Below are 72,079 nucleotides of genomic sequence, written 5' to 3'. Positions count from 1 at the left end.
ATTCAACTGCTTAGCTAGAACAACAACGGATTAACGAAACTAGCTCACAGGACAGAGTTTCGGACTTTGTCTTGTCTCTTCGGGATGCACGTGATGACTGTAATTTAAACCTAAATTCGAGAATGTTGGTTAAATGACTACTAGACGGTCTTTATTTCGGGATAAGTTCGTTGAGTTTGTGTTAAATATATATGATGTAGGATGGATGTATGGCTCTTCCCCTCCCGTACCCCTAGAGTGAGTGTGTCGGATGTTGTTCTTTATGATTGAGTCGAATGAATGAGAAGTGTGCTCTTATACAAGTGATACCATTGAATTTTTCTTCCTTTTTTAGGGTTTACTCTGTAAGAAATGTTTCAATAGTACTTTGTTATGTCCCAAAAGAAGATGCTAAAGATACTAGAAAAGATGAATTACCCACACAACTTACAACCACACTCAATGAGATTCGAAGAGGAGATATTATTCAAGGCAATGGTAGACAGTGACAACTTCAACACCAGCTCATCGGTGAGCGTGCCAAACATTGCACCTCGTCATGGGTGGCTCGCTCTTTCCGCATAAGGATAACACAAATATCCGTGGATATCACTAGTGGCAACTCATACAATCAGATTGATCACATATGCGAAATGGGTCTACGAAGAATGAATGAATGGCAGAAGATGGAGAAACTCTTTAACGGATGTCATCACAATCGAAATTAAGCATTACGCACATTAGTAAATCATTTCACAGAAAAGCCAGAGTAAAACAAGAATGCCCCATTTGTAGAGAGTGGCACGCAATGTTGGAAATGAGATAAATATCCGGAAAAAATAAATCTATAAGAATTTAGAATTTTTATCAAAATTATGCAATGATCCCACTGCAGGGTGGGTTATACTTCAGAAAAGATTTTGGGGAAAATTGTTTTTCATTCTAGCAATTGAAAGGTAAGTATAGAAGCAAAAACTTTTGTATTTTTTAAAATTAAGGAGAATAGTCTGTGTTTCTAATTAGTACTTTTCTTTAAGTAAAAAATTCATACATTTTATTTGAGATAAAATACATTATAAAATGGAAAATATATTGTAACTTGTTAATAAAAGTATATCGTCAAAAATATAAAATATTAATAATCAAATATGTACTTTTTTGCCTTGTATTACAAAACGCTTAATATTGCGTATGATTGTTATTTATCTTCTTATATCTATTATTTATAACGTATACGCACCCTCATATATTGATGCAATTTAAATAACAAACAGATATTTTTTTTTTCAAAATATATTTATATCAGTGCGACAAAAAATCATGTCTATTCTAGATTAAGAATAATCTATATAATAGTCGAATGACTAATTTATAGACTACTAGCATACCCTGGGTGCTTCACTACCCTAACCAAAATTAAATACATATAAAATTTTGTTTACTTTTATAGAAAAATTAAAATTGATTAAAATTTTTTTGAATGTTTCAGTTTTTTACGTTCAATATCATGTGAAGAAATTCGTATTCAGGAAGAAGCTTGTATTTTGAGTTTCATACGTTAGCTTCCACATTATAGAAAATTTCGAAAGCACTATTTGAAAAAAAAGTACTATAAAATACTTCTCATTTAATCAAAAATTCTCATTTAATAAGGACCGTGTGTCATGTGTTCCGGTTAACTATTATAGAGAATCCAAAAAGTACCATTTGAAGAATGGAAAAGTACCAAAGAGTTCCCACTTCAGTGAAGACCCTGTATGTTAATATTTATGTTGAATATTTTAGAAAATTCAAAAAGTACCATTTATGTGATAAAAAGTACTAAAGGTTCTCTCTTAAAGAATCTTATTCAATGAGGCCCGTGTATGTTAAATAATCATGTGTTTAGAATTCATATTATAGAACATACAAAGAGTATCATTTAAAGAAAGAAAAAGTACCAAAAGTGGAATAAATTCTACCTTAGTGGAAAGTACTAATAAAAATAGTACAATTTTTCCCCTTATCGCTTAGAAATATACTTTTTTGAGAATTAAGTTTACAAAATGTTCCGTATTTAAATCTATATATCACAGATAAAACTCAAACGATTCAAATCTGCATTCATTTGTTCCAGAAAAAATGTGTTTTCAAAAAGTACCAAACAATTTACTCGAATTTGGTCCTATATAGGCCTTAGTACTTGAATTCCAAAATAATATACCAATAGCTTCCCAGTAAAAACTTTACATGGTAATGAAAGTTAAAATGCTAATATTTACTTACACAAAAGCGTTTTATTGGAGGCAAGTACTTACCACAAACGATTACAAGTAATTAGAAAAAGCAATCATTGTAAATGGCTTGATAAAACGTATACAGATTCTATATCTTCATTGAAAGATGACTAGTGAATTAGAAAGTATTTATATAACACATTATTAGTAAGACCTTATTAGACTACTTCTATGTAATCCAGACAATATGTAGTAGTCACTGAAAAGTGTTATTTTGTTTATTAGTTAAAAGGTTATAAAGGGCCTAAAAAGGTACAAAAATCACCTTTGTTAAGTACGAATTTCAAAATAGTACCAGACACCCATCTGCTTATTTTAAGAGTAGATACAGGTGCATTTAAAATTTTTTTGTATCACTAATATTAGGTAAGATAATTAAGAAAACCTGTTTTACCCGTTTTTTCCCTTTTTTACCCCTAAATGTACACATTTCCAAAAATCCTCCTCCTTAGTGGATCTATATAACCAAAAACACATCTACTGTCAAAATTTCATGATTCTAGGTTCAGCCGGTTGAGCTGTGCGATGATGAATCAGTCAGTCAGTAACGCTACTCTTTTATATATATATAGAAGAAGATATATTATACCAAATGTCTAGGTAATAGTTAATATAAGCCATCTTTGGAGGCACTATATCATAAAATCTTTATCTTTCTCTTTATCTTTATCCCGACTCTACTGTAGTGTTGAAATTTAAAAAAATAATTATTAAAATATTTTTTCTAATACACTATGGTGAAGGGTATTAAGATTCGGCGAAGAAAACTTGCCAATTACTTTTTTGATAAACTTTAACATTTCTTTTATTGCAAAACATTACGTATGATTGTTATTTATCTTCATACATCTATTATTTTAACGTATACGCACCCGCATATATTGATACAATTTCATATTCATAATCGAAATGGAATTTGTATATAAGAAAAACAACAATTTTAATTTACTCTGATTACATTCAATTCCATTTATGGAATTTACTTAAACACACACTCACACATACACATATAATGCAATATAATCATCATGACTGTGTAGCATTTTCTTCAAATTTTCTTTTGTTAAAAACGGATGCTGGGATTTTCATTTAAATGTCCTGTAATGTAGGTGTATGGGAGTGTTTGTACGTGAGTTTATGTGAGATTTTTTCATGTTGATTTTATTCACTCATTGTTTTTTGATTTACTTGACTGGATGGTATTCTTGTTCGTGCTGCTACTGCTGTTACAGTTTCTTTTGTTGCTATTTTTAGTGCTGCTGTTGCAGACGTTTTCATCTACTGGAATACTGACACTAACATTCATACACAGCTTTCATTCAACAAGCTCTGTTTATTACTCATTGTAAATGCATTTGCTTCAGTGGGTAAATGGTTGGTTGGGTGGTTGTATTTATGCTGGTTGATGTTGGAAAGATTTGATTGTATGTAGTAAATAATATATGAAAGATATGCAAAATGTTAACAATAAAAATTCAAAAATTGTACTTTTAGAGACAAAGTACTTGTACCGTCAAGAAACAAGGGAACAAATGTTCATTCTTTAACAGTTTTTAACAAAACTTCGCATGTCTAGAAATGAAATATTGCTGAGTTTAGGTTATAATTCTGTTTTAATTCAAATAGTAGCCAAAAAGTACTTTTTCTATTCCTCATCACTAGTTTCTAAGGTACCAATGCACTTATTCTAGTTCAACTATATTTCCGAATATGTGCGATTGAGTGTTCTAAGGGAGTAAAGAACAATGGCATCACTTGAATTTAGTGCCCAATGTTGTTATTTTCTTGTTTGCATTTCAAATCTCTGGCACTTCATTCAAGGAACGAGTGGTTTCTAAAGTAGCATTGCACATTTTTAGCATTTCTTTTGCGTAACGTACAAGTACAATACGAGTATGTAAATAACGATGTAAATATGTAAAGTTTGTAGGTATGTGCACAATCCCAGTAGTTCTACGAGGACTCTATGTATCTGTTCTAAGTAATCTAATGGGAAGTCAATTGGTAGTTTTGTGTCTTTTATTAACCAAGTGTGTTTACACTTTTTATAAATTTGTCAAAACAAGAAAGTTTTGGAAATACAGTAGTAAAATAGGATTGTAAAGTAGAATCAGTTCACTTCACCATCTAAAATAAAATCATTTGTTAATATTACCAGGCACTCAACAAATTCCGCAAGGAAAGGCATGTTAAATCACTAGTTCGAGCAAGTCATACCGAACTTCTGGGACGTGGAAGTGATAATGTGTAAGCTTGTTTAGTTCGCTAGTGCATTAGAAAAGCAACTCGTATTGACTTTAAAACTTCTAAACAGGTGAAGATGTTTACTAAGTTACACCTCCATATAAACATATAAGCAAATACTAACAATCCTACGCACATTTTCAACATTTACACACATTTTCAACATTTACACACATACATACATGTTCAAAGTGACTTCCAAGAGCTGCACACTTGAAACCTGTTAAAGCTGAAAACACATTTCCATTTAATACCTTTGAAAAATCAATGTTTATAACTCAACTTTAAATGGGTTTTAAGTAAATGTTAATTTTGGAAAAAATCTAATCACTTTGTTTAAATTCATTTTTTAAACTGGCTGTAGTAAAAAATTGAAAGTTTTAACAAAAAACTATAGTCTAGTCTATAGTCTAGTCTATAGTCTAGTCTATAGTCTGGTCTATAGTCTAGTCTATAGTCTAGTCTATAGTCTAGTCTATAGTCTAGTCTATAGTCTAGTCTATAGTCTAGTCTATAGTCTAGTCTAGTCTATAGTCTAGTCTATAGTCTAGTCTATAGTCTAGTCTATAGTCTAGTCTATAGTCTAGTCTATAGTCTAGTCTATAGTCTAGTCTATAGTCTAGTCTATAGTCTAGTCTATAGTCTAGTCTATAGTCTAGTCTATAGTCTAGTCTATAGTCTAGTCTATAGTCTAGTCTATAGTCTAGTCTATAGTCTAGTCTATAGTCTAGTCTATAGTCTAGTCTATAGTCTAGTCTATAGTCTAGTCTATAGTCTAGTCTATAGTCTAGTCTATAGTCTAGTCTATAGTCTAGTCTATAGTCTAGTCTATAGTCTAGTCTATAGTCTAGTCTATAGTCTAGTCTATAGTCTAGTCTATAGTCTAGTCTATAGTCTAGTCTATAGTCTAGTCTATAGTCTAGTCTATAGTCTAGTCTATAGTCTAGTCTATAGTCTAGTCTATAGTCTAGTCTATAGTCTAGTCTATAGTCTAGTCTATAGTCTAGTCTATAGTCTAGTCTATAGTCTAGTCTATAGTCTAGTCTATAGTCTAGTCTATAGTCTAGTCTATAGTCTAGTCTATAGTCTAGTCTATAGTCTAGTCTATAGTCTAGTCTATAGTCTAGTCTATAGTCTAGTCTATAGTCTAGTCTATAGTCTAGTCTATAGTCTAGTCTATAGTCTAGTCTATAGTCTAGTCTATAGTCTAGTCTATAGTCTAGTCTATAGTCTAGTCTATAGTCTAGTCTATAGTCTAGTCTATAGTCTAGTCTATAGTCTAGTCTATAGTCCAGTCTATAGTCTAGTCTATAGTCTAGTCTATAGTCTAGTCTATAGTCTAGTCTATAGTCTAGTCTATAGTCTAGTCTATAGTCTAGTCTATAGTCTAGTCTATAGTCTAGTCTATAGTCTAGTCTATAGTCTAGTCTATAGTCTAGTCTATAGTCTAGTCTATAGTCTAGTCTATAGTCTAGTCTATAGTCTAGTCTATAGTCTAGTCTATAGTCTAGTCTATAGTCTAGTCTATAGTCTAGTCTATAGTCTAGTCTATAGTCTAGTCTATAGTCTAGTCTATAGTCTAGTCTATAGTCTAGTCTATAGTCTAGTCTATAGTCTAGTCTATAGTCTAGTCTATAGTCTAGTCTATAGTCTAGTCTATAGTCTAGTCTATAGTCTAGTCTATAGTCTAGTCTATAGTCTAGTCTATAGTCTAGTCCATTGTCTAGTCCATTGTCTAGTCTACATCTATAGTCCATAGTGTAGTATATAGGCTATAGCCAAGTTTATAGTTTAGTCTTTTATTTTTTCATATGTACATTCATATTTAAGTATTTGGTAAATTACAAATTTTTCAGCTACTGATTACATTTGAAGTTTTCTAGCGGCATTTGCGAAATATAAATTTGAAGCTTTTTAGCGGTTTTTGTAGTATTACTTGACTAGAAACGTTTGCCTTCTGCATTAAACGAATCCAGTTAGTTAGTGTTTCTCAACCTCTTAGATCCTTAGGACATCGACACTTTATAATTACCTTTAGTTAGTTTCCTTTTCAAACTAATAAGCCGTAGTGATGACTAAAAATGATCGTTACCATTAATGGTATTGCTACTAATATAGATAACACTGTGTGATTAGCTGTTAGCTTTTCACATAGCTTCTTTAAAAAAATAAGTGCTAAAGCTTCTGTTAATATTGGGATACCCCTTTTGTAATATATCATCATTTCAAAAAGTGTCCCATTACAACTCAAACTACCTTAAAAAAAGTTAACTATAATTTTTTGTTACAGTACAAAAAAACTTGCACGACCTTAATCCTTTAAACTTAACAACAAAAAAAGAAATCCTTCACAACCAGCATAATCTAAGAAAATGTAAAGAACATTAGTTTTCCAAAGAAATACAAAATTATTCTTTTTCCTGTATAGAAACTAAAAAGAATTGAATTAAAAAAACATTTCCCCCATTTTTTAATTACAAATTTAAAACTTAGAAAGCATACAGAGACCGACACACACATGAATACATGTGTTTCCTCTAAGGTGAAACTGTAAAAAGACTTCTAACCGCAGAAAAACTAGCAAAAACGACAAGAGCAAAAGTCATAACTTTACCTTGAACATAAAGAATCCCAAAAGGCATAGACAAACGGACGGACGGGTAGACAGACAGTTTGTGTTAAAACTACACAAGAACACAATCGAGGTTGACTTTGATGATTTATAATGGAAAATATGAATATTTATTATGTAGAGATACATAGATACTTATTTACAAGCATACATTCATATATGTATAAACATGCATATGTATTTACATATGTACCTATCTATGAGATATCTCTACATGTATATATTAGTTTGTACATTTGTCTTGTGTAATGTGTAGGTGTAGAAATGTATGAGAATTTATTACACAAAAACAAAAATACATATTAATAAAGTTGCACTGTATTGCACGGCTGTCAGACAGGTAACACTAGTTGCATAATGAGAGTAACATTGTAAACCCTTCTTTATCTCACAGAACTGTTAAATACTTAACAGTAACAGAGGCGTATGCAGGTGAAACTTTTGGGTAGATGGAAAAGTGAAATTGTGTGTTTCTAACAAAACATCACATTCATTTTCCTCATAACAAATCCGCTCCTGTACATAAAAAAAATCAAGAGCGCATAATCCAAATTGTGGGATAAGAGAAAAATAACGTTGGAGTAGAGACGAGAGTTCTTTTTTTTAATTTTGTTATAAAAATGTAAAACATTTCGTAATAAATACACGAAGCATTAAATTTATTAACTGTTTCGTGTATGAAGTAATAATAATAACAACAAAAACCCGTAATAAATATTTATAACACTACAACAACAATAAAATGCAACATATGAATGATGAAGTGGCATATTGTAGAAAGATATAAAAATAAGTAAGAAATTATAGACGTGTATACTAATCATTTAATTCCCTACATCAGCGTATTTGATGAGATTTTTTGGAAGTAATACGGGCTTGTCCCACAAAATGATTTTTAGTGGGTTTCGCTTTCGAAATTTTTAGCTTGTACATTCAAATATTTTAAAACATATTTGGCATTTGGTTTGATGCATTTCCAAGTTTTAGTTTAGGAAACAAAAATTGACCCCTAATCGTAGTTCGCCAATTTATTACGAAATGTTCACTTGGATGTCAAAGTTGTTTGTGGAAAATTTGAGGATTTTAGTTCTTATATGTAGTTTCTCAGATATACGATTTTTTGTATTTAATTTATATTGGAGGTTCCAAGCCCTCCTGATGAAAGCCCACCAATTTTTCCCACAAATGTTCATTTGCGACATTCCACACCTCTTATTCCTAGTCCGCCCATTTTTTGTCCTTATTATTGTGCATATTTTCATATGTGTGTTAAGCTTGTCCAAACAAAATTTGAGAACTTATTTTATATGTGAGCGTGGCACGTCGCCCACAATAAAAGTATCCTATAGTAGATTCTTCTAGACATACAGAAAGGACAAACACGAATGTGTAAACTGGATAAATATAAAATATGGCTACCATTACACTCTGGAATAATCTGCATCGAAAGAACAAATGTACTTGCTATTAAGAAAAAGGAATACTAGGAGGACGAGAAGCCTCCTCGGAAAGAAGAAGTCCGAGGTTAAAGTGATGCTACGAATTCTAAGTGAATGCTTTACGTTTGTAAAGCTTTGCAGATGCAAATTCCTTGGGGCGATGTTATTCCAAATATTATATTACATTGGAGAATTGCAAGGAAGGAAACAAAGTTTCTAAAAATTTAACAATATCGAACAATATGACCTTTGTAGAGTACAACAAAGCTTTTTCTCAACAACATATAATGGAGCGCACGACTGTTCCGATAGTGGCCTATCTGTGTTTCTGATGTAGTATGCATCCGCTTTTCAACCTAGGGTTAGGTTAGCATATCGTCCTCGCGATGTCTTCATTGGGGACATACTTGGGTCTAGTATATTGATCCCTTTGTAATACCTGAAATGAGAGAAAACGGTCAGCGTATTAGTACACTTCGACCTAATTACTCTGGTTTCCTAAACCGAACCAGTTTGTAGCACGAATATAGGAATATATCTTCCTCTTCATCCTGGCAGCTCCTGCAGATGTCATTACTGGCTAAGTTTAGTCTTCTTGCTTGGAGCCCGAAAGGCCAGTGGCCAGTCACCACCGCTGTTAAGTTCCGTAGATTGACTCTCGGAATATGAAGGAGGGCTGGGGATCTTTGTGGGTTGAATGATGGCCACATGTTCTTCGCTTGTCTGCAGGTGGCATCATTCGAACTTCTGCATTGCGCAAGCTCATATAGTTTTTCATGTATAGAGCGTTTGCAGGTTGAAAGCGGAATGCCGGCGAAAGGGTCGGTGTGCTCTCCGCAATGATATTACGAGGAATTTGTTGATGTCCTAGAATCTTCGCTACATTGGTCAAGAAGCTTGAAGGAAACATCCGTTCCAGAATGTGCTATGTAAAAGCCACCGCCTACACCTTGGTTTGATTTTGAGCCATCGGTGAAGACCTTATACGATTCGTCATTGCGGATTGTTTTCATTACATTTCAATCTAACCCAATATAAATTATTTTCTTTGTGATAACCAAATCGAAAACTTATCATGATGATTAATTTCATCGCAAAATCATCTTCAGTAACGAAGCTTAGTTTTGGCTTAATGGGTTCGTCAATAAGCAAAATATGCGTTATTGGTTAGGTAAAAATTCACATTTGCTTCATGATTCACTTCATCCCCAAATCACTGTCTATGCCAACAAGTTGGAAGAACTATAAGCCAACTTTGAACGCGAAATAGAAATGTGTGACCGAATCATCAAAAATTGGACCGCTGCCGACGTGCCCGCGGTGGCCATATAAACGAAGTCGACTATTCATAAATATATAAATGGAAATATCTCAAATGGTTTGCGTTTTATTTAAAAAATCAAGTTACCAATCAAGTTAGAATTACTTTCTCAGTTGCATATACCATAGGTCTGTTCAATAACTAAAAGTTGTTACTAAATGTTACAAACTTTCATAAAAATATTTGAAATTTGTATTGAAATACAAAAACAATTGGTGTAATTTGTAACAATTGTTTGTTATTAAACAGACATCATAACTTGTAATTTTCCAAAACTATTCGCAAGTTCAATACAAATTACGAAACAGTACTTTTGGCCAGGCCTGACAATGACTGATAAAATATGTATGCATATTATATTACAATAGCTATAATTACCGTGCAAAAAAAGAACAAGAAAGATACCAGGAGAATTACTACGGATTAAAAATAAAACATTCTTTCGATTTCTAATTAATGAACTCACAGGCAGTGAACTGAAAAACTGTCAAGATCATTTGAACCAACTCAGGTAAAACTCAAATAAAACTTAGCCCTGTAAACTATATAATCGAGATTTTGTTATTTTCAGATTCCCAAACTAGCCATTTAACCTACCACTTACAGTTATCCCTAGATACCTCGACCATCCAGGTGATTAATTATTAAACAAGGTCCCAGGAGAAAGACAATCATCACACCATAGATTACAAAGTGACCAGATGTCGAAATGCTTTACGTGAACACGTGTGGTACTTTTTCAATCAGAGGATAATCTGATTAGACAACTCACCACCGCCCTATTGTGCTTCTTACTTGCCGATGTCCGGTTCTGTCGGTCCATATACAAGCACTTTGCTCCAGTCCTCGAGCAATCTAATCTCCGAGCATTGCTGCCCCATAGCTTAACTTCCGAGATGCAAAAACATGACTTCCGTTTACAACCACGTAGATAAGATGACCTCTGATGAGTCGGCAACAGAACCTAGAGACATATTCGAATCCATCAACCGAGGACTTAGGAACATACTGTGGTAATTCTGGTATGAAACAGAGTAAACTCTGAACTTACCTGAACAAGGAAGGAAAATTCAATGGTTTCACTTGTATGAAATTCAACCCAGCACACTTCTCATTCATTAGACACACTTATAAAGAACAACATCCGACACACTCACTCTAGGTATACGGGAGGGTAAGGTCCATATACCCCTACATTCATTTCGTATGATATACACTTAACAACAACTCTTTCCAATGCTTAGTCCCACAGTCACTTCTCTGTGTCTCGGCAACAGCACTCTTCAATAACCGGAACAATACAAAGTCCGAAACTCTTCCCTGGATGTCTGGTTCGACCCCATGTCAAATCATTCCAAGGAAAGGTCAAGGATATATTTGATTATTACCAGTTTATAGTCTCGGCAGACTAAAGGTACTGTAAGACCCCGGGATTGCAACAGTAAAATGACGACACTTTCCGTTCTCTCTTATAGAAGGTACACTTTTACGTTCACAGAGTGTACTTTAGGGACGAAAGACGAATTAAAGCCAACCGGAAGATTATACATTAGTTGAAATGGCTTTAAATTTTGAATGCATTGACACTTTGTCGAACTGCTGGGTAGTTCAATACTGTGCGTTAAACAAATTTCACTTGATCTGGTCACATTAAATGGTTAAGAGTAGGAAATAAACATACATATTTAAGAGAGACAACAATTCTTTAACACAACGAAACACAAGAGTTACCAGTCAACATTTTAACTAGTTCGTGTACACGGTGAGAGACAGAACTATGTTAGCCATGTTAAAAACAAGTTGTTATGGTAACAGCAACAACATTAACTTAAAACAATCAAATGTTTGTAGCACAGTTTCGGTTATAAGGCCCACAGTAATGCACGCGTTACCGGTATATTGAAGTTTTTTAGTGAGAAACAAAAAATAACAATTAAAAACGAAAAAAATTTAAATAAATTAATAAGCGTAAGAAAAAAATAAACAAATGAAACAAAGAAAGAAAAGCTAATACAATACCCAACGGAGTGCAATTATAATTATAACGGTAATTAATGATATAAAAGAAATAAAAATAATGTTTAAAATAAATAATAATAAAAGTTAGAAATGAATGAATACATTTTAAATCACGCTTGTACTGTAATAAAGAAATTTATTTTTATTAATATTTTGTTGTATTGATTTTCTTTGGGGAATAAACACCCAAATCCAAAATATCTCGTCGATACTATTTGTTTTTTTTTTTTGTTTATTTTCCCCCCTTTTTCTGCTATTCTTCGTTAGTGTTGTTAAACAACTACAACAACAGCAATAAATACATGAATTTTCTTTTTTATTTTGAATGTCACTGAGTGAGTGAGTGCGTGTAAAAGACATAAAATAACGTGCGTTTATTATTGTAACATTATTTTGTAATCGTGTTCAGTCATGTTCTGTTATGTTTAGTTATGCTTTGTTTTGTTCTGTTTCGTTTGAGTGTTTTATGACAATTTAAAAAGGGGCGTTATTTACAGTGTGTGTCTTTGTTATTACTGTATGTGTGTGTGTGTGTTTACATATTCACCATCAACTATAGCCATCACTATCACAAAGTCTTTCTCTCCAACTGCGGTTCCTGTTACTGCTGCTCCTGTTTTGTGTTTTTCTTGCTCGAGTGTTTGCAGTGGTGCCAATTTTGCCTGTGGACTCGTTTTGTCATTACTTGACAAGTGACACCTGAGGTAATATCATAATATTAATAACAACAACAACATTATAATACATATCTGAAGATTTACTCACATAATAGGTGTGCTCATATTCACGTTATAGAAATTATTTTAGGTGAATTATATAAAATACTTAATTACGGAAAAAACTAGAGCAAGTTTGAACCAAATTCCCAACCAGTTGTATAGGCGAACACAACCCGGAAATTTTTTTAATAAATCAAAAATATTTTGCAACATTATTTTTTTGGCAAAACTTAAAAAAACCTAAACATTCGCGGAAATTTGATAAACTGGACACTGCTCCATTTCCCTCAATACCGGATATATGTAAGGTATTGGGTGTTTGGATAGTCTATGCATCGATATTCATGAAATTATGTGCAATTATTTAATGTTTTATAAGATTTTTCAGTGTATTACATTCTAACTAGCTTTACCTGGTATGCTTCGCTACCCTTATCTTATTAAAGTCTATTGTAAGATTGATTTTGAAGAATTCAAAAGCCGCATGTTTAATATATTTCTAGGTTTGATATTAACGAAATTTCAAAAGAATACTACATGAAAAATTACAGAGACCTAGGAGTAAATTCAAGCAGGAAGGAACTGTTGCTATTCACAAAGACCAGGAACAACTCATAGCAGTAAAAAAACTGCAAAATTCCCCTAACAAACAAAGATGCTAAATATCTAGAAATTATCCTAGACCCCGAACTATTACGGAAACTAAACATCCAAAACAGCAATGGTCGTCTACTACAACTATCGTAAGATGTTTGGTTTGAAATCGGGAGTATGTCCTATTATTACCCAACAGTTTGGTCGCAAAGTGACGAACTACCTATTTAATCTTCCACTTAGAGTTTCCCCTTCGACTCAACTTGACTGTTTGCGCGAAGTGAATTAACACAATAACCAAAGGTGCCATTTGATAAAGTAAAAAGTACCATTTGGTTTGTGTCCATATCAAGAAGGAAAATGTACCAACAAATCTCTTTTTATAGATTCTGATTCACTCAGGTTGTAGGATATAAAAAATTCAAAAAGCTTCAGTAACGAAAAATTATCAACAGCTTTTAGATTTGTAGATCTTCTTACAGTAAAGACCGTTTCGATTCGTGTCAATATTGAAACTTATCATTTGTGGAAAGTATCATTAAAAACACTTTTCGAGAACATAAAGAATACAAATCTCCTACCGAATTACCGTAGATTCGTCAAATTTGTATTCTTTATGTTCTAGTATTCGAATGAAAACTTCCACAAAATATCACTTTTCAATCCTTTGAAATCTAGTACATTTTGGCTTAATTTCGGTATCGAAATATATTATATTTGATTCTTTGTAAAACTAAATCAACCAAACTTTAAAATTTTATAAAAGTTTGTTCAATGATTTGGAAAAAATTAAATTTCCAGTTTATCCTCTTTTTAGTTCTTTAAGCCCCATTCAATATTGTCGTGGTTGTCTATAATACGTACATTTTTAGACCCATAATACAGTGTTAGTTGTTGTTGCAGCAGCGTGGCTGAGTTGACATTCCTTGGTCGTTGTTCGTTGAACTCCTAGTCGTTCCGATGCGTAGAACTCGTGGAAAAGTAATGAATCCATTTGGTGGAGACCAATCGTCAGTTGAAAGTTTACTTCTTTACCTTTAGTGGTATTTGTTGGGTAACAGTTTTATCATTCGAAATAGGACATGTATATCGGTCCAAATTATCCACCCAACCTTATAAAGCAATGATATTTCCTCCTATAAAAAGAATATTTAGTTTTACATTCACCTATTTTTCTGTTCACTTATGTTACACTAAATACATTTTTTATCATTCTTCCCCTTATTCTATATTTTATTTGGATCTTCTTTTGTGTTAAAAATGTCACTTTGATTTTTTAAGCCTGTTGTCTTTTATTTATAAATGTAGAATTTTGTTTATGGATTTTTGTTTGTGATACAAATTGTAGGAGTGATATTATTGTGTTGAGTTATGAATAAAAAATGTAAATTAAAAATATCTTAAATTGTATTTTACAAGAGGGTATTAAAAAAGAGGAATTTTATCTTGCATAGTAGGCTGAATAACATTAGTAAATATTATAGACCCTTAAGGGTAATAATTTTTAATATTTTTGTATACTACATACATATAATATTAAATATTATGACATAAAGCAGAGAAAATTATCTCACAAAACATAAAATTGTATTGGTTTTCTTTGCTCTTGAACTCAGAGTCTGGATGGATACATATGTATATACATAATTACATACATATATCTAATTATGAAGATGAGGTTTTCTAGGTTTGAATCCATAGATAATTTTATGTTGAAAACAATCATCAAATAAATCTGTTAATATTCTTGAACCCCAAAAAGTGGAAATTCATGCCAACGAGAACTAATACTCCATTAATAATAAGGTTGAAATATCTTCTGCAATACCGTCCATATTCCGTCCGATGTAGTTCTGGATTAATAACATTTTCAGAAGTCCCATCTGGTTCTCTTGAAAATAGAATTCACAAGATGGCATTTATTAACTATAGGGTACAAAATTTGCCAATTTAAAGTTGATAAAAAGTCGTTAATTTAAAAATCGACTTCATCGGTATCTTGTTTTAATGTGCCAGTATTTGCAAATTTTTTAACAAATCAGGAGAATTCAGGGCGATTAGTTCTTCAGTTTAAAGCGACCGAAAAAGTTGTATTCGCAGTATATCATACCTTAGGTTAGGATATATTTAAAAAAGGAAACAAAAGTATGACAGAAATTAATCCTGGAAAGTATTTTCACGCTGTTATAACGCCTAGACGCTGCAAGACTCGGATTCAGCTCAACTTACGCTATTGTATATATACATACTATGTCTATAGTCTAGTCAATAGTCAAGTCTAAAGTCTAGTCCATAGCTTAGTTTATAGTCTAGTCTGTATTCTAGTCTATAGTCCAGTCTACAGTCTAGTCTATAGTCAAGTTTATATTCTAGTCTATAGTCTAGTCTATAGTCTAGTCTATAGTCTAGTCTATAGTCTATAGTCTAGTCTATAGTCTAGTCTATAGTCTAGTCTATAGTCTAGTCTATAGTCTAGTCTATAGTCTAGTCTATAGTCTAGTCTATAGTCTAGTCTATAGTCTAGTCTATAGTCTAGTCTATAGTCTAGTCTCTAGTCTATCTAGTCTATAGTCTAGTCTATAGTCTAGTCTATAGTCTAGGTTATAGTCTAGTCTATAGTCTAGTTTATAGTCTAGTCTAGTCTATAGACTAGTCCATAGGCTATACTAGTCTGTAGTCTAGTCTACAGTGAAGTCTTTAGTCTAGTCTACAGTGAAGTCTTTAGTCTAGTCTATAGTATAGTCTATAGTCTAGTCTATAGTCTAGTCTATAGTCTAGTCCATTGTCTAGTCTAGTCATGTCTAGTCTAGTCTATAGTCTCTAGTCTAGTCTAGTCTATAGTCCAGTCTATAGTCTAGTCTATAGTCTAGTCTATAGTCTAGTCTATAGTCTAGTCTATAGTCTAGTCTAGTCTATAGTCTAGTCTATAGTCTAGTCTATAGTCTAGTCTATAGTCAAGTCTATAGTCTAGTCTATAGTCTAGTCTATAGTCTAGACTATAGTCTAGTCTATAGTCTAGTCTATAGTCTAGTCTATAGTCTAGTCTATAGTCTAGTCTATAGTCTAGTCTATAGTCTAGTCTATAGTCTAGTCTATAGTCTAGTCTATAGTCTAGTCTATAGTCTAGTCTATAGTCTAGTCTATAGTCTAGTCTATAGTCTAGTCTATAGTCTAGTCTATAGTCTAGTCTATAGTCTAGTCTATAGTCTAGTCTATAGTCTAGTCTATAGTCTAGTCTATAGTCTAGTCTATAGTCTAGTCTATAGTCTAGTCTATAGTCTAGTCTATAGTCTAGTCTATAGTCTAGTCTATAGTCTAGTCTATAGTCTAGTCTATAGTCTAGTCTATAGTCTAGTCTATAGTCTAGTCTATAGTCTAGTCTATAGTCTAGTCTATAGTCTAGTCTATAGTCTAGTCTATAGTCTAGTCTATAGTCTAGTCTATAGTCTAGTCTATAGTCTAGTCTATAGTCTAGTCTATAGTCTAGTCTATAGTCTAGTCTATAGTCTAGTCTATAGTCTAGTCTATAGTCTAGTCTAGTAGTCTCTAGTCTAGTCTATAGTCTAGTCTATAGTCTAGTCTATAGTCTAGTCTATAGTCTAGTCTATAGTCTAGTCTATAGTCTAGTCTATAGTCTAGTCTATAGTCTAGTCTATAGTCTAGTCTATAGTCTAGACTATAGACTATGGTCTAGTCTATAGTCTAGTCTATAGTCTAGTCTATAGTCTAGTCTATAGTCTAGTCTATAGTCTAGTCTATAGCCTAGTCTATAGTCTAGTCTATAGTCTAGTCTATAGTCTAGTCTATAGTCTAGTCTATAGTCTAGTCTATAGTCTAGTCTATAGTCTAGTCTATAGTCTAGTCTATAGTCTAGTCTATAGTCTAGTCTATAGACTAGACTATAGACTAGACTATAGACTAGACCATAGTCTATAGTCTAGACTAGACTAGACTATAGTCTAGTCTATAGTCTAGTCTATAGTCTAGTCTATAGTCTAGTCTATAGTCTAGTCTATAGTCTAGTCTATAGTCTAGTCTAGTCTATAGTCTATTCTATAGTCTAGTCTATAGTCTAGTCTATAGTCTAGTCTATAGTCTAGTCTATAGTCTAGTCTATAGTTTAGTCTATTGTCTCGTCTATAGTCTAGTCTATAGTCTAGTCTGTTGTCTAGTCTATAGTCTAGTCTATAGTATAGTCTATAGTCTAGTCTATAGTAATGGACATAATATAGTATGCAGTCTAGTCTATAGTCTAGTCAGTAGTATAATACTGTAGTTTAGTATATAGTCAATTCTGAAGTCTAGCGGAAAATTAGTTAAGTACTTAAGACCTAAAAACGGACTATTTTTTTCATAATTAAGTACTATTTTAAAATTTAAATTTTCCATAAAATAGTATGAAACTTTTAGAACGATAAAGTTATCTTATTTAAGTTCAAATTCGTACTTGATTTAAGAATGCAAATTATTGAATTTATACCAAAATATGCTTGATTTGAGCACAATTCGTACTTGATTATAGAATTCACAACAATTCATCAAAAAATTTAATTAAAAAAAAAAAAAAAAAGAAACAGTTACAAATACATAAATGAATCAACAATACACATAAACTAATGAAATAAACTGAAATGACAATTCTAAGATCCTTCTGGATGTAATCCAGATCTTATACAAAGTCTTCAACTTAAAGTAAGCTATTTTAAGTGTTATTTTTTATCTTTAAAATATGAGAATTTACATATTGTGTAAACAACTCAAAACATATTTAAAAAATAATTTTCTCGCAAAATCTGGCTAGCAACTTATTGCCAACACTAAAATAAGAAAAATCAATTGAGTGTGTGTGTGTGTTAAATAAACAAACAGTGGGCTTTAAGAATAAAATCTCCATTGAACATAAGATTTTTATCTCTGAATGGGTGTTTTTGAGTGTGGGTGTGTGTGTTTATGTGTAGCTGTATTAGTGTTTTATAAAAATAGGCCTGATTAAATTTTAACAATTCTTGTGAGATTTGAGCAGCAATTCTTTTATATTTGCTTTTTTAATGCAACCTTTATAATGTTCGAGTACAATAAACTCGTATGTACTTACAAAGTATAAACATAAAAAAACAGCTTAACTAGAGCCGTAAATATTTGATAGAACTAACGTGAAAGTAAAGTGATACAAAGGCCTTTGTATAAATTTATAACGCTGATAACTAGTTTATATTGTACACAGTTACCCTACACAAGACAATATAGGATTCTGTTAATGAAAATCTACAAAATGTCATCACTATCGATGTAATCAAAACCGATCAAAGGTAATTCGTTAAGAAAACTAACCTCGATTTTGGCAATTTGAGGTTCAGATTAAGTAATTAGGGTCCTGCAAAGCGACCCTAATTAGTATTAGAATATAATGTCTGGACTGTAAGGCAATTGCGATTCTCTTCTGAAGTGAAACCGAATTCCCTGGAGAGAGGTTGACAAGGGAGATCTGATTGAGTAAATTATTCTCTTCTTTCAAGCCGAAGATAATGGATGTTTATACTAACTGATACGTATGACTGGTTTAAAGCATTTTTGGTCTACCGATTTAAAACTTAATCATGATTCCTTATTCGCTTTAAAAACTCTTTTAGAATCGTGCAAATATGGAAAAAACACATCATTGCCAGTATTTAAAATCAATAATTTTACACACAACTTAACACAAGTATTATTTAAAGGCGTGTTTTGTTATTCGAAATATTTATTTTTCCTTTGGCATGTTAAAGAAATTTGTATCAATTTATAATAGTAGAACATGTATCTGAAATACTGACACATATACTTATAAACACTAAAAATCCATTTGTATCTGCATACAAATGTATATTCGTTTGTACATTTGCCAGACTATATGTAAGTTTGTGTCTGTGGTTTTTGATTTTTGACTTTTAGTATATCATCTTATTTATGTCCGCATTTAAGTTTATTGTTAGTTTCCTTATTTGTTGGTAGTTTGGGTTTGTTTCTGTTGCTTTTTAACTGACTGCCACTGCTGTTTTGGTCTCCTGTTTGGTTGGTTGGATACTACTTTTTGACTATTCGTTATAAGAGTGTATGTGTATGTGTGTTATAGTTGGTTCATGTGGGTTTATTTTCTTTTTGATATATTTTGGCTTTAATTCTGCTCTAACGCTCTTTGCAGTATTTGTTGAATTTTGCTGTATTTGTGTTTACAATTTTGTGTCTTTTTGGCTTTTTGCACACTTTTGATTCGAAATACAAATAAACATTTTGTACTTTCATAATGTTTGTTCTTTGTTTGTGGTATAATGTTTGTTAGTCATAGAGGTAGTCAGTCAGACCAACAGTTAAACGGACTGATGAACATACGTACAAACAGCCACAGAAATACAAAGACCTAAGCTATACAATTCATTTCAAGTACAGTTAGTGAAAAAATATAATGTCCATTTTTTACAATAAATGTATCTGACATGAGTTGTATAGCTAAGTTCTTCCTATTTCTGTGGCCGTCTATACATAAAATATATTGGATGTGGTGTTTGTCCGAACAGTTTCGCAGTCCAATTTTCCAAGACTATCCTAATGGTATATAGTTCTGGTTTCCCACGAATGTCTTAAGAAAATACAAAGATTCTGTGTTAATCTTATGTTATTGTAAGTTTCAATATAGTTAATCGATATCCCCCGATTCGGTACTTTTTCGGTACATAGTAGTCAATAGACCAGTATGTAGTCTGTTATAATTTATAGTCTACTCTACAGTCTATTCAATAGTCTGTGGTCTAGTATATAGTCTAGTCAACAGTCTAGTCTACAGTATATAGTTAAGTCTTGTATAGTCTATAGTCTAGACAGTAGTCTAGTGTATAGTCTAGTATATAGTGTAGTACTTAGTCAATAGTCTAGTCTATCGTCTAGACAGTAGTCTAGTGTATAGTCTAGTATATAGTGTAGTACTTAGTCAATAGTCTAGCCTATAGTCTAGTCTATAGTCTAGTCTATAGTCTAGTCTATAGTCTAGTCTATAGTCTAGTCTATAGTCTAGTCTATAGTCCAGTCTATAGTCTAGTCTATAGTATCAAGTCTAGTCAAGTCTAGTCAAGTCTAGTCAAGTCTAGTCAAGTCTAGTCAAGTCTAGTCAAGTCTAGTCAAGTCTAGTCAAGTCTAGTCAAGTCTAGTCAAGTCTAGTCAAGTCTAGTCAAGTCTAGTCAAGTCTAGTCAAGTCTAGTCAAGTCTAGTCAAGTCTAGTCAAGTCTAGTCAAGTCTAGTCAAGTCTAGTCAAGTCTAGTCAAGTCTAGTCAAGTCTAGTCAAGTCTAGTCAAGTCTAGTCAAGTCTAGTCAAGTCTAGTCAAGTCTAGTCAAGTCTAGTCAAGTCTAGTCAAGTCTAGTCAAGTCTAGTCAAGTCTAGTCAAGTCTAGTCAAGTCTAGTCAAGTCTAGTCAAGTCTAGTCAAGTCTAGTCAAGTCTAGTCAAGTCTAGTCAAGTCTAGTCAAGTCTAGTCAAGTCTAGTCTAGTCAAGTCTAGTCAAGTCTAGTCAAGTCTAGTCAAGTCTAGTCAAGTCTAGTCAAGTCTAGTCAAGTCTAGTCAAGTCTAGTCAAGTCTAGTCAAGTCTAGTCAAGTCTAGTCAAGTCTAGTCTAGTCAAGTCTAGTCAAGTCTAGTCAAGTCTAGTCAAGTCTAGTCAAGTCTAGTCAAGTCTAGTCAAGTCTAGTCAAGTCTAGTCAAGTCTAGTCAAGTCTAGTCAAGTCTAGTCAAGTCTAGTCAAGTCTAGTCAAGTCTAGTCAAGTCTAGTCAAGTCTAGTCAAGTCTAGTCAAGTCTAGTCAAGTCTAGTCAAGTCTAGTCAAGTCTAGTCAAGTCTAGTCAAGTCAAGTCTAGTCAAGTCTAGTCAAGTCTAGTCAAGTCTAGTCAAGTCTAGTCAAGTCTAGTCAAGTCTAGTCAAGTCTAGTCAAGTCTAGTCAAGTCTAGTCAAGTCTAGTTTAGTCTAGTCTAGTCAAGTCTAGTCTAGTCTAGTCTAGTCTAGTCTAGTCTAGTCTAGTCTAGTCAAGTCTAGTCTAATCTAATCTAATCTAGTCTAGTCTAGTCTATTCAAGTCTAGGCTAGTCTAATCTAGTCTAGTCTAGTCTAGTCAAGTCTAGTCTAGTCTAGTCTAGACTAGTCTATAGTCTAGTCAAGTCTAGTCTAGTCTAGTCTAGACTAGTCTATAGTCTAGTCAAGTCTAGTCTAGTCTAGTCTAGTCTAATCTAGTCTAGTCTAGTCTAGTCTAGTCTAGTCAAGTCAAGTCAAGTCTAGTCTAATCTAGTCTAGTCTAGTCTAGTCTATAGTCTAGTCTAGTTTAGTCTAGTCTAGTTTAGTCTAGTCTAGTCTATAGTCCAGTCTATAGTCTAGTGTATAGTCTAGTCTATAGTCTAGTCTATAGTCTAGTCTATAGTCTAGTCTATAGTCTAGTCTATAGTCTAGTCTATAGTCTAGTCTATAGTCTAGTCTATAGTCTAGTCTGCAGTCTAGTCTATAGTCTAGTCTATAGTCTAGTCTATAGTCTAGTATATAGTCTAGTATATAGTCTAGTATATAGTCTAGTCTATAGTCTAGTCTATAGTTAAGTCTATAGTCTAGTCTATTCTAGTCTGTAGTCTAGTCTATAGTCTAGTCTATAGTTTATAGTTTGGTCTATAGTCTATTGTTCGTTTACTTTTTCAGCTAACTGTAGAATGCACAAAAACTCAAAATTCATTCAGTATAAACAAATACAAGTCCAACAAAACCCAAATTTATCATGCCGCAACACACCCATCCAAACATATACATTTTGTCTACATTTGTATGTTGTACATTTAATACAAACTTTTTACTACCATTTACTCAAACTCGTAATCAAATGTGGACCAAAGCCAATGGTTAGTAGTTATTTATTCGTACTTTACAGTTAAATAAACGAACTAATGTTCTTTTTTATTTGTTTCTAAAATTCTAGAATCATTCTTTTTTTCTTTTGGTCTGTTGCGACTCTTTAATACTCTTTGATATTGTTGTCATTACTGTTGTTGTGGTTGTTATTATTATTGTTGCTGCTGGTGATGATGTCTTACACATTCATTTGGTGTATATGAGTAATTATCTGGGTATTTGTGTCTGCTTTGTAATTTTGAGTGCCCATAGTGCACTTTCACTTTCATATAAATGTCGTCTTATGAACGACGAGCAGCACATTCATGTCGATGACTTGTTGTTGTGAATTAATTTATATTCATGGTAGCAAGTTATACTTTAGTTCGGACGATTGTGTTTTGTCTGAGCCAAGTAAATAAACAGAAATATAATAAAAACAAAACCTGAGAAGACAAACGGAAGAAAACAAAACAAAAATGTTAAAAATACGAACCTGTTTGTCAATTGAAGTTTTTCAAATAGCAACCGACCAACATGATTAAGAGTTAAATAAAAGATCAAAATTAAAGATAGATTCGTTAACGAGAATTCAAAATTAATTATGAAACTTTTCAATTCAGACTCCTGTGCCACTGAACCATTTTTATTAACACCTTGTAGTTGTTCAACAACAAAATGTTATACCTGTCAAAGACAGCAACAGCATGTCCATTCTTATATTGCCCTATTTTAAGGACGACATAAATGTCTGGTTGTTGACAAGCACGTTTGTCAATGCAAAAAAGAAAAAAAACTTTATTTTGAAAACTGTTTCATACTCAGTTTTAATCAATAGTGACAACATCAATTTTTCCATAATTTTTACTAGCCAGATGATAAAGTTTTCTTTTATCCATACTGTGTTTATGTTTTTTTTTTATCATCTTTAATTTTTCACAGCAGCATCAGTTACCGAGAAAGAAATTTTCATGTTTTGACATACCACTGACATTCATGTGGTTGGTTCTGTCATTTTCGGGTTAGTCATAAACAAAGTGCATATTAGAAGAGGTACTGATGCAACATACATATAAGGCACTGGAACAACTTATACATATATACATATATTAGGGTGGCCCCGATTGATATATATGATTGTTACAAAAATAGATGTAAATTTAGAAAAACTTGTATTATGTAGACCGTAAGCTCAGTTATTGATAATATTATTGATATCGGACTTAATCACTTACCATCGGACATCTCCCAGCCTTTTATTTCACTTTTGATTGCTGGATATCCAAAATTTAAACCTTTTCCGGATGAAATAGATGCAATATTAACACAAATCGGAGATTATACTTCGATAGCGGGTATCTAAGAGTCGATATGGCCGATTAAAAATCTCTTGCTCTTTGTTTTATAATATACTATTAAGTATATAAACATTTATTAACATGACACAAACAATATCATCAACTAGAACTCCTACCTCCCCAAAACATTTCATCACCAAAAAGTTTCGTTTTTAGCCGTCAATTCATTATGATAAAATGTTTAAGTTCTTGTGTTCTTCTTCATTTGTTCACTTTACATAAATTGTTCCTATTGTGTTGCTACGACGCTCTACCGTATTGTTGATATTGTTCTTATTGTTTCTAACCAAGTACCATTAGTTTCATATTTTTGTGCATTTTACTGCAGTGCCTCAAGTTGTTGCAAACTGACATCCTCACTCTAACCCACATGGACATTAACACTAACACAAAGAAATAAGACCTTAAATAAAAACAGTGAGAACGACAGACAGACATAGAGAAAACCCTCATCATGAAGAACTTTTAACAACCAAATGTTGTTAATACCAATAATAACAACAAACACACACTATATTTTAGTATGTGTTTACAATAGAGTGCCACAAGATTGCGGAGATTTTCGAGCTATGAATTTCAACTTCTTCAGATGTGCTTCTGGGATTTTAATGTTATGCAAACTATTAGATGGGATAGACTTTAAACTAGACTATAGACTAGACTATAGACTAGATTATAGACTATACTATAGACTAGACTACAGACTAAACTATAGACTAGACTATAGACTAGACTATAGACTAGACTATAGACTAGACTATAGACTAGACTATAGACTAGACTATAGACTAGACTATAGACTAGACTAGACTATAGACTAGACTATAGACTAGACTATAGACTAGACTATAGACTAGACTATAGACTAGACTATAGACTAGACTATAGACTAGACTATAGAATACTATAGACTAGCCTATAGACTAGACTATAGACTAGACTATAGACTAGACTATAGACTAGACTATAGACTAGACTATAGACTAGACTATAGACTAGACTATAGACTAGACTATAGACTAGACTATAGACTAGACTATAGACTAGACTATAGACTAGACTATAGACTAGACTATAGACTAGACTATAGACTAGACTATAGACTAGACTATAGACTAGACTATAGACTAGACTATAGACTAGACTATAGACTAGACTATAGACTAGACTATAGACTAGACTATAGACTAGACTATAGACTAGACTATAGACTAGACTATAGACTAGACTATAGACTAGACTATAGACTAGACTATAGACTAGACTATAGACTAGACTATAGACTAGACTATAGACTAGACTATAGACTAGACTATAGACTAGACTATAGACTAGACTATAGACTAGACTATAGACTAGACTATAGACTAGACTATAGACTAGACTATAGACTAGACTATAGACTAGACTATAGACTAGACTATAGACTAGACTATAGACTAGACTATAGACTAGACTATAGACTAGACTATAGACTAGACTATAGACTAGACTATAGACTAGACTATAGACTAGACTATAGACTAGACTATAGACTAGACTATAGACTAGACTATAGACTAGACTATAGACTAGACTATAGACTAGACTATAGACTAGACTATAGACTAGACTATAGACTAGACTATAGACTAGACTATAGACTAGACTATAGACTAGACTATAGACTAGACTATAGACTAGACTATAGACTAGACTATAGACTAGACTATAGACTAGACTATAGACTAGACTATAGACTAGACTATAGACTAGACTATAGACTAGACTATAGACTAGACTAGACTATAGACTAGACTATAGACTAGACTATAGACTAGACTATAGACTAGACTAGACTAGACTATAGACTAGACTATAGACTAGACTAGACTATAGACTAGACTAGACTATAGACTAGACTATAGACTAGACTATAGACTATAGACTACTATAGACTAGACTATCGACTAGACTATAGACTAGACTCGACTATAGACTAGACTATAGACTAGACTATAGACTAGACTATACACTAGACTATACACTAGACTATAGACTAGACTATAGACTAGACTATAGACTAGACTATAGACTAGACTATAGACTAGACTACAGACTAGACTATAGACTAGACTATAGACTAGACTATAGACTAGACTATAGACTAGACTATAGACTAGACTATAGACTAGACTATAGACTAGACTATAGACTAGACTATAGACTAGACTATAGACTAGACTATAGACTAGACTATAGACTACACTAGACTGTTACTATTCTAAAATTTAATTTAGTCTCTTACTATTTTAAGATTTAAATTTTCCATTCCTGTTCTAAGCAAAAATTCTGGGTGAGAATTTCGTCAGAATTTCATTCTTTAGGAGTAGTTTAATACTTAAATTCCTATTGTGTATATTCATATCTACGCATTGTATTGTATTATAATTTTACATGGAAGTAACCGAATGGAGAGGAGACGAGATGAATGAATAGTTGGTTGAATGGAAAGATGGGACCATCATATTTAACAAAACATTTTTAATTGTTAGCTGTAAAGATGAACCAAGAAAAATTACTGCAATATAAATTTATCAACATTATTGAAAAACTTGATTGTTAGTACTGGGAAAAATGATATTTCTTTAGAAATTTTTTGGAAGCTTTAGATATCAATTCGTCAAAGAGTCGTCTACCTAAGGACTAGGAATGAATGAATGTAATTTAGAAATATCTATATCTAACACCTTTTGAAACACCGGTGTAGACTGCTATACTCTAAAATGCTCTACATTTAATATTTACATTGTCTCCAGAGTGGTTAGACTTATTGAGCTGTAATAGCATGAACATTTTGAAGGAGGTTCCTTAAACGCAAGTCAAAATGTCTCGTATTCCCAATTCTAAAAATATTTCGAATATTTTATCTTTATTGACTGATAAGTGCTTGGTGCTGATACCAGAGATATTGTCCCCCTTTTGCTCAGAAAAATTAACATTCTCTGTGAAAATAAAAAAAATCAAAACCCTGACCTTTTACAGCTAAAACTACTATTCTTCTCATGAATGCACTTGAATAGATACAATATATGTAAATTAACAATTGTATCGAAAAGAAATAACTTTTTACTTCAACATAAAAAAAATGCTAAAGAAAAAAGTTTGAATGCACAAGTCTGAATATATGCAAAGTTTCTATTCATTTGTATTAAAAATGGAAAATAATGCTGATATTGTTGCAAGTTCTAGTCGTTTAGTTGTTGTACGTATGAGTACTTATAGTTATGAGTTTTATGGAAACAACAATAGTTACATGGCATTTGTAACAAACTGACTACTAACCATGCAATTCACATACAGACTTATGGATGATGAGGTGGGTTTACATACATACTTATGTATATAAAAATATATATGTTGAAAGGGTGCCACACTATTTAAGCAAGATTTGAAATTATCAATATTTGCAGCAGTTTAATGGACGGAGCTTGATGGTTGTTGAGATATATATAAAAAAATTACATTTTGGCGGCCTTCTTTTTGAAAATTTCGCCCCAAATTTAGTCAAAATATTAGGACTAGAAGCACTATTGTTCCATACTTCGAGAAAATGCGACCGATCAAGTAGTAGTTCTCAGGAGTTACAATTCAATATGTCCATGCAACCCAGTCTGATACTTTGATGGAAACATCCATCTACAGGAGTTTATATTAGGAACCATGGATTTAGACTTTGGATTGCAATATCATTCACGGTTAAATATGTTGCACCCAACCTAAGAAAATCGTTTAAATGTCCATCCTTTTTTGACATGTTTAGTCAACCGAAGTTGGAGTAAGGATATTACAAATTTAGAGGAAGTTAACCCACTACTCTTTTCAGTATTAGTCGAGTTGGCTGCAGTATTCAACTGCTATTTCTTAAAAGGGTTTAAGGTGATCATCATACATTCTGAAAAACCTGAGGGTTTGGGCCGTTAGTTCTCTTCCTTGATGAATGTAGATGAAGTCCGCCAAGTCTTTTCAGTATTAGTCGGATTAGCGGCAGTATACACCTGCTGTTCCTTGAGAAGGGATTAATTAAGAATAATACTAACGGGACAGTTTTTGTTACTTCCTGACCTTTGCCAGTAGTGGTAATTTTTGTTGGTGATTATTCCAATTAAAGGAAGCGTCGTATGTTCCATATACCCCTTGTACTTTAAGATGATTTCTATCAAGCTAAGATCTTGCATAGATTTTGGTACACCCTTTACATTGTATATACTTTCAATTACCCATACTTAAGATGTCTTCAACAGATGACATACAGGTGAGTTAACAATTATATGAACATTCCAAAAACTAGGGAAAATATTATTAAAATAAACTAGAACCATAATCTGCCTTAATGTGACAGAAAGCTGACAAGTTTACAGTTCATTTGAAATAAATTTAGTATAAAAATTGCCTTTTTTGAACCGTATGAAAACGGGAACAGCAACGAACTAGTCACTAGTTATTCTTCTTCCATGAATGGATCTAAATAGTTCCAAGAAGATTTGAGAAAGTGAAATATTCAATATCCTTATTTCAGAGTTTCTAATTTTTGTATAAATCTTGTACATCTCTTCTACACTATCGTAAGTTCTAGCAACATGTTTCCATCCAATTCTCTAACAACAAAATGATCTCAATAAGTGGTCTCTGGTCTTTTCAAATAAATGTAAATTGAAAGACACCCCCCACCTTAAACTAAACATCACTATTCAATAGAACTCCCTAGGCATTTTTATATTGGACATGAATTGTGGTCATTGAATGAACTACTACCTAACTTCTAAAAAGAAGTTTCATTTTATGTGGATGTGTGTGGTTTTATAGCTGTGTATCTATTTCGTTGCCCCCAGCTATTTTGGAACTGCTGCAAATAAACAGACATTGAGACAGGTGTACACATACACATGCATACACTCACAACTACACCCAGTCATCTGTAAGTGTGTAGGTAAATATGAGTGAGTGTTAGTATACTTGAAGTAAAAGTACACTCGTATTATTGGGGTTATACATACATACATACGTATGTACATACATTCATTCTCGTATTGTTTATTTTTCTGTTCTTGTTGTTGCCCTTTTTTGTGGCAAAACTTTTATTAAACCATAAAACATGTACAATTTTAAAAAAAGAAACATTTATAGTCGGTTATTTTCGATCAGTAATGTTCTTTATCGGTGATTTTTCTATATCTGAAACATTGATGGATATATCTAAACGAAAGTACAATCGATGCCATTATACATACATATATGGATTACGATAAGGACCTTTGGTATAACTATTTTCCTTCTGACCATCTCATGTGCAATTGATTCATTATAGTGTAACCTCAAACTTTCCGCTGATCTGAATGTCGATGAGATCTTGGTGAAATCTTCATCTTGGTGCTACTAATACCTCTAGTGATGATCAAATGCATCCTCGGTCTTTGCTTGGAATAGTTTGACATGCGGTCGAGCCAGAGCTCCAGATAATTTGTTACTACTGATGGCCAGTTTCCTGGTGGACTTTTGTTCTGTCCGATTAGTTAGTTGAGTTTCCTTCGGGATCCATGTAGTGGCTGTAGATTAATACCAAAATTCGCGAGGAGAGCATGTTGGTTTAAGGACTGGTATATCCAAATGCCATATATGTCCAGATCCTCTATCCGGTGCTGTTGCCATCTCAACATATGTCACTGGGTGATGAGAGAGAGCAACTTATGCTGGATTCTTGAATTCATTCATTATCTTTTAGTCTTTACGTAGTATAGTGCTTGGTGGTTGCCAGTCATTCCGTAGGTCATTTCATCATGATCTGAAAATGGAACTGATGTAAATTGGTGAAATTTCAAGAAAATCTCATTGCTCTACCGGATAATAGTACTGATTGAGTACACTTTTTGCTTCAGGAAAGCTCTCGGTGCTGTTGCCATCTCAACAGGATGCATTTTGATACATCCTATGCGACAAATAGTTAGGGTCCGTTCCCTCAACTTATCGGGGCAATTATTGGGTTCGTTTGACTTTGGTAATTCTTCTGATTTAATGTCTGGATATTTCAGAATACCAAATGTGTCTCTAGGTGCTGTTGCCGAAGCAACAAAGCCTTGTGATGTGGTTTTCCGACTGAGAGACGAGAAATTTGCCTGAACGGGTCATTGCAGGTTGGGGATATTACAGCCACGCTAATAATAACGCGAATACATGTTGGTCCATCTCGGTGTCACACCAAGATTATGGATTCATCAGCTCCATTTTTTGGGATTTCGAAGACCCATCTCTTTTGATTCGTCCGGCACTTCTACGCCTGTCGCGGTGGCATCATACTACTTTTCATTCCGCAGCGTGATCACTTGACAAGAGATTATATAGTTCAAGTACTCTAGCAAAGTGGCTTTGCCGATCAATGTACAAAAATTCTATCTGAGTGTTCTTCATGGAAATCATTCGGTGCACTCGGTAATGTATAAGTGTATAAGAAAGACCACCGTAAAATTAAACCAACACGACAGGTGTTCTCGTAAAGCACTTTGACTTCATTCATATCTCACTACCACCCCGGGGCATATTACCTTGCTGATCTTCCCTCATCTTGGTGATTTTAAAATTTGGGGGGAAAAACAGGTGCTACCAATACCTCTAGTCAGCCAGGTAAAGTCTAGAATTCAGAGTAGAGAATGTGGTACTTAGAGTTGAAAATGAGCGTTGGATGTAGGGGTATGCGGGCCTCTCCCACACGTATACCTAGAATGAGTGTGTCGGATGTTTTAGTCGTCTAATAAGCTGACCTTGAGGTTGTAAAAATACCACCGTGAAATAAGACCAACACTACAGGTCTTCACATAAAACATTTCGATTTTTTTCTGCCGCTCTCTCTTGTCATGTAAGTTTGAATTATCTCTGCTTATCATGGTCTAAAAACTTCATCGTCTTTTGCTCCTACGTTCACACAGAATTTTCAATATCACTTGGAGAGGCATCTGACATCTGCTCCACAGCGTAATGCCGATTTCGGGTCATTAATGAGAATGACATGTTATCCAAATATGTGTGAAATTTCTTCGCTTTCACTTCTACGTTCTGACAGTATGTTTATTAAGTATCACATGGAGATGCTCTTTGTATCTTCTCGAAAGACACATACATCATAATATGTAAACAGTCTCCCAAAGAATGAGTCTTTTGGTTTCCTTTTAGCCTCTTCAATAAGACCAGCTCGCCTGAGAGTGGAGCCAAATCCTCCAAGTTCGCAATGACAACTTTATACTCCATACAACATACACATTCAAAGGTGTTAGTACCTATTCTTCATGCTCATGAATATCCATAAGATGCTGTCCGCAATCTAAGTATTGTCCGTTTCCCCCCATTCATCATTCTACTTACATGTATAGGCCTTTGGAGGATACTCTACGAGGACATGTCGAAAAAGACTAATTCTAATGACTCTACTACAAGATATTAGTAATATATTGCGCTGCTTGACAGCCATAATGAAGCATCTTATCCAAATAATTTAAAATTTCTTTGACTTCTCCTCCATATTATTTTTAATATCACGTGGGGACCCCCTTGTCCTTATCAATAAGAGAAGGTTAACCTTATCGTTAATTGTAAGTAAATATCTCTAAGACATCGTACTTTTTGCCAGAGACCTGTTCCAATACTGATTGTAAAACAATATTTATAAACTTCGGAAGAAGTCTCTCTTTGGTTTCGTACTTTAATAAAATGTTAAAAGTTTTTTTTTTTTCTTTAATTTCCGATCCGATGTTTGATTACAACATAAAAAGATTGATGTACGTATAACTAAAATTTAAAAGTGTTAAAAATGCTAACACGAACACATAATACCCTCTCGACGTAGCGCTGTAGGGTATAAAAACAATATAAACTACAATACAATTGTATGGGAAGGCAGTTTTGTGTCAAAACAAAAAGTAGTGAGAAAAAAAAACTATATTAAAAATTGCAACATTATTATTTTTTGTTTTACAACTGTAAACAAGATCGGAATTTAAAAATTTTTTTTTTTTGGTTTTTCATTTTTCTGCAACATAAAAAATATTGTATGTTGTTGGCATAAAAGTCTGCCATGTGTGGCAGTGAATGTGAATGTATGAGAGTATTACACTTGCATCAATGGTTGCATTAAAATGGTCATAGTTGGTTGTCCACATGGATATCAAATTTAGTTTTGATGAAAACTGTTAAAATGAATAATGTATGAATTTTTTGTTGGGGGGTGTGAAATGGGCAAAAAAATAATAGTTTTTTTCTCTTCCACAAAAGTAACCCACATTTTCTGTTTAAAGCTGAAAATAAAATAGAACTGAGTGTAATTAATATGATGTTTGTTATTAGTTTTTAATAGTTAAGGGCTGATAGTGTTTTTATACCCTACACCACTTTAGTGGGGAGGGTATATTGGGTTTGTGCTGTTGTTTGTAACGCACAATAATATTGGTCCTATACCGACCTTAAAGTATATCAATCGGCTCAGAATCATTTTCTGAGTCGATTTAGCTATGTCCGTCCGTCTGTCCGTCCGTCCATGTAAACCTTGTAATCAAACTACAGGTCGCAATTTTGAAGATAATTCAATGAAATTTGGTACATGATCTTCTATTGTCCCAGGGACGAAGCCTATTGAAAATGGTTAAGATCGGTCCATTATTTCACCTAGCCCCCATACAACTGAACCCCCCAATAGGGCTTGTAATCCTTGTAATCAAACTACAGGTCGCAATTTTGGAGATAATTCAATGAAATTTGGCACATGATATTTTATGGTATTGTAGACGAAGCCTATTGAAAATGGTTTACATCGGTCCATTATTTCACCTAGCCCCCATACAACTGAACCCCCGAATAGGGCTTTTAAACCTTGTAATCAAACTACAGGTCGCAATTTTGGAGATAATTCAATGAAATTTGGCACATGATCTTTTATGATACCGTAGACGAAGCCTCTTGAAAATGGTCTATTATTTCACCTAGCCCCCATACAACTGAACCCGCCGAATAGAACTTTTTAGTTCATAATTATGTTTAATATACTCATATCTCGACAAAAAGCTTCAAAAACCAAGTTGTATACAAGACTTGATGACCCTTATGAATTCCATAATAATAGGTTCTCATATGACCCCAGCCCCTATGAAAAGCCTCCATCAAAATTTCACTTAAATGTCCACAATTTTATTCAACAATAAACGGCTTAAGTATGTATATCTAAGGCAATGTACAATTCAACTTAAATGCTTTATTATGGCAACTAAATCACATTATATTTTGACAAAGATGTAGGGTATTATATGGTCGGCCTCGCCCGACTATAATTTCTTACTTGTTTGGAACATGGTGTGGTTTGAGCTGAAATGTAAAAGACATTTTGACCGTATTACATTGATACTAAGATAATCAGCCATCGACATCTTGAAATTCCTTCCAGTTTCGATATTATGATTTTGATGATTTAATGCAAATCATTTCATTTCTTCACCAACAAGAATTTCTCGACCAATTTAAATATACACTTTGTCCTTCAACCTTTTTTGTTGCAAATTTAAAATTAAAACTGTTTGTTTTTGTGAATTTAAAATATATGTATCTGAATGCATGAATGTATTTTATTTTCAAGATAAACTTTTAATTGGCATTCGAATGTATTCACATGAATGGTGTCCAAGTTGCTATGGTTGTGCTTGTTTGAAGATACAAATACATAAAAAAAACTGATATTCTGTGTCAAGAAATCCCTTGAATTTGTAAAATCTCCTGGGGACAAATACAAATAAAAATGTATATTTAACTAAACGTAGTACAGAAAAGATACAAATGTATGACTAACTAAATATTATATGTGACAAATTTATATATTTAGATCAAAAGATAAAGAACTTTTTAATTAAAATATCGTATGTAAGTATATTAGGGTGAATTTTTTCTTCATATAGGAAATATCGGCTTAAATATATGATATATATTTTCAGAAATACTTTCCCAAGAAAAATGCTAAAAGTAAACACCAGATTCAACATTATAGCATATTTTAGAGCCTTCAGCTTTCATAATCCTGGTGTTATGGTTATAGCTATATCCCTGTACCAGGGATTTGGCTAATCCGCTTGGAATACATAGTCTTAGTCATATAAAAGCCGCCGTACGTATGACGATGTGGGGGTTCAATGTAGGTCCTGCCCAATATCTTATGATACTAAATCTATTCTGCAGCTGTTTTTGATTGCCATTAATGCACACTAGATAATGATACTGTGATCTGGTAGCCTTATTGTCGGCTGTACATTCATTCCTTAATCTTTCCTTCGATTTTGATCCATACATATACAAATCATTACGACATTTTCCCTAAAGTAGAGAACTTTGTCTATATATGATCTATTTGAGATGTGTCTTGCAAAACTCGTATAGAAAACAGATTTCACTGTTTATAATCCGTTCGCATTGATTATATGCAAACTTTGGCTGAACCATAATATTAGTGATTTAGTCCTTCGTAGCACTTAAACATGCTTTACCTCAACACCTGCTTTGAAGGCTTAATTTCACGGTGGTTTTTTTCATCCACAGGGTGAACTTTTTGACGTCTCATTGCCGCTCCTTTGTATATCTTACACGCCGGTATTAATTTTTGTATATGGTTCTGCCGGTTCATGTGCAAGCACTTTGCTCAAGTACTCGAGCTACCTAATCTCTGACCATTGCTGACCCGTTGCATAACTTCCGAGATGCAAAAACATCACTTCTGTTAAGAATTACGCAGACGGCCTCTGTTGAGTCGTCAACAGCACCTAGAGACGTCATCGGCAGACCGAAATACGAATCAATTTAATAAGCCGAGGAGTTGTTCTTACTTACAGAAAACATACTGTGGTAAATTTGATATGAACAAAGTAAACACTGAACATACCAGGACAATGAAAGAAAATTCAATGGTATCACTTGTATAAGATACCTTACAGCATATACTTCTCTTTTGTCCGGGATACTCATTGAAAAAACGTGACAAGTAGGAATTAAGCCTGTTGCTCCATTCTGATCATAGTTGAGCCAGAACTACCCTTGTTTTCAGCTTCAGATTTTCTTCTGAGTCTATGGTTGTGGGCGTTGTGCGGCCTCCAAGTATGACATTCATGCGGTATCCTACGACCTTGGAATTGATGATGTCTCTATGAATGTTTTTCAAATCCGCCGTATACGAGGACTGCATATAAGAGTGTATGTTCTCCTCGTATATACGAAGATCCTTCCTGACATGCCCCGGGGGAGTATTCAACTGTATAATGTTAAAGTTGGGATGACTCCCCCGATGACATTATAGAAGGAATTGTTTAGTTAACATGACGTTGTGTTCCTTGACTGGGGAACTTTACAATACAACAATACAATATTAAAGATAAAGCCACATTGAAAGCATCAATTTTAACAGTGGAATAATCGGTAATCCATAATATAAAAAACATTTACGGATTTCGAAGTTTGAAAACTAGAATTTTATGTCGTCAGATCATTAATTTCCACCACTGTGCAAAGGACTAATTCAGACCAATAAAGTTCTAAACCGAAGACCGGGTTTTCGAGATATTGCATCTTTCAGTTTGAAAACCTTTCCTTAATGGACAAATTTTATAAACAAAGATGTCTGTCGAGTTGTTATAACATCTCCATTACTTGTCATTCTTAACTTTCATGAGGACTTAAAAAAAATAAAATTTTCACTTCAGGAGAGCGCAATAAATAATGTGAAAACCCCAAAGTCTTATCACTTTATATGCATACCAGGATTTTTCAATCGCCCTAATAATAAACATAAAAAACAAATTTGTTTATGTTACTAATTTTAAAACAAAATTTGAACTAAATTTACAATTTAATTTTCCATAAATTGTAGTTGAACTTAAGTTTAACATATTTGGCAAAAACTTATAAAAAGATCAAATTGTATTTGTTTAGGATAAAAAAATATTTAAATTTCAAACATATGTTAGTTTTAATCCATAAACTATAAATATGGCACTAATTTTCTAAATAATTGGGCTGTTAAATTAACTAATATTTAATGTATTTTATTTTAATTTACAGTTTGGAATTAAACACTGTGATATTATGGCATTTAATAAATAAAAAAAAAAAGTTCAACTTTTAAATCCAAACCAATACTGGCGATTGAACAACAATTAAAAACACAACAGCAACTACAACTACAGCAAAAGCGAGAAAAAAAACAAAAGTTAATTATCATTAGCATATTTCATTACAACAATAACAAAGTAGACAAGAGAGAAACGAAAGAGCAACTCAACCAAGCCACTGTGTAAGTATCTATCTATGTTTGTATATTAGTGAGTCATTCATTGTACTTGATGTAACAACAATTACAATTAATGAAAGTAAAAGTTGAAAAAAATAACAACAAAGAAAAACAGTGTGAATGACTTTCGATGTTAAGAACGAGTTGAGGATGATGGTCACGCTTGAAAAAAGAAAATCAAGCAAAAGCGGCAAAAATAGTAAAAGAAACAAATAAAGACAAAAATAATCAAAGAAATTGATGCAATCACCAAGTAATGTCAACAACATTTTCTATTTTAATGTGTGTATGTGTAAAAACCAGTATGACAGTCTGTCTATCTGTCTTGCAGTCACAACAACTCAACAATGACAACAATATACTGAAGTTAGACATTCATATAGCCAACAACTACAACAATAGAGATCAAAAGACGTAATCGAAGACATTTTTTTTGTTATTGTTGGTGTTTGTGCTCTTTGTGATTTTGTTTTTTTTTTTTTCTTAGTTTAAGCCAAATGGCAAAAGTTGTTTGATGTTAAAAATAAATTTATGTTGGACTGGTTTAAATATATAAGAAGTAGCAATAACAAAACGAATAAGAAGACGTAGAGGAATAACAAAAAAAAAAAAAAAACAAGTAATTTAACTTGTTCAACAACTGGGTTAAACGTGAACAGTAACAAAAGCAACAACAAATAACAACAATACCGCACAAACTGAGAATAAACGTCATTATTATCCAGTTGTAGAGTAAAAATACAACTTTAATCTTTTTTTCAGTGTGTCTCATAAATATGGCACAGTGGTTTAGCAGCAAGTAAAGTTTTTGAGCCTTCTTATTATTTGACTCCAGAATTCCCGATAATGTTTCACTTAACAATGTTAAAATCATAAAAAGCATAAAGTAGAGGTTCTTGGAACTCTTGGTACTAGGATCTTCTTATCATTTTGTCACATTTACCCTTTATAAACTTCGTATGGTGACAATGAACGAGCAGATACTCACTTAATGTTAAGTTAACATCATAAAAAGCATGAAGTAGAGGTTCTTGGTACTAGGATCTCCTTATCATTTCGTCACATTTACCCTTTATTAACTTCGTATGGTGACAATGAACGAGCACTTACTCACTTAATGTTAAGTTAACATCATAAAAAGCATGAAGTAGAGGTTCTTGGTACTAGGATCTCCTTATCACTTAATGTTAAGTTAACATCATAAAAAGCATGAAGTAGAGGTGACAATGAAAGAGCACATATGTGTAGGTAATCATACTGGAAATGGAAACTTCTTCACTTCGATGCAGACAAAAGTTTTAGATGACGTCTTATAGGATGCAATTATAAACGCCTTTGTTGTATCTGAAAAGAAATAGAAACAGGAAGAAAGTTAAAAAAGAAGAGAGAGTCAGGGGCAATAAAAAGTTACTATTTCCAAACGGGAAATCCTAATTCCAGAAAATCACAAAATCTTCATTATTTTCAAATTCCTAATCTTAGGACTTCTTCAAATGAAATTCCTAGATTTATTCTAAATTCACGAGATTTCTGAAAAAATAATGCATTGACAACCTTATTCCAAACAAATTGCAGTGTCTGTTAAAGGCGTGGGAAGCTCTAACATGTCATCAAATAATGGCTTTCCTATGAACTTAAAATGAATATTCCACATTTCAGGTCGGTTAGCCATTTGATTCCTCTTCATTATGAAAACGTCTGCAGAAGTCATATCTACAATGTCCTGTAATAACAGCAATCATATTTCTTATATCTGAGACACACTAAGCTTTAGAAAATATGCGGTTCAATCTCCATCTAGTGGCAATATTTATCTAGTTATGGTACAAAGAAGTTCATATTTCAACTTCGGAATTTCGGACATCAAAGCGTCTGTATAAGCCACTTCACCATCAAAGTGTTCCTAATGCAATTCTCGTATCCAATATTTATACAACTGTTGAACGGATCGCCATCCGGTTTAAAGATGTCCGAAATTCCTGTATCAATAATGTCTTTGCTGGGATCGAATACACGATCTCTGTTCTAACAGACTAGAATACTAACCCACCGGGAAACAAAGAAGTTTTCCTGATACCAAATTTCCCAGTTGAATTCTGGTTAACCAGTTGAAATGAATTGTCTAATCACGGCACACAAAATCCAGTTAAAAAGTTTTGGTATTATGCCCCTATTTTTGGCATTCATACATTGCGGTTATAGACTTGGCTGAACTTGTGATAATGTTCGGGTTTCGTAATGAAGAAGAAGCCAAGTATTCAGCGTAAATCAAAATTTGCTTATTCTGTACCATTCAGGAGAGTAGTGTATCTCCAGTTGCATTTAATACACAGATTTTACCATTATGGATCTATATATCTGCTCCTCAATCATGAGGATGTAGGAGAAATGCCACTGTAGCTGCTTAAGAATTGTGAAGGTTCACTTGGATTACTTTCACTTCTGAATTTGGAAGCTTGTCTTCGTCCACTACTGTGACTTAACTATGAAAAATGTCTTTCCTCCGTCTGGTTCCTGCGGGAAAGTGAAAAACTGCAATAATCCCGGGAAAACACACTCAGAATTTAATGAAAATAATGAAACTTCGAAACTCATTAATCTCTCAACAAATCGAGGTTTTGATGTGACAAAGTCCAATTAAATCTTCTTATCTAGAGATTAGCCTTTAATCCAGAAACTTGTTTCAAATCATCCTTGGTTCCTGGATATATATATATTTTCTATGTTTATTTTAGCCATTAGTGTATTGATAGTCGTCTCACTTCGATGGAGGTTTATTTGGATTACCTTAATCATAGTCATCCATTGAACTGTCTTCTAGTGAATTGGAGATCACTTCTTCGTGCTTAGGATTTGACTCCTCCGAGTAGCCTAAAGTGGCTATAGATGTAGTGTCCGTATTAGGCCTAAGATAGCAGTCCTTTTAATTGACACCTTCATAATTTTGGAAAGAACCGCTGCTCTGGCGAGTAAATGATTTCCTCCTCGCTTTTAGGATTTGACTCTGCAAGTAGTGGTTAATTATAGTAAGTATTTTAGTGTCCTGGTCGGAGCTTGTTGTAACAGCCCTTCCAATCGGCGCCCTCCCAATTGCGGAAAGGGCAGCTGCATTTTTTTGTCTGGAGAGTTAGTGGTAATCTCTCCCGCTTTTAGGATTTGACACCTCAACGTTATCAGTAGTGGCTAGTGATGCTATGAACACCGTCTTAGGTATTTTAGTGTCCTTGTGTCGGGGATTGTTGTAACAGGACTTCAAATAAGAACCTTGTCTATTTTGAAGATGTCATCTTTAGAGGCGAAATAAGCCCTACCTTTGTTCTTGTCAAGACTAGCCGTGGAGTTTTGGTCGATATCTTTTACATGTAGAGTTCCACCAGGTTGTTTTTAGTTTTGAAAGACATCCCTTTTTTCAAGACCAGCTCAGCATTTTGGCTTCCTAGATTTTCCAATATATGCTCAAAAGAAAGTTTACTATTCCCTCCCTTTTATGTGGACAATGAACTTTGGCAGTTCCAGCTTAGCTGCGATCAGGTCAGGGATTATGTTTCCACCAAGTTCTTCAGGGTGCCAGCACATTAGTGAGATGAAAACCTCATCAACATCATGCCCATGTTGAACTCATAGCTCACGCTTATTATTGATTGTTTGCCCTTTGAAGCGATTACATGGTCCACAATCTTATAGCCTTAACTTTATTCAAAGTGCTTTTATCTTCTAGTTTCCAAAGTACTCTTGATTGCACATTGATAAATTCTGTAGGAGTATATTCAAATTGATCATAAATTTGTGCAGGAAAAACTTCCTGACATGTCCATATATGTATGTTCCCGCTCTCGCTAGTTCCTCTGCGATTTCGTTTTCTTGTTTATTATTATTTGTTGAGAACCTGTAACTCTTTGATACAACTGCTGACTACCTTAGAAGAAATACCACCGCATTTTCCATTTTCGTTGAACCATCCGTAAGGGTGGCTCCCTGTTTTACTTCTTTCCCGTTGTCCTTAGTAGAAATTTCTTTAGTAATATCCTTATCATCAACATATGTAAAATATGAGTGGACAGAACCTTGTTCACTTAAATATATTTACATAACTCGGCAAAAATCTCATAAATTAGTAAATCATTGTACCAAATTCCATGACCATTTCAAAATCTCATATTGTATTCAACCACTGTTCTAAAAAATGCAAAGATAAAGTTCAAATGCATTGTTTTGCCACTTTTAAACAAAAGTTTTTAAAATATTCCTTTTACTTCTTTACATCTTGTGTTTATTTTCTCCATTTTTTCCTGCTGTAACTGTTAAACTCTGTTTAAAAATAAAATGTGAGACAGTCAGTTACAACATACTGACAGACGCAGGCTTAAATTTAACAAAAAATACTTGTACAAAACTACTATTTATACTTACCTACTTACATACATATAAACCTACATACTTACTCTAGCATTAAAAGTCAGTGTGAAAGTTAGTCTTCTTGCTGTCCGGACATGTCCTAAGAATAGGATATGAAATAAATAAACAGAAAAGCTTTAACGGAAAAGAAAAAGGGAGTACAAAATAAGTCTACAAGACGTCACAACACAACAACACAGAATACCAGCACAAAATAATGACAGAAACAACGACAACAACAAACAATGTGTGCACAAATGCATGAAAGTAAAGTATTTACGTCAACAATTAACAACTACACCGAGGATGCTGTTAATAAGAGTTGCCAGAGTTTCGAAACCAAATACCAGAAGCCAAAGATATATCGACCAACCAAGAAACCTACTGAAACAATATCGAAGGACGACAAATTCTTCGTATAGAAAAAACAGACCAAACAAAAACATTCTCAATTGGAGATACATAACTTCTGGACGAACACCCAAGGACCAAGCTTCCGAATCCCCTAAGTCGCCTTTCAAAGAACTACTGATAAGAATGTTAGGCAAAAACTTCCAACTAAGAAAGTACTTTTATATAAAAAATACAATTCCATCTAGTAGTAAAATAAGCTAAAATGGCAGCACTGCAATGAAAAACAGCAACAGGGAATAGTGGCATTCATTATCCTTGTCAGGAAGAATAACAAAAGAAGACAACATTTGAATACAAACACGCAAAGTAAAACAGAGAAATGAAACAGCTAAAAGTTTCGTTTGCTACGAATGTAAAGGAAAAGAAAAACAAAAACTGCAAAAAGTTAATTAGCAGAAAATTAGAACAACCGGTTATTCGAATTAGCAGTCAAAGCTTGATATATAAATTTTCTAAGACATTGTTAATGGTTTATCATGAAACGAACTTAAGGGTCCAATCTTTGGTCTTAGGCTTTGCGGCCATTGACATGTTGGTTGTTAATAAGATTGCCGAATTTATATTGTTCGAAAATCTTTATGAAATTAAGATGAATCCCTCAGTTTAAAATATAAGGGGTGGATAGGATCCCAGATCCTTAAAGGTAAATTGACATCGTCAACACGATTGATAATACAATTCTGCATCATTCTGTACAAAATGAAGATTAACTCGATTTACTAAGATCTATCGAGTCGATCTTTTTCATTTCTTCTAAAACTCACTCATTCAACAAATGCGCAATTCCCTGATTTCACATTGGATAAAGAGTTAAGATACAGAATTAAGATCAACTCTATTGGAAGGTTTGGAATTTCCAAAGGGTGCTACGTATATGGGAAAGGCGGCTTCTATTATTGCAATAAAATCTGCGGCTTTGGAGTTTTCAAAAGATCCTACGTGCATGAGTAACACGCCTTCTATTAATGCAGAAACCCATTTGGAAAGATATGATGTCTTAAACCTTGCATTCTGCTCTAAATGTACACAGTGAATATAAGACTTATTCAGATTCGTGGTATCTTTGGCTAACTAGTCTGGTGGAAAGCGGTTTATCCATTTTGAATAAGTTACTCTGTAGTACTAGCTTGATGGAAATACAGAATTTGCGTCAGCAGATGGATTCCATCATATTGCAGATACCATGTTTTGATAGGACCTTCTGAATCAGAAATAGGACCTTAAACTTTAAATTCTGCACTGAATGTACACATCAGACATAAGACTTATTCTTGTTCAGAGTACTTATGGCTCACTAGTCTGATGTAAGGTGGTGGAAACGAAATATACCAGTCGATTGCAGGCGCTATTAGCTCAACACATCAAACGACTTTTTACTGCTAGCCATACCTGGCTTCGACACCAGACTGAAAGGGTCACGTGGACCCGATGAGCTTGGTTTCCATCATATTGTCTAATGCTTATCCATATAGTAAAATATCAAGTTGTCGATCATTGTCATCTACATAAACTGTCTTGAAGCTCTCAAGGTTCTCGCTTCGAATGTGATAAGGTCAACTGCATTCTCTTCCTTCTTAGGTGGGGTTAGGTTCATAGAAGCATTTATCCACATCAAATACATTTATGCCACTATCGGGCCTGGAGGTAATTCTTACGAATTTTCCAATTAGTGTTTCCAAGATAATTGTATCTAATTTCGGCGAAAGCCTGACAATGGCAAATAAAGGGCTCCAGAGTTTCATTGTTCTCTCCACATGCTTTACATTCGTCAGAATCCGCACGGCTATTTTTGTATAGCTGTGCCCGTAATCCTGTGTATCCACCTAGAAAACGTTCTATCATACTAATCTCAGACTTCTTCATTTTGAGGAGGCTTCTTGTCCTGCTCTCGTTAGGGTCATTCCAAAAGATCTTTATTGTTCTATCCATCGTTTTATTATTCCAAGAGGCCTTATGGGATTCTCCCACTCATATTTTTAATTCTGCCCTCGTGTCAAGTGCTTTTGCGTTCGTCAGTTTAACTATATTCGAACTCCCTTCCCTTTGGGCCTGGTACCCATATGATGTAAACCTTACCTCTGTGAGAGTATTCGGTTAGAGCTTTTTTTACAATCCAATATAGTCTTAGATTTAACTTTTTCATCTTATATCGCCCTAATTGCCTTCTGGCTGTCATATTTATTTTAATCCAATTTATACATTCCGTTATTGCTCGGACTACTACCTATTCGGGCAAATGAAATTACAAACGAATGCACAATTAACGGACTTTCCTCTTGCAAAACTATTTCTCAAATGTATATTCATATTTGATATATACTGGTCCACAGAAAAATCGGACCTGAATAGCTCTACTAGTATCATTTACAGAATATCCAAAATGTTGCCTTTCAAGAAAAAGGACTTGGCTCATGATAAAAATTCTTTAAGACATTTTATAGACATATTTACGGAACATTATACTGGACGCATTTTACATCGTATGACCTACCAAATCAACGGTATTAGACGAAGAATAATCGGTACAAGTCTGTTAAGTGGGAACACTGGAGGCCAAATGTTTTCCGAGTGTTCCCGCGAACTTACCGTTTTATAAAATGAATGTTTACGCAAATTACTCATTTCAACTCAAAATTTACATTTTTTCACTTTTAGATTCGAATAATTCAAAACACTAACTGTGGCATCAACCCAATCAACAGCATCTTAAAAAGCCACACAACGGTTACAAAGTGAACAGTTGCATGACGATAAAACGTACTAAAAAGAACAGGTGTTTAACGGAAAGTTTTGTTAAGAATATAAATCAACAACCGCAACGGCACCAAATTGTGCAGAACCAGACAATAAAAGCAATAAATTCGTATCTTTATGTACGACGGTGTGTATGACCAGACCCTCATATTCCTGATTAACAAACAACACACATTTACGCAGCAACGGCAAATTAAAAGGCAGAAAATAGCAACATGTCATTGTTAAATAAATTAAGTAAGAAATTACGTTGGCTACGGTGGTCTACCGTGTTTGCCATTGTGTTTTATATGTTTTTCATTGGTCTGATACTTCACTCGACCACATATAAATTGCAACATTCACTTAAAAATCCCCCAAATACACAACAGCATCAGCCGCAGCAGCAGAATTTCATGCAACATTATTCCCTAGAATGGAGTGAAAAATGGCGAGCTCAGCATGCAACAGGAAATAAGGTTGTGCCAGCATCAGATATAGACACTAAAAAGGCTTTGTCGTCATCCTCTTCCTCCTCATCTTCCACCTCTCACTCGGCATCATCGTTGTCAGCATCATTATCATTAACAGCAGCAGCTGCTGGTGCTGGTGCTTTGGCAGCACCATCAAAATCACTAAAGGTTGATGGTGGTGGCAATGTTGGCAAGCAAAAAAAGAAAAACTCTGTATCATCACCGGAAACTGTTATTTTGGTTGCAAGTTCCGCCAGTGAGAAACAAATTTTGGAAAAAGCTTTTAAACGGTGAGTTAATTTATACAATATTCTTTTGTATTTGTTTTATGATTTCAAATTTTATGTGAAAATAAGTGTGATGGTGAGTGAGAAATCATTAACTAATGATGATATCATTAAATAATCAAATGGTTGTAGCAGAGTGTTTTTATCTGATGATTGCTTCGAATGATGTTGAACTTTGAATAAAAATGTAGTATGATAGTGTAATGTATTAATTAGCTACTTAATCTATAAGTAATATTAAGGTAGCACAAAACTTATGTTTTAAATTATTTAATTTGAGTCCTCTCAATCGGCGAAGAAGTCACAGAGTCTGTCCAGACCTCTTTCTTGATTGCTATATTAAGAATCTAATTAAGTGGCATCTATTCTCTAATACTCTGGAATATTATATATATATAATTCAGAGTAATACTGATTTATGTATATTTTTATCAAAACTGTGGCCATGACTAATCAGACGAGTACTCTAGGTTTGATAGTCGGCGCTAACAAACCGGAATCCACATACTGACTAAATAAGATTGGTTACATTCGCCCGAAAGCTCAGACTGCATCTTCCAGTCGTAAGGATTTAAACCTTTACGAGAACCTTGCCAAAGAGTTGTTGATGTTTACCTCCAAACTGCTTAATGAAAATGCTAAAAAGTCTGGTGGCGTTTAATAACTCTCTTTGGTATAATAGGTCACTGAAGTTAGAGATCCGGCGTTCTTGACTGCTAAGAAGAAGTCTATGTGGTGTCATGAAAATATCTACCTAATTATCTATCTATCTATCTATCTATCTATCTATCTATCTATCTATCTATCTATCTATCTATCTATCTATCTATCTATCTATCTATCTATCTATCTATCTATCTATCTATCTATCTATCTATCTATCTATCTATCTATCTATCTATCTATCTATCTATCTATCTATCTATCTATCTATCTATCTATCTATCTATCTATCTATCTATCTATCTATCTATCTATCTATCTATCTATCTATCTATCTATCTATCTATCTATCTATCTATCTATCTATCTATCTATCTATCTATCTATCTATCTATCTATCTATCTATCTATCTATCTATCTATCTATCTATCTATCTATCTATCTATCTATCTATCTATCTATCTATCTATCTATCTATCTATCTATCTATCTATCTATCTATCTATCTATCTATCTATCTATCTATCTATCTATCTATCTATCTATCTATTTCAGAAGCTCATAATAGATTATAATCTACTGGTCCTATTAAATACAGAGCATTCGACTTTGTCATTAATTCGGCTGTAAAGCCCTGCTATCACATACGATTTCTTGCTCTTGGGCTTATCGTAATTACTCGTTACATACATATATTACATTTAGCATCCGATGTTGTTCTATAATGTTCTACCCCGTTCTAGGATAACCTAAGAACATGCAATCTTTTTGTATATGATTAATGATTAAAGAAGAACTCTAGTAATTACTTACTCTAGTAATTACTTACAAATAGCTGTATATGTAAGTGCTTGTAGCATTGATATTTTGTTTTCGAATATATTTTTTTTTTTGCACAAACAGAAAAATTTTATTAATAGTAGGCACAATGGGCGTATCCTACCATTCCAGAACAAAACTACTTACTTAACTCCTTATTAGCAAACAATCGTAGCAAGTACTTAATTAACTGCCTATTTGTAAGCTTGAGTGGTAAGTACTTACCCATGACATTCATATTTCTTACACTTACTTGTTACTCAAAACCCTGTACAATTCCTGAAGATATCCTTAATCTTAAGATCTATTAGCTGAAACATGTGTTGTAAAGAAATTTAAACATTCCCACCGAATTAAAAACGCTACAAATGGTTTTGTTAAAAGCGTGAGACCACTTAAATAAGTAGATTTATATAAAAGATTTACACAAAAAAAGTTTATTTTACAGAACTCAAGCAATATTTTATAAATTAGCACAAAAAAGACATTTACTTTAATATTCACTCTACTGAGGTTTGGTTGTTACAATGACATGTTTTGAGCAAATAAAAAATATATTTTGTTTACACACAAAACCACGAAACCACACCCTTTTTAAATAAACCAAATAGAATCCGTAAAAAAAGAATCACGGCCAACACTTAACAAAGGACATGCTACAATGTAATTCTACATAAAACATTTCTTATGTAAAATTATCCTATTACAAGTTACAAAAATTACAAATAACATCGTTAACTAATAATTTTAATACATGACTTAGATACAAATAACATGAATGATGATATATGTGTTCATTCCCATTAAGCTAAATAATAATTTCGCGTAATTTATTTAAATGTCAATCGAATTAAAACAATATTTGTTTAAATTCTCCCTAAGGTTTGTGTTTTCCTTAGAAACTACGTTCTTATCATTTATGATTTTGTGAATGAATGTAGGGTGTAAATGCCTACATTTCATATAAAACACCAAGATAAACTTTTCCTACATTATTTAAAATTTTGCTTGCGGTTTGCATACATAATAACAACGCATTTTGTTACTGTAACTAGGAGTATTTAAATAAAATCCTTTACACTCACAACAATAATTTCATTGTAATGACATAAAAAGGTCACAGAGAGATAGGTTTTGCTTAAAGAATTTTAAATAAATGCCATAAAAGCATTTATTTATAAGATAGGCCAGAGTTTATCGTTGTAATGATAAGTATCTCATGGATACAATCCTTTATGTAATTGACTTTTTTTATCAGAAAGAGAATATCAAGCAAATCACAAAAACACAGAGACAACAGAAATATATTGTAAAAAATGTTTTTCTCACATTCCAAATCACATAATTGTGAATATTTCTGTTGAGAAAAAGTCCAACATGAATTCTTAATCGACTTCCTCAGCAAATACAATGAGAACCGCACTAGATAACTTATAACCTGAAATAGGTGGGTATATATAGGTTGCCGGTAGTAATAACAGGATAATTCGAGGAAACCGACAGCCGAGTCAACTAGAGCCTAAACAATAGACACATCTTTAGACTGGACTATAGTCTGGACTATAATCTCGTCTATAGTCTGGACTATAGTCTCGTCTTTAGCGTGAACTATAGTTTAGTGTATAGTATGAAGAATAACCTTATATATAGTCTGGACTATAGCCTGAGCAACAGCCTCAACCTTAGTCTTCACAATAGCCTCATCTATATTTCAGACTACATACATGACTATAGTCCATAGTCTGGACCATAGTCTCATATATAGTATGGAATATAGTATCGTCTACAGTCAGGACTAAAGTCTCGTTTATAAGTATAGTATCGTTTATAGTCTGGACTATAGTATCGTTTATAGTCTTGACTATAGTCTCGTCTATAGTCAATTCTATAGCCTCCTCTATATTTCATACTATAAACATGACTATAGTCTAGATTATAGTCATGTCTATAGGCTAGACTATAGTCATGTCTATATGACTATAGTCATGTCTATAGTCTGGACTATAGTCTTGTCTATAGTCTGGACTATATATTGTCATAGACATATATATAGTCAGGACTATAGTCTCGTCTATAGTCTAGACTATAGTCTCGTCTATAGTCTGGATTATGGTCTTGTCTATAGCCTGGTTTATTGTATTGCCTATAGTCTGGATTATAGTCTATTCTATACTCTGGATTATATTGGACTATAATCTTGTCTATAGTCCGGATTATAGTCTCGTCTATGTTCTGGAGTATAGTCTCATCTATAGTCTGGACTAAAGTCTTTTCTATAGGCTGGACTAGTCTCGTTTATAGTCTGGACTATAGTCTCATCTATAGTTTGGACTATATTCTATAGTCTAGTCTATAGTCTGGAACATATTCTCGTCTATAATCGGGACTATAGTCTCGTCTACTGTCTAGACTATAGTTATGTCTTAAGTCTTGTCTATAGTATAAACACGACTATAGTCTAGACTATAGTCTCGCCTATAGTCTAGACTATAGTCATGTCTATAGTCTGGACTATAGTCTCGTCTATAGTATGGACTATATATAGTCATATAGCCTGGACTATAGTCTATTCTATAGTCTGGACTATAGCCTTGTCTATAGTCTGGACTATAGTCTAGTCTATAGTCTGGACCATAGTCTAGTCTATAGTCTGGACTATAGTCTCGTCTATAGTCTCGTCTATGGTCTCGTCTATAGTCTCGTCTATGGTCTCGTCTATAGTCTCGTCTATAGTCTGCATTATGGTCTTGTCTATAGCCTGGTTTATTGTCGTGCCTATAGTCTAAATTATAGTCTATTTTATACTCTGGACTATATTGGACTACAATCTTGTCTATAGTATGGACTATAATCTTGTCTATAGTCTCGTCTATGTTCTGGACTATAGTATAGTCTATAGTGTGGACTAAAGTCTTTTCTATAGGCTGGAGTAGTCTCGTTTAAAGTCTGGACTATAGTCTCATCTATAGTTTGGACTATATTCTATAGTCTGGACTATAGCCTAGACTATAGTTATGTCTTTAGTCCTGTCTATAGTCATGTCTATAGTCATGTCTATAGTCTGAACTATAATCATTTATATAATCTGGACTATAGCCATGTCTATAGTTTGGAGTATAGACATGTCTATAATCTGGACTAAAGTCATGCCTATAGTCCGGAATATAGACCAGACTAAAGTCAAAACTATAGTCATGTATATAGTCTAGACTATAGTAATATCTATAGTCTAGACTATAGTAATATAGTCTAGACTATAGTAATATCTGGACTATAGTCTCGTTTATATTATTGAACTATAGTTTCGTCTATAGTCTGAATTATAGTCTCATCTATAGTCTGAATTATAGTCTCGTCTATAGTCCGGTATAGACTATAGTCTGGAGTATAATCTTGCTGTTAGTAATATATTCCAAAGAAAATAGTCTGTGCTACAGTTTCTTCCGAAAACAATTCATAAACATTTAAAAAAATATTTAAACATTATAACCAAATTCCATTTTCGGTTTCCTTGCTATTGACCATAACTCTGAAGGTGGATGTAACTTTGAACTTGTTTACCTTTCCAACAGATAATTGAACCCTTATCATAAAACAGGATAAAGGTTAAATAAAATTATAGAAACTTGCAAAATAAAGCACTTGCTACATACATACATATGTAGGTATTTCTTAAAGCCACATTTTTTCAAATTTCGCATTTAGGAAAACATGTTGCAAGGTTAATAAGAAAAAAAGGCGAAAAAGTTACAACTCACTTTACTAACTTTATTCCCGGGAGTGTATTTAAACAAGTAAACATACATAGATGTTGTTACTGTTGTTGATAATACCCTTCAAACATTTAAAAGAGAAAACTATTGCGCATCACCCCAGACGCCACGTCAGAAACACTTCTGGACGATTGTCAGACGAGAACGCACATTTTACAAAAACAAAATACATTGATTTCGAATTTTCGTCTTGTAGAAATATACTTTTAAGTTACTTCCGGATGATAGTTAGAAGAGTGCATCCATTTTGCTTAAACAAAAAACCATGTCTGTTGAATTTTTTTCATCTGGAAGTATACGTTTTAGTGACTTCTGTATGAGAGTTGGGTGAGAACACACATTTTACAATAACAAAATACATTGTTTCCTAATTTGTATCTTCTTGATTTGTATGTTTATGTCACTTCTGGAAGACAGTTTGAAGAGTGTTCACATTAATGTTGTATTTTATTCATCTGGAAGTGTGGATTGTAGTCACTTCTGTACAATTGTCAGACGAGAGCACACATTTTACAAAAACAAAATACATTGATTTCTAGTTTTCGCCGTCTGTAAGTATACTTTTAGGTTACTTCCGGATGATAGTAAGAAGAGTACAAAAACAAAAAAATATAAATATGTACTCCATTTTTTAGCGTGAAAAAAAAATAAAAATAAATAATGCAGAAATTTTGCTAAGTTCAGTGATGTTTTGTGTTTTGTTCAGTCATGTTCAGTTTTAATTATTCATCGTAAAACTTAAATGAGTTATTGAATTTAATGTTCATAGAAAAATAGTGTAATTAAAATATTGTGAACCTTAAGTAATAAAAAACAATATGACAGTGTTGTGTTAAAAATCAACTGTTAATAAACATTTAAGAAGGTTTTCTCAATTGGCGGAGTGTAATAAGTATATACCAAAAAGTATAAGGAAGGATTATATAAATAAAATTAAAAAGTAAGTTGTCATATTAAAATACTATTTTAGGAATATGTTAACAACTCTAAACGGCTTCCATTATGTTTAAAAAAGTCTAATATGTTTAATTAAAAATTTTTTTATATTATATTTCGACTCTCTCTTAATTCGTTTAGGAGGTATAAGCATTTAAAGACTTTTTCAAGTTGTACATTTCGGCTTTCATTTGATGAACATTGCATTTTTAACATATTTAGATTTATTTGAGTTAAATCTTAACTTTCAATATTTTTAAAACTATTTGCGCATTTAGGTCTGGAATCATTATATTGAAATTAATACTACTGTTTTATACATAAATTATTTTTTGACTTGGGTCACTCGACACGAAATTGCCCATATAAGATATTTAATATTGAAATCAGATAGTTTTAAACCCACCTTTTTTAAATAAATACAATTTTATTAATTTTCATATAGCTTTGGATTTAATTATTCTAATTATAGGTACTTTTTTAGTTATTAACACCAGGTCTTTCTATGACCTATCATATGATACTAATATTCTTAATATTTAGCATGCCGTTCCCAAGATATTGAACCTAAGTATTAGAAGAGAGCAAACAAAAAATAGTATTGCAATATTAGTGTCAAAAGCATTATCCCGTTTAGGGTCGTTAAGGTGTTTCTATCGTTAGTGACTGTAAATAATTTAAAAAATAATCCATGACTTAGTAATTTCAGATCTTTATAGTCGGTTTAATTTCAAGTTATTGAAAAAATGTTCATGAAAGGTAATGTTTTTATTGATTCAAAACAATAAATAAATTAATTAATATTTAATTATTTTATTTTTTAGAAAGCAGTAGCTAATATTGTACCCCCTATTAAAATACTTCTAACCGAATTAAAATATAAAAAAGGGATCTGGTAAGTTATATATGTCTTATTTCATCACGTGGTTCCATTAAAAATGTCGATTATTTGCAGAAAATGTAAAAAATGGATCTGACCGTTTAAACTTTGGTGGTAAATGTATTGGACATGAGAGAATCCTATTTTTATTGCTTCCTAAAGTATAACTGGTAATTTCAATAAATATTCAATATTAATTATAAGATTATTTTGGTTTATTTCGTTGAAGGATTAATGCGTTCCATAATATAACTCTTACAATTCGATGGATTAATCATAAAATTGATGAAGAACTACAAAAATATTTTAGAGTCCAACGTTTTACAATTTTTGGAAGTATACCAGTCAGCAGTTGGAATATTAATACAGATTATCTTATTATAAGGTAATAATTCTAAATTTTTGATACAAATGTACATTAGACCGACTCACTATGTATGGAAAGCAAAAACGTGTTTTTGTTACCCATCCCAAAATTTACCTTGCTTTGTTTTATGATGATTCCCAAAATATTTTAAGTGACCGCTGGACCAAATTAAAAAAAGGTATTTTGGAATTATTTTTTTTTTAAATTTTTGTTTGTTTTGAAACAAAATATCCAATACGGGGTATCGTTTAAAAGGTATTTTAAAGTCGCGTCCAATGATGTATTAATCATAAATAATCGTTTGCTTATAATTGTCATATTCCAAAATATTTAAAATTGTTAGGTTTTTACTAAGAAAAATGAAATATATGCACAATTTTGCAAATTTTGCGCACCACTAGACTTGGCTTCAAAAAACCTTTCAAATGATACCACATACTGTATATATTGTTTAAGAAATGCTGTATAATTTAAAACAAAATAACTAAAAAGGGACTTTTTTGTAACCGGTTCAGCTCACGAACGGCCATCGATAGACTAGAAATATTTTGGGAACCATTATAAAACATAACAAAGATTTTTTGAAGCTGGATAAAATATTGAATTTAACATGAAGAATCGTGTTCCCATACGATATTTTCTTTAAAACTGTCCAGCTCACGAATGGACAACACTTAACCGAAAATATTTTGGGTAACATCATATTACATAACAGCGAATATTATGAGGGGGGTAACTCAAGCACCATTTTTTGTGAGTCGGTCTAATGTACATATATTATTTTTTTTAGATTAGTTGTTAAATCAATTATATTTTCTACTATTTTAATTTCAATTAATTCAATAAAAACTGTAAAATTTCATTTTATTTAGATTTATTTTTATAGATTTTATTTTGGTGAGTATACAAATAGAAAAAGAGAAAACTCATCTTCTAGAAGACGAGAATACTCATCTTCTAGAAGAAGAGAATATTCATCTTCAAGAAGAAGAGAATACTCTTCTTCTGGAAGAAGAGAAAACTCATCTTCTAGAAGAAGAGAAAACTCAACTTCTAGAAGATAAGATAGGAACACTTCTAGAGAATACTAGGTAGTCACTTCAAGAAGTGACTTCCTAGTCACATCTAGAAGAGTCTTTGGCAACACCTTACTTCCGAGAGTCATCTAGAAGTTTCTTCTGTGGGTCTTCCAGAAGTATCTTCCAAGTTACTCTTAGACGTTCCCCAGCTCGGCATCAGTTCTTCCCGACTGGTTACAAGAATTCTTATACTTCCGCAACATCGCTGGCGAGCTTTTAGCACGTTTGGAAGTTTCACACGGGTAACTTCCGCAATAGAAAATGTTTGTAGGGTACAAGTGAATAATTAACAACAATTCTGTACTGGTATTAGTATACAAAAAAATAGTATGTATGTTTGTGTGCAAATATAAATAAAATGTAAATGTATAAATGTACGTATGTATGTACATGGAAATGTAACTTCCGTTTCCTATGTTGTAAATGAAATGTTTCAGTTTTTTTCTTTAATTCAAAAATATTATTCAAATACTCACACAACAACACAACACATTATAAACACTTTATAAATAATACACACTGTCAGTATTTTGTATAAATTATGTATATTTTCATGAATGTGTGTATATAAGAATGTGTTTGTATTAAAACTCACATTTTTTAAAGCCTTAAAAGATTTAACAGCTTTTTTACTTATCCTTCTTCGCGGTATTTTCTTTCGCATTTCATCCTTTAGACGGCTGTGTGAGTGTGTTCTTTTTAAATACTATTAATTTTATGCAGAGAAAGTATGAAAAAAACGAAACTTTAATTTTATTCAGTGTCTGTCTCTTAACTCTTTTTATACTGTTTTAATAAAATTCCCAACACACCCACACACCCTCACACTTATTCACGATTTTATGAATTAAAAGTGTAGGGCAAAATTTCGATTTGTTACATCGAGAAATATATACATATGTATGAATATATAACGAAGATTGTTTCATTGCGTATATGAAAAATGTTCATTGTAAGCATGAAACATATTCATTCACATGCAAAATGTGTAAAACATTTGGTAAAACATGTACCTTCTTTTAGTTGCTTTTACTATTATTTCAACAACAACACAAGGTCGGTCACTAATTGGTTCAAGTCCCCACAAAAATGTTTTGTGTTTCGGTTGTGTTCCAAGTCTCCTTATAAATTGTCATGATTAGGTTAGGTTAGGTTGATAGAAGAATGTATATTACATCAAATCCAAGGAAATAACCCTAGGCCACTATCGGGCCTCTTGTGCGCGACTTTTCATGGAAGAAAAATGTTTGTTTGTATTAATTGAATGTTTTATCTTTCAATGTTCAGGAACTCAGTTTCCTGGACATAACTCCTAAGAATTTTTCAATTAGTGTTCGTGAGGAATGTTATATCCGGATCTAATGAATTAGTAATGCCTGACAGTGGCAATGAAAGTGCTCCAGAGTTTCACTGTCCTCTCCACATGCTCTACATTCATCTGAAACCGCATGTTCAATTTTGTATAGCTGTGCCCGTAATCATCTGTGTCCACTCAGAATACGTGCAATCGTACTAACCTCAAGAGATTTCTTCTCTTGCTCTCATTAGGGTCACCCCACAGGATGATGATGATTCTACCCACCGTTTCATTATTCCAAGAAGTCTTATGGGACTCTCTCAACCATACTTTTAATTCAGCCTTCATAGCGTCGAATGATTTTGCGTTCGTCAGGTAAACTTCCTTGTGCTCCCTTCCGTTTAACGCGAAAGGCGATCACTATTGACAAACAATCCGTTGCCAATAGTGAGCTTACCACGTTTGTTAACATTTAGACAACGGATGTGTATAAAATTTACATAGTGTTGTGATGTTATTGAAAAATTATAAACTCTTTGGTGTCAATTTGGCGTGTATATTTCCTTTTCCCTCTGTGTACTAGACATATGTATATGGAGATGGTTCTCTCGGGGATCACAGAAATCAAGACATTGATCAAGATATGAACTTCAAGTATTCTAGCTAAACTAGTGAGCATTTTACAACAAATTTGTTACCTATTTAGATTTCCTAAGGAATTTAATCAAGCAATGCCGATTCTGAAAATCTAGAGGTTATTGAATAAAAAAATCCGGAATTAATCATTCCATTCTAATCGAATTGACGAACTATAGCTATTATAATGTTAGAATTATGAACATTAGATCCTATCATTCCTTATCTTACAATTCCTTCGATGTCAATGTCAAGAAATAACTGTAAAATTAAACCGACACTGTAAAATCGTTGGAGTAAAGTTCACTGTATAATTTTCGCCTCCTTTAAACCCTTCTAGTACAAGTATTTAGTTGTGTATTAAGGATGTTATAGTCGTTGTTGTTGGAGGATGCATTTGCTACTGTTGCTGGTCTTGACGTTGTTGTTGATGCTGTTAAAGTGAAGTTCTCTATAAATTATTCGGTTAGTCCTGTGTTCTTAATTACACAATTATTGGGGCGTTATACGAGTACAGTTTCCAGTATTTTGTTTTCATTTTTTTTCCTCCTATTTTGAATGTTGTGTTGCTCAGTATAGTTTTCCTTTATCTACAGTGGATTTGTGTGGCAATTATGTTGCCTGTAAATAAAAGTGGGTGAGGCTGGACATGCAAGGATAATGTTTTGGCACCGACATACCATACAGCAATAACATTATCATCAACAACATCATCATCATCGTCCTTAACGTTATCGCCATGAACCAAACAGCAACAACAATACATAGTTTAAATAACATTCATTCTATTGGCGGTTTATAATTGTGGGTCATATAAAGACAATTAAATGAACATTTTTAAAATGTGATTTAAAGCTCATTTTAATATGCGTGTATTGGGTGGTTTAATTTTAAATTTATAGAGTGACAGTCAACTATTAGTAAATGGTTTTATACAGTTATTTTAATGTAATTTTTAATTAGTATTTGGCCGTTAGTTAGGATAAATTTAAATTAAAAAGTTTAGTTTTTAAAATTTAAAAAAAAAATTGAAGAAAATAAGTATGAAAACCTAGAAAGCTTAACATCCCCCGGAACATGTTTCCTTGATGACAGATTCCATCTTGGTGTATCTTGGGGGCAAAGATGTACCTCTAGTCTGCCGGGACTAGAAACTGGTGATGATCAAATGTATCCTCAGCCTTTTCTTGGAATGATTTGACATGGGATCGAACCAGAGCACCAGATAATCTGGTACTACGGTTGGCCAGTTACCCGCAGGACTTTGTCCATATTTAACATCCGCACCCGGAGCATGTTTCCTTGATGATAGATACCATTTTGGTGTATTGCACTCCTGGGGTAAAGAGGTGCTCCCAGTACTTATAGTCTGCCGGGACTAGAAACTGGTGATGATCAAATGTATCCTCGACGTTTCCTTGGAATTAGCACCAGATAATCTGGTACTACGGGTGGCCAGTTTACCGCAGGAATTTGTCCTGGCTGGCCAGTTGGTTAAGATCCACGAAGTGGCTGTGGTTTAAGCCCAAATTCGCGGGAATGGAAACTTGGTTAAAAGATTGATGAACGGTGAGATATAATAAGTTTCTGTTACCGCAGGCTGTGATTAACAAAATGTTGGATTTCGAATACTTGTATCTGATGGATGATGGTCGGATGGAGTGACGGTTGAAGAGGCGATGGAGTTGGTTGAGACGTTGGCAGAGTTGTTAATACATTGATCATTAATTTAACGGCGATTTTTCTTCATGGTTGAGTCTGTTGGAGTTTACTGTAAAACATGCTCAACTTATAACAATAGGTCCGTGAACCCGTGCTTCGGACTACTAATTTGTTATCCCTAGATGCTATTGCCGAAACAACAGAGACATCTCAGTAGTGTGTCGGAAGGCCTTGGGGTGAGTCTTTAGATGATGAGAATACCGATAGGAACAGAACATTCCTCACAGCATCAATTTTCACCTGACATTGGGTCCGCCCCTTCTATCGGTTCTAACCAGTGATTGGCTTTTCCTCTATAGGGGTTTGATTGAACTTAACTTATATACCTGTCATTCCTCAATGGGGCTACTATGACAAGAGTTAGGATAGCTCGGGTACTTGAGCAAAGTTCTTGTACATGGACCCGCAAAACCATGTACAAAAATTGCTATCTGTGTATAAGATACACAAAGAAGCGGTGGTAAGTCGCCAAAGAAGCTCACGCTGTGAACGAAAAAGACCAGTGAGAAATAAGGCCAACACGGTAGGTGTTCATGTAAAGCTCTTCGATATTCCTTCCATATTTACCCAGCAAAAAAAGTAAGGAGCTAAAAAGCTACTTTCCAATATCTAAATATTTATTAGGATTTTAACTCATTATTTAAAGACGTTGTTGACATTGGAGGCAAGTGCTTACCACGCTCACTTGCAAATAACTACTTACAAATAGGGAGTTAAAAAGTAGTTTTAGTTTCACGGATATGGCTCACACAGAATATGAACCTAGGACTCTGCCGACCAGAGCAACTAGAAACATCGCCATTCATACTCTCGATTGCGTTCCACATTATAGGACTCGACTAAATCCGAAACAGGCATCGAAACAATAGCTTTGTAGTTGCGGTGCAGTGAAAAAACTTACGATTAATTTCAGTCCAGGCATTTGTAAATAGACAAGGTTCTCCGACAAGGCCGCAACAGGAACAACTTTACAATCACGGTCTAGTTAGTTCGTTTTCGTACAGATGTTATGTAAATTAAAATCAATCGAATTGGTTTCGTTTTCGTTAGTTCGTTTTCGTACAGATGTTACGTAAATTAAAATCAATCGAATTGGTTTCAAAAGTTTTTACAAATCTTAATTTCGTTGGCCTAAGTAATATTTTAAAACCCTTTTCAAACTCTTCCTATACAAATAAGTATGAATTTATGAATTTATTCATATGCATTCGCAAAAGTACTTAAGCAAATAAAAATGAATAAATATAATGACATTAAATCGTTGAAATTAAATTAAAAACCCATTTAAGTGTTGCACCAACAAACACGAATTAAAACAAATTTCGCAAAAACCGGGAAAAAAATCAGCTTCCAAACGTATATGTAGTACTTGTCGAACATATTTTTGGTGGCGCAATAAAATGTGTGTTGCGGTTTCATTTTGTGAATTTGTATGTTGAAAGTTATTCATTTGAATTATTCCTTTGATCTCACGCTTAACTCGTTTTGTGCAGCGTATTTAAACGCTGCCAAATACTATTAATATATATTTAATTATTTTATGCCAAAACAACAAAAAATAATAAAAAAAAGTTGAGAATTGAGAAATTAAAATTAATTAAATGTGGCCAATAAAATTTACAAATAAGAAATTATTGCTGGATTATGGGGGTTGTAAGGAATAAGTGATTAAAACTTCATTAGTTTATTCGTATAATGGTATTAAAATTTTAATTAATATTTTAATAGTACTTTTGGTAATGTCATACGACATTTAATTGTTTGCTAAATCCTGTTTATCCTTTTTAACAGGATACACAAATATTTAGATCTTCTTATTTAACATATGATATGCATGTAAATGCAATCCGTTGCATGCATTATCGAAAGGGCTTAATTGATTTGAAATATTTATTTTAGAAACACATTTTGACATTTAGATACAGTGGGCCTAATTCAATTTTTTCTTAAATTCTTTTTAAAAAGTCTATTCAAGCTCAATCTTCACGAATAAGGATTTATTCCTTCTTATCTGTCGATAATTTTTTTGAATACTTAAAATTAAGCAATATCTTCCAACATCTTCTATGGAACGAAATGACCGGAATTGTTTGACCATTTACAGAAAGATCGATATTTACTGATATTGCAGCTCCGTTTCCCATCGATTCCTATTGGAATTGAAAATCCCTAGTGTTACAGGTAGTTGCAGTCCAAGGACAAGGTTAGGTCCTTATGTTGTCATCAATGGGGAAATACTTGAGTCCATTATGTCACACCCTTTGCGTTACCTGTAAAGAGAGCGTATTAGTATACTTCGACCTAATTACTCTGCAACCCTATCGAAAACAGTTTGTCACACGAACAACTTAAGATATATCCATTAGGTAGTGCAAAACATTTCAATTTGTGATTAGCTATCAGAGAGTGATACTCTCTTCTGCCTCCTCATCCCTACAGCTTCTGCAGATCAATAATTACCGAGTAAGTTTAGTCTTCTAGCATGTTATATCCTCGTCATTCTTGCTTGTAAGCATTTTTAGGAATAATGTCCGAAGAAGAATTGTCAGGTATCTGTTGATGACCTCGACCAAATATATTCCTATTGTGAAATGTTTCTCCACCTCATTTAGGGCTGCCCAGCATTCTAGGACCAACTTTGATGTTGTTTAAACACCAGAACCTGAATCCTGGTATCGTAAACCCAATAAATGTAACTAACCCCTATATTCCATCAATTTTAATAAAGATGAAACAATACCGAATCTCCTAGAACTTAATATTCCAAATTTTGGAATTAATACCAGTTCTATTGTCAACTTTAGAGAGATTTATACAACTTTATTGAATTGTTTATCTTACATTTTAGGTTCTTAGGGCCTTCAACTCGCACTATGAGCTAGTTTATGCGGGGAATAAATCGAAAAGTTCATTTTTTTCATCTGCGCTAGTTCACTAGATGTAGCAATAGCGAGTGTGTGTGTGATCAACTACACAATCTGCGATGCTAAAGATAAACTATCATTATCAGTTATATAGATCAAACCTACGGCTTTATAGTCTCTGAACGCCACTAAATATAGCAAGTCTGATCAACTACTCAATTTGAGAAACAATAGTTCATTTAGAATCATAATCGATTATATAGATCAAACCAATTGTTTTATCGACCATGAACTCCACTAGAATCTGGTCGACTACGCAATCAGGATCATAAACGTTGAACTAAATCTAGGATCATAATCGTCGAATAAAACGAGCGCAATCGAATCTGGGTCTGATCAATTACGCAATCTGAGTTCATCATATTCGTTGAACCAAATCTAGGATCATAATCGTCGAACCAAATGAGCGCAAGCGAGTCTGGATCTGATCACTTAAGCAATCTATTACATAGACCGAAATAACTACTTTATAGTCTTTGATCTCCACTATATATAGCAAATGTGGGTCTGATTAACTACTTTATCTGGGACACAGTAATTCATCTAGGATCATAATTGTTGATATAAATTGGACAATGGTTTTATTATCTCTGAACGCTAGCTCAGTTCATCTAGGACCATAATCATTGATATAAATCGAACCAATGATTTTATGGCCTCTGAACGCGATAATTAGGTTAGGTAGATAGGAGGATATGTTTCAGAGTTTTGTTGTCCTCTCTACATGATCCACATTCGTCTGAATTCGCACGTCCTATTTTATATAGATGTATCCGATATTACGTAGGTCCACTAAAAATATGTACCATCATACTAACATCAGAATTGCTCTTTTTTTAGAAAGTATCTCGTCCTGCTCTCTTTGTGGTCCTAACCACTGTTTCATTATTCCAAGAGACCTTATGCGTTAGTTATATCAACCAGAAGAAATTGTATTAGTTTAGTTTCTGATTCATTCAGCGATCATAACTTCAATGTGCTGTTATATCCAAAGAACTTAATCTGGCGAACCAAGGGTATAAAAGCAAGTTTGTAAAAAAGTGTTCATAATCCGAAAAATTGGAAGACTTAAGCTTAGGAATTTATAAGTTATGGCATACAGTTGGCCCTCTCTTTAAAACGACCAAGAAGATTAATAGTTTGACTCTGAACAGCACTCGACCAAGTGATACGTGTTGAACTTTCACCATCCATGTTGCTGTTAAAACACCTTGAAAGCGGTACAGTTATTACAGTTTCAAACTTGCCATAGAGAAGAATAATAATAGTTATTGACTAGAAAAGTTCAAGGAACTTAAATACAAACCGATATCTTGTCTGTTATCGCGAAATAACTTTTAAAGTCACAATTGATTGCAAAACCATCATTATCCGTCAGATTTTTTGTCTATATAACACTTACATGTTCTTATAAATAACCTTCCGGATAAGACTCATGTTTATCAACTAGAGAGAATCGAAAAAGTTACGGAATTTTGAAACCCTGTGATTTGAAACTATTATTTTAAAATTCAAAACTGCACTTTCTCTTCATATAAATGTTGGGTTTTGTGCTCGTAGAAAAGACACTTCTAAAGGAGTGAATTGTTTCAGATATAGTCCCATGATAGGGAGCACAAAGTACTCTTTTACTTGTGAGGACTCTTAAGCAAATTCTAGACTGGATCCCAGTGGATGTACACATTTTACTTTTCAATGAGGCATTACCTTGTCTTATACGAATTTTTAGATGATTGCTGAAAGTGGCTCACATATTTTTGGACTAATATATAAGCCCAGAGTGACCTAGAAACTAGCTAATTTAGGCCTAAATCGCTAAAAATTTGTAAACTCAATTCTAAAGCGCATTTCAACCTTGTCAAGGAGAAGGTCACATTCAAATCCAATTTGCTGACAATCTGTCATGCCTGAGAACACTGATGAACAGTTTTCTTCTAGTTTAATCATAAAACATTCTTAAAATCATTTCTACTTAAATTCTAATTTATATGGTTTTCTATCTATCTACTTTATCTCTCTCTTTTATTGCTCGTTATCCACTGTACATGACTACATGAGTATTAATGTCTTTTTATCCTTTTATATTCTCATCATCCAACGAACCATTCATTGGTACTGACACACAACAAATGTCCTACAATATATAAATATATATACATATGTACAAACATGCAAGAACATGTTTTATCAAGGGAACAAATGAATGTTTCAATAATTTATTATCGAAATCTTAATGACACAAGTATTTAGGGCATGACAATGCAGACCAAAAATCTCCTCGACTTATGAATTGAGTTGAAAATCCTTAAAACAACAACAGCATAATACACAAACATTCCACTTCAGACCACATGAAAGGATCAACAGAATGAATGCATCGGTTGTCCCATTAAATATTTCTAAAGTATTTTACAGAATGAAATTTTGAGGTTATGTTGTTGTTATTCTTTGAAAGTGTATGATGGGTGGTCATAAATTAATTGATTTGTGGGACCGGGTGGCATATAAAGGAATAAGTAGTGGTTAAAGTGGCACAGGCTGACAAAATTCGAAACCCTCAGAGCTTATTCTAAAGACTGAGTCATGCTGAATCCGATTCTGACTTCAGATTTTCTCTATCATATCAGGGTTTTAAGATATCTTGTTTTGAAATTTGATAAAACGATGTGATGAAAAAAAATTCTAAGGCTATTCGGATTCAGCGCTACTAAAAGAATACTTAGGTTTCTGGGTTAAAATTTTGTCGGTCTGTGTTATTCTTTATAAATTGAATGAATCTGTAATGTTCATTTAATGAAAATTGTATAATTTTTTTCCTTTCAGAGCCGATCGCAATCATGACAACTACTTGACCATTAAAGAACTGGGACAATATATAAATAAAAACATAGTGGACCATATAGATGAAGCTATACAACTTAATCCCCGGGAATTTCGTAGAGTCGATATAGCACCGGCCGATGGCCTTATAACCTGGGAAGAATATCATCGTTTCTTTTTAAAAGAACACGGTATGACTGAAGCCGATATTGATGAACATAATGAAATCAAACATACCGCCCTAAATCGTAAGGCCCGCGAGGATATGATGCGTGACAAGGCCAGATGGTCGGAGGCGGCTAGAACTGATCTTTTTACTTTAACTATAGATGAGTATCTATCATTTCGTCACCCCGAATCGAGTATTTCAAATCTTTTGGAATTGGTAGATGATTTACTAAGACAATTCGATCAGGATGGTGATGATCAATTAAGCATAGAGGAATTTTCGGAGGTAAATGTGGCCGATGATGATGATTTGATCAGAAAATCTTTAATCTCCAAAACGGTGGTAGAACGACGAGAGGAGTTCAAAAGAATCATTGATAAGAATCAAGATGGCAAGGCCGATAGAGGTGAACTATTGAATTATGTTAATCCCAAGACCCCCCGATATGCTTTGCAAGAGGCTGCCACTTTATTTAGTTTATGCGATGATAATCGTGATGGTAAATTAACTTTAAAAGAGGTAATTAACTTTATTTAAAAAACATTACATTTAAATTAACAACTAATATTTTTTTTTTTTCTAAATTTCTCTAGTTAATTTCAAATGCTGAAATATTTTTAACCTCTAAAATGATCGATACTGCCCAAAGTTTTCATACGGAATTTTAAATTCTCCTCTCTGCCTGTGAATGGATCCTCTTTTAGAATAAATATTTTGTAATACTCACACATACTCATACATATCTTTAAACTAACAATTTCAAAGTAATTTAAGTCAATTTTTATTAAAATACTTAACTTAACAACTTAACTAAATAAAATTTCTCAACATAAAAATTTTTATAAAATTATTTTGTAAATTAAAAATATAATTAAATTATCTTCTACAATAATTAAATGTTTGTTTGTTTTTATAAACATTTTTGGTTATCCATGTCCTAGTTATTCGTTATTTGGCCAACATAACCCCAACTCCTTCCACAAAGTTAACAAATATTTTTTTATATTAAATTCTTTGCAAATATTCTAGTTGAGTAATACAATTTTTTCGGCTATAATGTAAATAATTTGTTAAATTTTTTTTGTTAACCATACTTTGGAATTAAAATAATTGGTTTTTTAACAAAAGCCAGGACTTTTCTTAGCAATATCTCTAAAAGCAAATATAAAATAAATTGAAAATAAAAATAATAATAAAAGCGTAAAGGAAATGTGAAATTATATAGTGATATTATATTTAAGTTCTGAAAACCATTTACACATACAAATACTCAACAATAAACACACACACTCATACATATATACATACACCAATAAAAGCACCCATTTTTTTAATAGAAGAAAAATTATTATTAAATAAATGTATTAAAAATTGTATTTGTATAAAATGATAAATAAAAATTATAAAATATTTCATAAAATTATATAGTATTTAGCAAAGTCATTTTAATCGGGAATATATAGGTCCTATAAAGTTTAACTGCTCGTGTAACTGTAGTAGCTTCCCAGCTCTAAAGAAATCAAACAAATAATCAATGTTAAATACCCGACTGTGCTCAAATAAGAGTAATCAGGTGGATGAAATGCAGACAAGATAAGATCTGATATTGAGGTTGAAGATATACTCTCACTTTAACGATATTACGTATTTCCGAACTTAAAATACTGAAGCAGTACTAACCTATAACAAAAAGTACTTTATAGATTTTAAAGTACTAGACTATATACTAGACTATATACTAGACTATAGACTAGACTATAGACTAGACTACAGACTAAACTATAGACTAGACTATAGACTAGACTATAGACTAGACTATAGACTAGACTATAGACTAGACTATAGACTAGACTATAGACTAGACTATAGACTAGACTACAGACTAGAATATAGACTAGACTATAGACTAGACTATAAACTAGACTATAACTAGACTATAGACTAGACAGTAGACTAAACTATAGACTAGACTATAGACTAGACTATAGACTAGACTATAGACTAGACTATAGACTAGACTATAGACTAGACTATAGACTAGACTATAGACTAGACTATAGACTAGACTATAGACTAGACTATAGACTAGACTATAGACTAGACTATAGACTAGACTATAGACTGGACTATAGACTAGACTAGACTATAGACTAGACTATAGACTAGACTATAGACTAGACTATAGACTAGACTATAAACTAGACTATAGACTAGACTATAGACTAGACTATAGACTAGACTATAGACTAGACTATAGACTAGACTATAGACTAGACTATAGACTAGACTATAGACTAGACTATAGACTAGACTATAGACTAGACTATAGACTAGACTATAGACTAGACTATAGACTAGACTATAGACTAGACTATAGACTAGACTATAGACCAGACTATAGACTAGACTATAGACTAGACTATAGACTGGACTATAGACTAGACTATAGACTAGACTATAGACTAGACTATAGACTAGACTATAGACCAGACTATAGACTAGACTATAGACTAGACTATAGACTGGACTATAGACTGGACTATAGACTAGACTATAGACTAGACTATAGACTATACTATAGACTAGACTATAGACTAGACTATAGACTAGACTATAGACTAGACTATAGACTAGACTATAGACTAGACTATAGACTAGACTATAGACTACTATAGACTAGACTATAGACTAGACTATAGACTAGACTATAGACTAGACTATAGACTAGACTATAGACTAGACTTAGACTAGACTATAGACTAGACTATAGACTAGACTATAGACTAGACTATAGACTAGACTATAGACTAACTAGACTACAGACTATAGGACTAGACTATCGACTAGACTATAGACTAGACTATAGACTAGACTATAGACTAGAATATAGACTAGACTAGAACTAGACTATAGACTAGAATATAGACTAGACTATGACCAGATATAGACTAGACTATAGACTAGACTATAGACTAGACTATAGACTAGACTATAGACTAGACTATAGACTAGACTATAACTAGACTATAGACTAGACTATAGACTAGACTATAGACTAGACTATAGACTAGACTATAGACTAGACTATAGACTAGACTATAGACTAGACTATAGACTAGACTATAGACTAGACCTATAGACCGACTATAGACTAGACTATAGACTAGACTACAGACTAGACTACAGACTAGACTATAGACTAGACTATAGACTAAACTATAAACTAGACTATAGACTAAACTATAGACTAGACTAGACTATAGACTAGACTATAGACTAGACTATAGACTAGACTATAGACTAGACTATAGACTAGACTATAGACTAGACTATAGACTAGACTATAGACTAGACTATAGACTAAACTATAGACTAGACTATAGACTAGACTATAGACTAGACTATAGACTAGACTATAGACTAGACTATAGACTAGACTATAGACTAGACTATAGACTAGACTATAGACTAGACTATAGACTAGACTATAGACTAGACTATAGACTAGACTATAGACTAGACTATAGACTAGACTATAGACTAGACTATAGACTAGACTACAGACTAGACTACAGACTAGACTATAGACTAGACTATAGACTAAACTATAGACTAGACTATAGACTAAACTATAGACTAGACTATAGACTAGACTATAGACTAGACTATAGACTAGACTATAGACTAGACTATAGACTAGACTATAGACTAAACTATAGACTAGACTATAGACTAGACTATAGACTAGACTATAGACTAGACTATAGACTAGACTATAGACTAGACTATAGACTAGACTATAGACTAGACTATAGACTAAACTATAGACTAGACTATAGACTAGACTATAGACTAGACTATAGACTAGACTATAGACTAGACTATAGACTAGACTATAGACTAGACTATAGACTAGACTATAGACTAGACTATAGACTAGACTATAGACTAGACTATAGACTAGACTATAGACTAGACTGTAGACCAGACTATAGACTAGACTATAGACTAGACTATAGACTAGACTATAGACTAGACTATAGACTAGACTATAGACTAGACTATAGACTAGACTATAGACTAGACTATAGACTAGACTAGACTATAGACTAGACTATAGACTAGACTATAGACTAGACTATAGACTAGACTAGACTATAGACTAGACTATAGACTAGACTATAGACTAGACTATAGACTAGACTATAGACTAGACTATAGACTAGACTATAGACTAGACTATAGACTAGACTATAGACTAGACTATAGACTAGACTATAGACTAGACTATAGACTAGACTATAGACTAGACTATAGACTAGACTATAGACTAGACTATAGACTATAGGACTAGACTATAGACTAGACTATAGACTAGACTATAGACTAGACTATAGACTAGACTATAGACTAGACTATAGACTAGACTATAGACTAGACTATAGACTAGACTATAGACTAGACTATAGACTAGACTATAGACTAGACTATAGACTAGACTACAGACTAGACTACAGACTAGACTATAGACTAGACTATAGACTAAACTATAGACTAGACTATAGACTAAACTATAGACTAGACTATAGACTAGACTATAGACTAGACTATAGACTAGACTAGACTATAGACTAGACTATAGACTAGACTATAGACTAGACTATAGACTAGACTATAGACTAGACTATAGACTAGACTATAGACTAGACTATAGACTAGACTATAGACTAGACTATAGACTAGACTATAGACTAGACTATAGACTAGACTATAGACTAGACTATAGACTAGACTATAGACTAGACTATAGACTAGACTATAGACTAGACTATAGACTAGACTATAGACTAGACTATAGACTAGACTATAGACTAGACTATAGACTAGACTATAGACTAGACTATAGACTAGACTATAGACTAGACTATAGACTAGACTATAGACTAGACTATAGACTAGACTATAGACTAGACTATAGACTAGACTATAGACTAGACTATAGACTAGACTATAGACTAGACTATAGACTAGACTATAGACTAGACTATAGACTAGACTATAGACTAGACTATAGACTAGACTATAGACTAGACTATAGACTAGACTATGGACTAGACTATAGACTAGACTATAGACTAGACTATAGACTAGACTATAGACTAGACTATAGACTAGACTATAGACTAGACTATAGACTAGACTATAGACTAACTATAGACTAGACTATAGACTAGACTAGACTAGCTATAGACTAGACTAGACTAGACTATAGACTAGACTATAGACTAGACTATAGACTAGACTATAGACTAGACTATAGACTAGACTATAGACTAGACTATAGACTAGACTATAGACTAGACTATAGACTAGACTATAGACTAGACTATAGACTAGACTATAGACTAGACTATAGACTAGACTATAGACTAGACTATAGACTAGACTATAGACTAGACTATAGACTAGACTATAGACTAGACTATAGACTAGACTATAGACTAGACTATAGACTAGACTATAGACTACTATAGACTAGACTATAGACTAGACTATAGACTAGACTATAGACTAGACTATAGACTAGACCTATAGACTAGACTATAGACTAGACTATAGACTAGACTATAGACTAGACTATAGACTAGACTATAGACTAGACTATAGACTAGACTATAGACTAGACTATAGACTAGACTATACACTAGACTATAGACTAGACTATAGACTAGCTATAGATAGACTATAGACTAGACTATAGACTGACTATAGACTAGACTATAGACTAGACTATAGACTAGACTATAGACTAGACTATAGAACTAGACTATAGACTAGACTATAGACTAGACTATAGACTAGACTATAGACTAGACTAATAGAACAGACTTAGACTAGACTAGAGCTAGACTATAGACTAGACTATAGACTAGACTATAGACTAGACTATAGATCTAGACTATAGACTAGACTTATAGACTAGGACTATAGACTAGACTATAGACTAAGACTAGACTAGATCTAGACTATTATAGACTGGACTATAGACTAGATTTATAAGACTGACTTATAGACTAGACTATAGACTAGACTATAGACTAGACTATAGACTAGACATAGACTAGACTAGACTAACTAGATACTAGACTAGAGACTAGACTATAGACTAGACTATAGGAGACTATACCTAGACTAAGACTATAGACTAGACTAATAGACTAAAGACTATAGACTAGACTATAGACTAGACATAGACTAGACTATAACTAGACTATAGACTAAGACTATAGAATAGACCCTATAGACTAGACTATAGACTAGGACTATAGACTAGACTAGAACTAGACTAATAGACTAGAGACTAGACTATAGACTAGACTATAGACTAGACCTATAGACTAGACTATAGACTAGACTATAGACTAGACTATAGACTGACTATAGACTAACTATAGACTAGACTATAGACTAGACTATAGACTAGACTATAGACTAGACTATAGACTAGACTATAGACTAGACTATAGCTAGAACTATAGACTAGACTATAGACTATAGACTAGACTTGCGAGACTATAGACTAGACTATAGACTAGACTATAGACTAGACTATAGACTAGACATAGACTAGACTATAGACTAGACTATAGACTAGACCTATAGACTAGAGACTATAGACTATGACTAGACTTATAGAATAGGACTATAGACTAGACTATAGACTAGACTATAGACTAGACTCTACTAGAACTATAGACTATAGACTAGAGACTGATTATAGACTAGACTTATAGACTAGGACGATAGACTAGATTATAGACTGACTATAGACTAGAACTTAGACTAGACTAATAGACTAGACTATAGACTAGACTATAGACTACAGAGACTATAGACTAGACTATATACGAGACCTATAACTAGACTATAGACTGACTATAGACTAGACTATAGACTAGACTATAGACCTAGACTATAGACTAGACTATAGAACTACGAAGACTAGACATAGACTATACTAGACTATAGACTAGACTATAGACTAGACTATAGACTAGACTATAGACTAGACTATAGACTAGACTATAGACTAGACTATAGACTAGACTATAGACTAGACTATAGACTAGACTATAGACTAGACTATAGACTAGACTATAGACTAGACTATAGACTAGACTATAGACTAGACTATAGACTAGACTATAGACTAGACTATAGACTAGACTATAGACTAGACTATAGACTAGACTATAGACTAGACTATAGACTAGACTATAGACTAGACTATAGACTAGACTATAGACTAGACTATAGACTAGACTATAGACTAGACTATAGACTAGACTATAGACTAGACTATAGACTAGACTATAGACTAGACTATAGACTAGACTATAGACTAGACTATAGACTATAGACTAGACTATAGACTATAGACTAGACTATAGACTATACTATAGACTAGACTATAGACTAGACTATAGACTAGACTATAGACTAGACTATAGACTAGACTATAGACTAGACTATAGACTAGACTATAGACTATAGACGAGACTATAGACTAGACTATAGACTAGACTATAGACTAGACTATAGACTAGACTATAGACTAGACTATAGACTAGACTATAGACTAGACTATAGACTAGACTATAGACTAGACTATAGACTAGACTATAGACTAGACTATAGACTAGACTATAGACTAGACTATAGACTAGACTATAGACTAGACTATAGACTAGACTATAGACTAGACTATAGACTAGACTATAGACTAGACTATAGACTAGACTATAGACTAGACTATAGACTAGACTATAGACTAGACTATAGACTAGACTATAGACTAGACTATAGACTAGACTATAGACTAGACTATAGACTAGACTATAGACTAGACTATAGACTAGACTATAGACTAGACTATAGACTAGACTATAGACTAGACTATAGACTAGACTATAGACTAGACTATAGACTAGACTATAGACTAGACTATAGACTAGACTATAGACTAGACTATAGACTAGACTATAGACTAGACTATAGACTAGACTATAGACTAGACTATAGACTAGACTATAGACTAGACTATAGACTAGACTATAGACTAGACTATAGACTAGACTATAGACTAGACTATAGACTAGACTATAGACTAGACTATAGACTAGACTATAGACTAGATTAGAATGGACTATAGACTAGACTATAGACTAGACTATAGACTAGACTCTAGACTAGATTATAGACTGGACTATAGACTAGATTATAGACTGGACTATAGACTAGACTATAGACTAGACTATAGACTAGACTATAGACTAGACTATAGACTAGACTATAGACTAGACTATAGACTAGACTATAGACTAGACTATAGACTAGACTATAGACTAGACTATAGACTAGACTATAGACTAGACTATAGACTAGACTATAGACTAGACTATAGACTACACTATAGACTAGACTATAGACTAGACTATAGACTAGACTATAGACTAGACTATAGACTAGACTATAGACTAGACTATAGACTAGACTATAGACTAGACTATAGACTAGACTATAGACTAGACTATAGACTAGACTATAGACTAGACTATAGACTAGACTATAGACTAGACTATAGACTAGACTATAGACTAGACTATAGACTAGACTATAGACTAGACTATAGACTAGACTATAGACTAGACTATAGACTAGACTATAGACTAGACTATAGACTAGACTATAGACTAGACTATAGACTAGACTATAGACTAGACTATAGACTAGACTATAGACTAGACTATAGACTAGACTATAGACTAGATTATAGAATGGACTATAGACTAGACTATAGACTAGACTATAGACTAGACTCTACACTAGACTATAGACTAGACTATAGACTAGATTATAGACTAGATTATAGACTGGACTATAGACTAGATTATAGACTGGACTATAGACTAGACTATAGACTAGACTATAGACTAGACTATAGACTAGACTATAGACTAGACTATAGACTAGACTATAGACTAGACTATAGACTAGACTATAGACTAGACTATAGACTAGACTATAGACTAGACTATAGACTAGACTAGACTAGACTAGACTAGACTATAGACTAGACTATAGACTAGACTATAGACTAGACTATAGACTAGACTATAGACTAGACTATAGACTAGACTAGACTACGACTAGACTATAGACTAGACTATAGACTAGACTATAGAATAGACTATAGAGCTAGATATAGACTAGACTATAGACTAGACTATATACACTAGACTATACACTAGACTATACACTAGACTATAGACTAGACCCACCCCATTTCTTTGCTCTATTATTGCAGATTATTCCCGTGTAAGAGTATTCGGTCATAGCTCACTTACAGTCTAATACGATCATAGATTTAACAATATCAGCTGATATTTGCTGAGGGTCCTAATTGGCTTCAAGCTGTCGGAAAATATGTTAACATTTGTTGGCGCCATATTCAATATAATCCACTTAAAACATTCCGTGATAGCTTGGAAGCTATTGTTGCAATTGGAAGACAGTAATATCTTCCGATATTCGGTTTTCGATGTAAATCTCCAGACCGGTTTTGTCAGTCAGTATAGAGCCATCCGTATAACAACAGGTTTCCGCAGTTTTTTGCTCTAATGATCCGCTTAAACACGTCCTCCTATTTTGGAATAATGCCGAACAGTTAACGACAAATTCAGTTTCCTATATGGGCTCGTGCTAGTCTGGTATTTGTATATAATTGTTCAATATGTCTATTACACTTTGATTAGGAGTCCTGTAATCGATTTTGGTTAATTCACATAAAGATAAGAGTAATTTAGCTGTGAGCACCATAAGGATC

The 72,079-nt window shown here is 33.1% G+C and overlaps 1 protein-coding gene across 3 annotated transcripts; it reads left to right on the top strand.

Annotated features, from left to right (window-relative positions):
- The first annotated feature begins 11,743 nt into the window (after window positions 1-11,743).
- LOC119602704 (45 kDa calcium-binding protein) lies at window positions 11,744-63,607 on the top strand. 3 transcript variants are annotated; one of them, XM_037954356.1, is made up of 6 exons: window positions 11,762-11,938; window positions 12,371-12,614; window positions 35,577-35,808; window positions 43,270-44,110; window positions 62,028-62,712; window positions 62,787-63,516. In XM_037954356.1, exons 4-6 carry the CDS (start codon window positions 43,584-43,586, stop codon window positions 62,859-62,861), a joined length of 1,287 nt encoding a protein of 428 aa, XP_037810284.1. In that variant the 5' UTR covers window positions 11,762-11,938; window positions 12,371-12,614; window positions 35,577-35,808; window positions 43,270-43,583; the 3' UTR covers window positions 62,862-63,516. The 3 variants fall into 3 exon arrangements, with proteins under 3 accessions (XP_037810283.1, XP_037810284.1, XP_037810285.1); XM_037954355.1 differs by having other exon boundaries at window positions 11,744-12,614; window positions 62,787-63,607; XM_037954357.1 differs by lacking the exon at window positions 12,371-12,614.
- Window positions 63,608-72,079: the final 8,472 nt, after the last annotated feature.

This window comes from Lucilia sericata, unplaced genomic scaffold (assembly GCF_015586225.1).
Source record: "Lucilia sericata isolate MDLA Ls3-8-SP2 unplaced genomic scaffold, ASM1558622v1 Contig000249F_arrow, whole genome shotgun sequence".
In the NCBI taxonomy this organism is placed as follows: Eukaryota; Metazoa; Arthropoda; class Insecta; order Diptera; family Calliphoridae; genus Lucilia; species Lucilia sericata.
This window is presented reverse-complemented; position numbering and strand designations above follow the sequence as displayed.

Coding starts and splice junctions, on each gene's coding strand:
- LOC119602704 (XM_037954355.1), top strand. CDS start 43,584: ATGTCATTGTTAAATAAATTAAGTAAGAAATTACGTTGGCTACGGTGG. Junction 44,111..62,027: donor TTGGAAAAAGCTTTTAAACG/GTGAGTTAATTT, acceptor TTTTCCTTTCAG/AGCCGATCGCAATCATGACA. Junction 62,713..62,786: donor GTAAATTAACTTTAAAAGAG/GTAATTAACTTT, acceptor AAATTTCTCTAG/TTAATTTCAAATGCTGAAAT.